The sequence below is a fragment of the Strongylocentrotus purpuratus genome, unplaced genomic scaffold, assembly GCF_000002235.5.
Source record: "Strongylocentrotus purpuratus isolate Spur 01 unplaced genomic scaffold, Spur_5.0 spur5_scaffold_11, whole genome shotgun sequence".
Classification (NCBI taxonomy): Eukaryota; Metazoa; Echinodermata; class Echinoidea; order Camarodonta; family Strongylocentrotidae; genus Strongylocentrotus; species Strongylocentrotus purpuratus.
This window is the reverse complement of record NW_022145596.1, coordinates 14,575,300-14,637,676: the sequence shown is the minus strand read 5'-3', so window position 1 is coordinate 14,637,676 and position 62,377 is coordinate 14,575,300. Positions and strand designations below refer to the sequence as shown.

Here is a 62,377-nt window from a genome sequence, read left to right as displayed (position 1 = left end):
GTGGTCTTTGTAGACAGGTGGTCACTAAAGCAGGTTTGACTGTATAAAGAGGAGGTTGAGTGCAATTTAAGTGACTGAATTATTAATAAAACTGTCAAAAGTTAATTTTGAAAGAAATAATAGTGTATTTATTATGTTTTTGAAAATTGGAGCTATCATATTATAGATAGTGAACTTAATCAATCTTGAGGGGAAAAAAACAACAACAGGGAAATGCACTGCACACATATGGGTATTTTTTGTTTTCACTTTCGATGGTAGTGGTGATTTAAAGCAGAAAGGTCCGTTAAGCCTATCTGCAAAATGCATGTCTGTGCTGTCATTTTATGTTCAATAAAAATGTTCAGAGACTTTAATGGGGGACAGTTAATGTCATTCATTGGATTAAAGTGTTTTTTTGTTTTTTTCTTGGTGTAATTTCAGAAGATATTAAGCACATATTTGCTCACAAGCATTGTATTTCATATTAAAAAGCTGTTAGGAATGCTGAAAACATCTGTATTTTTATGTTTGTCGTCAGCACAAGGCCTATAGGTTTCAAAAAATATTTGAAAAGCCCTTTGAGGCATTTATAATTTGAAAATATTATGTATTTGAATATTAAATGTCATTTGCAATACAATATATTTCAAATGATCTAATGTAATTGTCAAAATTATGGATAACTTTGTTTTTGGTGCCATTGTGTTGTTTATTTGTTTTAATTCGTATATATTTGTTGACAATAGTTCACTTTAGTTAAGGGGTTACTGGGTTAAAGAATAGTAAAAGAATTTTCATCATTGTACGGGCTCGTACAGATATGTAAAACTGCAGCATTTTTTAAAAATGATGACTTAAAGTCTAACACGCTTCATATTTCTGTATCTTATAATACACAGCTCAGTTAATACGCTCAAGTCCGTTGTTGGGTGCAGTTGCCATTTGTTTATACATTTTTTTTAAACATAGTGGCTTCTATGGGGCGGTCTACTGCACCATATCTGTAAAAGCCTTTACCAGTAATCAATTATTGAAATAGTATATCACAATAGTATACAATGAGTGAATATTTTGCAATATTTAAAACAAAATAGTAAAGTGTTCTACTAAAGTGTGGTAACCGTCATTTAGTCAGCATTATATGGTGGTATGTAAACCATAATATATTCACGTATATAAACATACATTACTATGCACATACAGTAAAGATGGTAACTGTTTGGATTTACACAACATTACCTAGTCTTAATTTTTTGTTTATTGATGAATATAAAAGTATGTTGTTAGTTTCTAATGTAAAATAAAAGGTATTACCATGTACTTATCGAAGGTTTCTTTCCTGGAAATCACACCACAATCACAAGTGTCTATTAATGGAGAAGAAATTCTCATTTTTTGAGTCACTCTTTAATAATTTTTTAACAAAATCAGACGAGTGAAATTCACATAAGCAAAATAAAATGAATAATAATGGGAAAAAAACTAGAAACCGAGGAGGAATTGTAGATTGAGAACATCTCTGTAACAAAACAATATGCAAAAAGAAATGTAGAAACAAACTGTCTGGAACTAGCCTTTCAACTCTTTCCTGTAATGATAGCATAGACTCTTTATTGATGTATGATCATTTATTGTTACATTTTCTGTGATATTCAACCATCGTTATTTATTGTTTTCATAGATTTGTGAAATATTGTGTTTCTTGCTATTGTGTTCTTTTTTTCTTTCATTTTTGTTTGGTCTAAGAGTCTGAGTTGGACCTTGGCAATGGAATTCAAGTTTTTACTGTGAAAAAATGGATTGTTGAACTGTACTGATTATGAATAAATCTCATACCAAATAGTTATGAATTAGGCGAGTTGTTATTCTTTTGTATGTCCATTTACGAAACTATACATTTAGATAAAGAATTATGCATCACCTAGAGTTACTTAGTTTGAACATATAAACATCCTACATAGGATCGCCGAAGCCTATCGGTGATTTCCTGGCCAGTGGTAGAAAATAACATTAAAGCCCCTCTGAAGTGTTGGGAGCCCAAAATATTGAATGGCAAAATGTGAAAGAAGATGGATGTCATTTAAGACACATTTCTGCAAGGATTTTCAATACAGATGTGTTCGAAGTTGAATATTGATGAAAAATACAGAATGTATGTAATCTTTTATCAATGTTTGTCTTCAAACACGTCTTTGCAGAAGAGTGTCTTTCATAGAAAACCCGGCGATGCTTCATGATGAAGGTTCTACCCTGAGAGGGCGTGCTTTCGTTGGACGCATTGCTCCATCAATCGCCACGATGAAAAGAGCACAAAACTGGTGTAATTCTAAAATAATTTAAGTTGATCATACCAACCGCATAGCTAGGATTTGATTTTTAGGGTGGGGGGGGGGGGGAATCACTTACAGAGCGCGCTTCCTAGGGGTGGGTGCAGTGAGGGGAAGCTTTGACGTTTAATTAAATTATTAGAGAAAAGAAAGACGATTTGTTGTACCGTTCTCTTCATTGTCTGAATTTTTATTCATTGTTATACAAGATTTCCATTTTTTTTTAAAGGATATCTTCAGAAATAAGCATCATGCACGTGAGAAATATATCACCAAACAATCAGCATCTCATCATAAGATTTCCATAATTGCTTGCGGGAAATATGTTAGTCATTATTTGCCACATTATTATGACTTATGTCTTGTTTATTTCTGGTATGAGAGCGGGGTTGTATCTACATACTGGCTAGCAATTCCTACACTCTCCTCAACTGCTCAAAGTAGTATAGAATCCGTCTGGACCTCTGGGAGGAACAGAACGGATCTAGAACTTCATCGCTCGAAGGTGTTTCCTTTCTGAAAGTCTGACAATTATGTCGATCTGGACGAAAGGCGAACTAGGCAGGGCTGGTGGCAATAGAGTTCAAAGCTCATTTCACAATTACATTTTTAAATAAAGATAATATATGATGCGTATCTGTTATTTCTTTTATAATCTTTTTAACACAGTCTTTGTCATAATTCTTTGCCTGCTCCTTTTTCTTCCTACGTCCTCTTACTTTTTTCTCTCTTCTCTCTCTCTCGTTTTTTGTTTGGTGGGCGGCCGCCCCCACCGCCCCTCCCCCTGGCTACGCGCCTGAATCATACATACCACATGACAAATAAATGAGATAAAGATATCTATGGCTCCGTATTGATTTGAGAATGTCTCATGGTGATTGGAAGCGGAGTAAGCGAGGGATAGCGAAGCCAGATTCTTTCCTCAATCATCGAATTTGATTTATAAACTATTCCCGACTTTCTAATTGCGTTAACTAATAGTTTAGAAAACGTATTTCAAATGTATTGCCATTGGATAAAAAAGAAAATCAAATTGATTCATAGATTAATTCATATCTAAGGGATGGGTTTCAAACTAACTCCCACTCATCGTGGTCTGTTTTGCTTGATGATTTTTTTTCTTTCTGGCAAACCTCTGAGCAAAATGTGCTCCGACACCTTCTTTCCCCATTCAACATTTTCTGGTAAATCGACACAAGATAATATGAAATCAACTCGAGGGAAGAAAATAATTCAGAATCATTTACAGAGAACAAATTAATACAGTTTTTGCCAAAGTAAATTCAGTAAACAGGGCACATACATGTAGCTCATATTCCAATTTAAAAATCGAATGCAGAGGATTGTTTTAAAGGTACTTATGCTGGTGGGGGGGGGGGGTGAGAGACATTTGAAACGACATCTAAAAGAAACCATAACAAGATTTAACTATTAATTATAGATCTTACAAAGATCTTACATTACTTTGCCATACTATTTGTATGTGTTCTAGCATGCATTTTTCTCTTTATCTATAACAAACAAAAAAATAGTACAATTAGGCCTTCCGGCTGCGAAACAGATTTTTGATAAAGTTAATGTACCATTAACAAAAAATGATGTTCAAGCAAATTTATCAAACGGTTTCCAGTGAAACATCGGGCTTAGGTGGGGTCATGAGAAAAACAAAAATAGTCATAATCACGCGATTTAGTCATCAATGTGATGGACGCGCTCATAGTTAATCATTTTTTGTTGTTTAATGAGCTATCAGCCATGCTGAAGGTTCACTAATGATTTGAAGTTCAATTTGATTCTTTGATTTCCATGAACTTTTGCAGTAGGAACAAAACAAAATCCCGACGTGAAAAATTTGTTGTGAGGGAATTATTTCGGGAATCCCGCCGGCCCTCCTAGACCGAAACGGTGGAGCCGGGGTGGGTGAGCAGAATTCTCGTCATGATTTTGTCTCTTTTGGCACCCCCCCCCCCGTTTTTTTAATTTCTCAAATTGGATTTTAGGGGTCATTTTCAGCCCCTTCTGCGTCCGCCTCAGACAGATAACATGTATATATAGGCGGGTACTTAGATAAACAGTATGACTAATAGATTATTGGTAGATTGCATTTCATTGAATCATATGTTAAATGACGTTTTTTACTCTTAAATTGTAAATACAATATGTTTCGGCCTTACTGGGCTGCGATTCTGAATGGTTTTTTTAATAATAAACCATATAATTAAATAGGTGACAGACTTATAAATTGGGCTGCCCTATAATATTGCTTGGTATGGGCACATGTTGGTAGATGGGTTAAATGGTTAGAGTTAGATAAATGCATCACATGAAAAATAGTCCAATAACCAAAAGCAACGTGTGTTAATTAATAATTCTGGAACTAATTGGTAATCAATTAGTTTAGCGTACTCTTCATAATATCTTTTTGTAGGCTATACAATAATATCTACTTGATTCCCCTTTCGTCCAGTTATTAAAAAGAAGTTCGGCAGCAACAGCCTGGAGTTATCAAGGGGACTTTGAGGCGATAGTGAATGACATCGTCTGCCGTGGATACCGATCGATGATGAAGTGAAAAGGTGTGCGCGCCAAATAATGTTGACGCCTCAATCGAACGTGCAACTAACTAATCGTCATCCCGAGACACAGTCACAGCTCTATTCCAAAAAAAAATCTCTTCTTTCTAAATAGTTTCTAACATTCTGTTTCCTGTGTGCGATTAATGAAGGCCTTCATATGTCAGGGCGAATCAAAGCGGTGAATCTCATAACTCTATTCCACTCTGTCACGTGATCCAGTCAAATCAGATCAGATTATAAACGGTGTACATTTTCGAGAGCAAAGCGAGAGCAGACGTATATCGGTAAACAGAAATAAAACAATGATGTGGATTCCGTCTATGACAGTTGCTTGACAACGTTCATTGTATTTTCACAACGGCAGGAAACACTAATCAAATCTCCACTCGGTTTGGGATTTATGACTTTTTTTGAGGTTTGCTGACTGTGATGTGAGCACATGATCGTTGTTGACCAGAACAATTAAGAAAAAGAGGTGTGATTTACGGACTGTTTGTTGCTGCCATGTTTCACGGAAATGAAAAGGAAAAAGAGAACACGTTTGTTGATTGTTTGTGAAGTAAGCACGGAATCAAGGCATGTGTGCTTTATCTTTAATTCTATATTTTGGAATGAGGAGCCATCTTGCACTTTTCTTGAACTCAGCGGGGTTGTTCGGTGACGCCCTTGCTGTGAATCTTAGACGGTTTACAATGATTATACAAAAACACATACTTAAATGGTGTTGCAAAAGACTTATGCCACTCTCCTTTTTCTATTCCTCTCTCCCAGTTTCTTTTATCTCTTCTACTATATTCCGCATTCTTTCCCTTTCCTCTCTCAATCCTCACCCTTATCTTCCCCCTCCCATTCCTACTTCTGTTTAAATTGGAACATTATCAATGATTTGCCTCCTTTCATTTTCCTCACTTCACTCCTTTATAATTATTTCTGTACATTTAAAAACTCGAAGAGATTCGACTTTTTGAACCTGCATTTTGGCTAACTGCCAGTGAATATTACGCTTCATTGTCACGAAACAGTAAGTCTAGATCATTGTGTAGATTACAATCTTCCTATTGTATTTTGATGTTTAAAATATGATTGCTTTTACCTTAATGTATCCCCTCGTGACAAGAAAGGCAACTTAACATGATGAATTGTTTGAATAATAATAGCAAAAAATATGTCTTGTTTACCGAGAATAGCCTCATCAGTATTCATACTGTTCTCCCCGAGGGCCCTGCATTAATATCATATCATTGTTTTGACAAATATTTGCCACTGTTTTACTTTATAAGTCATTTTTTGAGATAGAGGTTGTCTTTTTTTCTGATTGTCGAGATTTGTATCCCTGAGAATGTTTATCCACCTCTTTCAAAAATGTTATCATCACTAACTTACTACATATCCTCGCATACAATATACAATCATTCAATTGCAAACACTCATGAACACTCAAATCATTACATTTCTTAAACAAACGTATCTCAAAGACCGGTTTACTAACATTCAAATGTTACGTATGCTTTTTTTTAACAACGGTCGTTATTAACAACCTGAAAGTTTGCCAGATGCTTACCCGACATAGTAACAAGTAATCTATGCAGACAGGATTCCCAGTATTTTAGTTCATTCATTAATAGGGATTTTTAGATTTGCACGACGAGGACGTGGACTGTGACGTGTGACATCCTTTTAAGGCAATGTGTGACGTCCTTTTAAGGCACTGGCAGTGACGTCACATTGCCTTAAAAGGGTGTCACACGAGCAGTCCACGTTCTCGTCGTGTAAAACTAATAGTCCCTAATAATAGGTTAATGAATAACTCGTCACTAGGTCCCCAGGAAAGAAACGTTCTTACATTTGAATATGTTATCAAATCTGTCTATTTATTTATTTATGGTGACAGGTCAATCTCTTTTGACCTCATTTCTAGGGGAAAGCTTCATCCGATTCTGAGAATTAAGAAATCTTTCAGTCTAAACTATATTGCTCCTGATACAGGTATCAATGCCTGGTCAATGGGGTAGGGAGGGTCATAGGGGCAGTTCCATGGATGCATTTTATGCGTATGAATGTATCTAGTATATTTATCCTTTTATATGTCATTCATTTTATTTTATGTTTACATGTACAATGCTGCATTTTAACCACCATACCTTGCCAATGACCTGCAATTCAACTTTGGCTGCCAGAACGTCATGTGAATAAAACCCTTATTTATTTATTTATTTTATTTTATGCACTTTAAGCATGCTTTGCCCCTTCCCCCGCTCAAACATGTGCCCCCTGCCAAAATTGCCGAAGCATTTTCATCATTCGTTATTTATGTACATGTATATTGTTTTTCATGTCGCTGTAGGCCTATATTTACGAATTCTGGATCTACTATCGAGTATATTAGCTTTAGATAGTCACACACTCAACACTTTCAAAACACTTCGACCAATCAAAACACCGACATCTCACTTAACTTAGGAAACGAAAATTCTACAATCCAGAAAGAAGAAAAAAACATCCACAACTTTGTTTACACTGAACTCGATGTGGGCTCAAGGGCCCAAACTTTATTGCAATATCGCTTCCCTAATAAATTAAAAGAAATTATTTACTTTGGAAAGAGCAAACAAATCAACAAATGATAACAACGTTAAAGATGATGATGATGAGACAACAAAATAGTAATGACAAAATAATAAATGAAAGAATTTGCGCTACCTATAAATGAAACCAATTGACATCTACACTCTACAATAACAAGACACATTTATCTACAATAGTTTAATGCATTTTTTTTTCGTTTGTTCCTCTAGTTTTCAAAATCTGTAGTTTGTACACAATTTTGTTACAAGAATAAGATGTATACAGCAAAGTCAATAGTCACACATTTATAACCTTTCTCATACAGAGAGCTCCAATAAAAGGTGGTTTTAATTGTAGCAGAATATTTCATAAAGTGAGCACCGTAGATATACAAAGATATGGGGGAAACACTTTATAACATTAAAAGTTGTTTTAAGACATTTTTGTTCTGTACATATTCCAGTATGAATTGACCTTTGACCTCTTTTGTCCAGCATGACTATGTAATAATTTATGTCATATTTTTAGAAGAGGGTTTTCTATTTAATCAGATATTCTGGTTTAATCAATGGCGTGCTATGCTATAGCTTGCGATATGAAGCAAGAAAGAGGAAACATATCTGCATAATTTCACAAAAACAATCAGGTAAAAAAATATCACCTGCATGCCCTCGTAGAACCTGCCTCAACATTTTTGACATGAAGCCAGCGAATTTGTTTGCCCCAATTTCACTTTTCCTCATGAACACATACTTTGAGCGGTTATTTTCGAGTATTCTTAAATCACTGATGTTAAGACATGATTGATATCATACATAAACATACTTCAACTTTCTTTTTCTTTTAAATAGAAAAACATAAACTCTCCACAAACCTAATTCGATGCTAACATTGGAGGTGGGGTAAACAAGAAATCATGGCTAAGTCAGTGCATCTATCTGAAACTTTGCCAACCTGAGATGAAAATATAATGTTCTTACTTCTACAACACAAAATCAAATACAAAAAGAGATTTTTTTTTTATTGGAACAGGAAGGAAAAAAAACCTTTCAAATATCAAAAACAATAATTATATGATGGAAAAAATAAGGTGCAGAATAACTACAGGTAATGAATAGGATGATCATCAAAATTTTATTTTTTGGTTAATTACAATGGTTAATATACAAATGGACACAAAACAGGAATGTCTATAATTATACAGTTCTCTAGGTCATTCAAGTATCATGTGTTATTACATCAATGCACATAAATCGTTAAAGTCGGCATGGGGTGACTTGGTAGATCAAGCCCTAAAAAGATTATTAGAAAAGGTATGAAAGCTAACACTCTGAAGTTACATGGGAGAGTAAAGGACTACCGCAATAGAGACTGGTATTCAAATCTCAATCTTATTCCATTCCCTCCTACATCAGAACATAATGCTGAAAATGGTTTCCAATCTTCCTCACCCTCTATTGTCAGAGGTTACAGAAAGAATGGAAACACAGAGATCTACAAAAGAAAAGATCCAATATTCAGAACAGTTCCTATCTTTAGAGTTTAGACACTGAAAAACATAAACCATAACAATGTTTAAAAATCTTATGAATATATCAGGTTTAACATTTAAATACCTAACATGGATTTGATACAGATGAAATGCCTTTTCTTTCAATACATTTTTTTAGTTAGATGAAGAAAATATATAAACATTTGTTTTCTTCTTTTGTCGTTTAGTACTACATCTAGGTATTTCAAATGAATAGTTATTATTTAAAAAAATGTTTACACATAACTAACATCATTTACGGTAACAATTTCTGCACTTAAACCCTGTTTGCTTCTTCTTTGCACCCTCTAGTCTTTATGTGACAAACACCTATTACATAATAATATATCAATTTCAGGGTCATTATAATACACCTGCTGCAATTGTGTACAGCATATAAACTATACAATTGAAATACACATACTGGCCAAAGTCAAAGTCAAATAATGCAACATAGTACAAATGATTCTAAACAAGAAGGAAGCTTCAGCAAGAGTTTAGAGGGCGGGAGAAAGCACAATGGATGCTAACAGTGACACGCATGCTTTGCTTTGCTTTTGCCTAAGAAAACATCTTTTTTTGTTTACCTAATATGGAATAAGTTTACAAATGGGGTAGCAAGGAGGATGTGTATAAGTAGTTAAAGAGTTAAATATATCTTAATTGTCGAGATAGAATTCAAACACCGATCATAGCATAGATTGGCCGATCAAGACTTTCATGATCCCTGCCTATGCGTTGTATTCGAATTCGAAAACATAAAACAAAATGTTAGTTGTTAAAGAGTTCAGTCGCAGCACAAAAACTATGAATATATATATATATATATATATATTTGTCATCTTGTATGCTATTTCAAATGATATAATGGCAATTGCGAGATGTACAGAATCTGCATAGCGTTATGGCAAGTATGTCACATTTTTAGTTTTGCTATTTAGAGCTAAAAAAGGAGATAATTACAATTTAAATATACCAGGGTCAGAGTTGCAATTTAGTCATGTTGGAAATTACATCATCTTGCGTTTATTATAGGGAATATACGGAGCATCGTACATATATAGATATCTACAAAATCAAATTACTAAAATTAACACATTTTTTATGATGCAAAGTTTATGAGAACTATACTTAAGAAAAATTATACAATGGTTTGGAGAAATTCTTGCCATTTAAAATCAATTTGTAAAGGCAAATGAAAAGTGCTGTTCAACATAGTGAGGTCAATATTTGACATCTATCATTGTACAAGTTAACAGGGGTCAAGGTTCATGACCTCTGACACAACTGATGAAATCATCTTCGCAGTACCAGCTGCTTGTTGCTGATTGTCTCTTTTCTGATTAATGAATGCAGTTTGAAGCAAAAACAAATGGAAATTAAATTTTAAAAAACTTTACAACAGTACCAATTGTTCTTGCCAGCGCTATATCTAGCCGAGGCAATTTTAATTGATTAATAAATAATAAATATACAAAGTCAGGGAAGTAATGTACATAAAGTAATGTCCATGTCTGAGATTTCACAGCTAAACTTTATACAACTGATTACCATTAAATAGAGGTTATATATTTGTCATTTTTACCGATTTCCCATCTTGCACTTGGTAGCTTTGGTTCTTTATCATTTATTTTGGCATAGTGATGAAATGATGGTGGTTGAGGAAATAAATTTCCATGGCAAGTTACAGGATTGTAAAATGCAATGAAACCACAGTTTTAAAATCTAACCTACCATGTTTGTCATAAAGATTTAATATTTTACATAAATAGTTCAAAGAGGGTGACACAGAAGAGACCAAACTGAACTACCACAAAGTCCTGGTCGTAACAACGGTTGTTAAGGTCAGAATTGCAAGGTCATATTTACATCAATTTACATCGACGACGACTCAAGTGGTACCTACGGAATACCAACACAGGAGGAGAAAGGTCTATTCTGTCTCTAATATACCACTTGTAGAATGAGAAGGTATGAGAATACCAACACAGCACACATTCGTCGTAATCCGCAATAGCCTTGCTCACAAAATACTATATACATCCTCTAAAAGGTTCTCTATCTTGCCCAAAGTCTTTGCGTCACAAATGGCATTTTTGTTTTCTCTGATACACTACCTGTGGACACCACCTTGTCGAAGACAGCTACAATAATTACAATGTCTTTCATTTGTACATCCAACTAAAAGTCCACACTGCTGCATTTCTCCTTGCCAGGCCATTAAAGGTCAACTGAGGTCATCTTTATACAGGATCCGTCCTCTGTACATCTTCACATACAAGTAGTAAATCATCTTCGTATTCTGTTTCAGCGATCCATTTTCTAATGCCTTTGTGTAAGGATTCAGGCTCCTTCTTCCCAGCCAGAGGTCAATTAAGGTCAAGCAGTACCTGTACTTTTTACATGCATGTCACTCCAATGGGCCTGGATGCAGTGTTGCCATGGAGACCAGGTTGGGCGCGGTTTACGTGGCCAAGCCGGGGTTGAAGAGGAGGGAGTTCTTGAAGTACATTCTGGCATCTGTACGGAGATGAAGAAAAGAGAAAAGGCATATGGTAAAAAACAATGCATAACGGAACAGATCGCTTTGTTTGAATGAAAGTGTAAGGTTAAAGTAAATTATGACACCAGTATCCTGTTTATATACATAAAGTTGAACTCAACCTAGAATTGATACAATTATAAAATGAAATCAAGTATGCATTTATGCATGAAAGGACACTGTCTGTATCATACATGAAACATATTAATGTGGAGACTGCTTGCAAGACTAGCAGCATCGCTCTGAGTGAATAATTAAAAGATGGTGGGACAGACATACAGCTGCAATATATTACCGTATACCTTATCATAATCATTATTTACCAGTCCTTATCCTACACCCCACTACACCACAACACTTCTACACACAAAATACTTCTACAAGACACTTCAAAACACATTTGTAAAGACGCTAATCTGGAGAAAAAAATAATTGTTCTCTCCCCATTACTTCATTTTTACTGTTTCTTGTAAAAGAACATGATCTATTCAAGCAATCCACACATGAATAGAATTCATACCACTTTTCCAAAAACACTTCAGATACTATACTAGGTGGTATGCAATACTGACTCAGTCTCTCAAATCCATCCAGAAATTCATTACAACACAAGTGACTTGAACAAAATAATCAAATTCTTAAATATGTCTCTCAAACCATACCAAAGAGTCACAAAACCTTTTCTATAGGCAAAACCATAGAATTACTTCATAATATATTTATTATTAATATAACTTGCACGAATGACCCTAGCGTCAACCTTTTCCTTTTTCCAGACAATAAATGTATTCCACTATGATAAGCAAGAATGAGAATTTTAATCAGAGAGAGTGCTCTGCAGCTATCAAAAGCTCATCGTATGACGAAGCAACAAAAAACAATAGCTCAATTTTCTATTAGCATTCAATTGAACAAGATTGCCATGCAATTTGAGTGTAATTAAACCCAATCACTCAATTAGAACTCGAGTCATGTAGTCATAGTGCCGGGCGTAGGAACCAAAAGGTATTAATGATTTAAACTGTCATCCCTTTAATACTTAACACAGTAGGAACTAATTTGGATTGTCACCTCACATCTGTAATTTGATAGCCGGCCTTTAATTGGTACCATGTAATTACATTCATTTAATGGGCACTACGTTAAATCTATTGCTCAAATGTGCTTAATTAAGAAAAAGTCCAATTAGAGTCAACAGAGGCATCGTTAGTTATGGTTCATTGCACTCTTCTGTTAACCAAATTCATTTTCAGCTCAATTTACTTTCGGCAGTAACTGAACAAAATCTCATTATGATGATCATGGTGATCATCATCATTATGACTGTGAATGTAACTATTGCACTGTATTGCAGGAGCATATGGGTAACACTATCAAATCTATTGTTTCAACTTCATCATCCTGTTTTACATGCATTCGGAAAGATCAAATACTATGAGGTTACTGTCATGGTCACACAAGAATATATTAATGTTAACCAATTAGTGGTTGACTAATTACTAAGATAAAATATTGAATGCTACTAAACGAGGCTTGGATGGAACAGCCATTGTTTGAAATGATGTTTATGACACCTATTCTGAAATTGCAATGAATATCATTAAATCATTGCGGCTACATGAAAGAATAAGTGATGATCCAATTCCAATCACCATAAAAAAATCACCAGCCTGAACAAATACATAATGTACAAAAGACCAGATTAATTTGACTGTTTCTAGACTCCCTGCAGACAAATCATTCTTTAAATTCTCGCTCATTTTACTGTTTCTCATAAACATTACGCGCATAACATCAAACGGGTCCCAAATGAGGCATAAACAATCACAAAACCAAACACCACACGCTCATACATCCTTTCCTTATTAATTTTTCTTTAAATAAAAATATCCATAGTGATAATGAAAATGTCAGATATCTCTCATCTTTTTTAATATGTTTTTTGAACAGCTTTTTGATTCTGTATTTTTTTTTACATCGTATTAGCCAGTTGGGTGTTTCTCCATGGGAGGGAAAGAAGGATTTGGGTAATGAAAATGATGACGGGTGAAATGAAATGACAAGAAAGTACATGCGTCAGGTTGATATACTTTGAAACATTTAGTCTTTAAAAGGCTGATCTATGATAACAGTTGAAATACAAAACTTGTCAGGTTCTATCCGAGTCCTCAAATTCAGCAAAGAATATGTGAACTGTCACAATTTTCCTAACTTGTTATTTGCACAGCAAGAGTTATTTTCAATCTTGGCCTTTGAATAACTTACAGCTCTGTAAAAACATGGAACTACGGAAACATCAAATGCAAAGCCATAAAGGAAACGACAACTGCTGCTCGCATGCAAACCAAAAAGTAAAGATATCACACAAAACAATATTCTACATGATGCTCGGCCAAAAATCTGTCATCCCAGCAATTGATATTTGTTTTCATGGTCTTTAACATCTGGCTTGGTTTTATTACAGATGAGAGAACATGGTTGTGACGGACGACTCAGATGATCATAGGAATATACATGATTCAGGAAATTCTGATTTAAATCCACAAAACACAAATTGGACATTAAACATTGAAATGGATATGCAGAAGCTGACACAGGTGGAAATACGAAATGGAACACACAGACAAGGACAGCAGACAAAAATAAAAACATGTGACACTTTCGTGATGGAATGAGATGTTACGAGGGGGAAGGGTTGTTTTTTGTTTCGTGTATTTACAGGCGGGGTGGCGCAGGGTAGCATTCACATTTGGTAGGATGGGTTGGATAGAGAAGGATAAGAGTAGGGGGAGTTTACTTTAGGGTAGGAAATCAATAGAATTGGCTAGGGTTAAAGTAGGTTGGGTAGGGTTGGGAAAGACAGGATAGGCGACGATTGGGTATGGTAGGGGGATAGGGTGCGGTATGATAAAGAATGTGGTGTAGGGTGTTAAAGTTTGGTGTAGGGTGGGGTAGGATGGTGTAGGATGGTGTAGGGTGGTGTAAGGGTGTAGGGTGATGTCAGGTGGTGTATGACGGTAGGGTGTAGAATGGTGTAGGTGGTGTATACTAGTGTAGGTGGTGTAGGGTGGTGGAAGGGTGGTGTAAGGGTGTTGTCAGGTGGTGTAAGGGTGTAGGGTGGTATCAGGTGGTGTAGGGTGGTGTAGGTTAATGTAGGATAGGGCATGATAAAGTGTGATAGTTTAGTGGGGGAGGAGGGAATGAGAGAGTATCACAGAGAATTGAAAGGTGTGATAGGGTGGGGTAAGGAAGGGTGGAGTAAGGAAGGGGGGTTATAAACCAAATGTGCGGAGGGGGACGGGGAGATTAAGGGGGCCACACCTGTCGCCTTAAGGATGCGAGCTTCCGTTAATACCTTGGAGTCGGCTGACGGCCTCGTTCCTCACCACTGAGTTAGCCCTCTCTCGATCAATCTCCATCTCGGGCGACATCTCCTCTGAAAAAATAAAAAAATAGAAAAAATAATTTAATGTTACTATCAGTCATCTAATTTTACTTCTCAATGATTTGAAAAGGTATAGAACACAAGTGTTGCATGTATTTGCAGTCTCTGTGTAATCTAATTTCGGGAAAAAATGTTTTTTGGGCCTGTTTTTATTTTCCTGACCTTTTTAATCAACATATCTGTGCATGAGAGTGATGTCCTACAAATGGCACAAATATATTAATCAGATTAATTGCTTTAAATGTTAAGGATAGAACAATATTAAATGCTAATACAGGGACATGAATGATGGCTTAACAATTCTTGGCAGGTTTTTGATATATCCTAAAATATATTGACAGCTAAGTACCTGAATACATTTTGCAAGATTCATTTTGTAACAAATGACCTGAATTGTAATTCCAAATGACCAGCAGTTACACAGTGCAAATTAAGATCTATGGTCACAAAAATTCAAATCCTTATCTGTGTAGGCCCTAACAAGTCGACTGTGAGATGTATAGGTTTAAGTAGTGCAGCGCCCCCTGTTGGTGGGTTGGCACCAGGCCAGTCGACACAACCACTGTTAATTTGTTCACCTCTCATCACTAAAGTGATCCGAAGGTCGCCAATGGATAATTACATTTCCAAACACGCAATTATAATGCCTCCAATTTGTCTTTCTTTTGCTCGTTCCCCACCAGTTTACCCTTTCATCATTTTCACACATATACCACACTCTACTATCTCTCTTTCTCGTCTCCTTTCTGAATTGTTTCATCTCTCTCTCTCTCTCTCTCTCTCTCTTCCCCCTCTTTCTCTCTCTCTCTCTCTCTCTCTCTCTCTCTCTCTCTCTCTCTCTCTCTCTCATTCTCCATTTAAACATTGTACTAGTGATTTTGTTATTATGCTATTTACAGCAATCCCATATACATTATTTCCCTTATAGTTTTGTTTTTCTCTCTGTCTGTCTCTCTCTCTCTCTCTCTCTCTCTCTCTGTCTGTGTGTGTGTGTGTCTCTCTCTCTGTCTCTCTCTCTCTCTCTCTCTCTAGCTCTGTCTGTCTATCTCTGTCTCTGTCTCTGTCTCTGTCTCTCTATTCATGTTTGTCTCTGTGTGTCTATCTTGGTGACATTACATTTATTTTCTCCACTGAAATTCCCCCGTGTTGAGTAAACATGTTTTCTCTCTTCATTCTCATTCTTTCCATGTAATTATGCCAACCCTTTCTGTCTCCCCATCTCTCTCTCTCTATCTTTTAATTTCACTATTTTAAATATTTAATGACATATTTCAATTTCTCCCGTGGCCTAGCTGAAATACCTATATATGCCAATCCGGCTCTCCATCTCTCTGATCTCCCCACTCCGCATCACTCAGCATGGGCAAATGGACAATATCATTAGCAGCGCTTGCTCAATAATTCATTGATGATGGATATTATTTGTAGATTTCGTGCAATAAGTCGGCAGTCGTTAGGTATAGCTTTCATGATTGGCTGATTATTGTCCAATCAAGCCGGCCATCAGGGAGACGGGTATTCCATTACTCTTATTTCTCATTCCCATTTCCTGCCGGGGCTAGACTGTTCTCTTCACTTTTGGCTCATTGCCTTATTTGCATTATAGATGAGGGTTCAAATCTAAAATTGGCCAAGCGTCCATCGTGAACGCACTACATCCACACGGGCTGACTAATGAACGTAAGGCCATATCTATCACCCCTTAGCACTATCACAGTTACTGAAACACAAATGCATAGAATTGATACATATATCTCTTATAGATCATTTTCATTATCCCATATAAATAACTTCATTACTTGTCTTTCTTTTTATATTCCATGATGTGTAGTTTCTGTAAAAACTGTTAATCATTTTATTATCTCATTTCAAAAGTGGTTGGTAGCATTTCATATGGAATTTTTTCATGATTCTGAATTTGTAAAAGCAATTTCAAATGTTCAAAGCAAGGTATTCTTTGTCTCTCACTCACGCACCCAAAAGAAAAACGCATCCAAAAGACAAACACAACCACACACACACACACACAGTCACCAGTGGCAGATCTATGGAATAACAGAGGACATGTGCTTCCCCCTCCCCTCCCTCTCCTCCCCTGTCAACAGAAATGTGCTACATTCTATGAATCATTTGTGAGCACGTGTCTCCCCCTTCCCCAATCTACCACTGACCACACAACCACAGGATCCACCAGAGATCCCAAAATCACATCCATCAAAAATGACCGATAGGTGCTTCCTCCCTAGGACACTACGATCGAGGCTTGAACCTCTGAGCCACTCACCCAAAATCACATCCATCAAGAATGACTGATAGGTGCTTCCTACCTAGGACACTCACTACGAGGCTTGAACCTCTGAGCCACTCACCCAAAATCACATCCATCAAGAATGACTGATAGGTGCTTCCTACCTAGGACACTACGATCGAGGCTTGAACCTCTGAACCACTCACCCAAAATTACATCCATCAAGAATGACTGATAAGTGCTTCCTACCTAACCTAGGACACTACGAGGCTTGAACCTCTGAGCCACTCACCTTTCTCATAGACATCTGGACAGCTGGGCCTCCTGTCTCCTCCGTTGAGTGCCCTGATGGACTCCTGGGCCACTGCCTGGATGGGTTGGATGGTGTGAATAGGTGGGCTCCTGCTTGGCTCCTGGTCTGACAAGGAGCCCTTCATCTTCTGCTGTTCCCTCTCGCGTTCCCTCTGCTGCTGCTGCTGCTGGGTCGTTGACTCTGCCTGCTCCTGGAGCCGTCTTCGGCTGCGCTTCTCCCTCTTGAGACGGCGGACAAGAATAGCTGTTAAAACGGAGGGGAAAAAAGACAAAGAAGCTATGAATAAATAGGAAAGAGTTCTCTGCTCAAAAATCTGATGAAGAAAAAAGTCAAGATATAGAATATACAGATTATTATCCTGTAAGGCAATGGAAGCAGAACTAATGATATTTGATGTAACCTGATAAGAATGGAGATATAGAGATCGCCAGATTCTTTAAACGGTCAGTCAGTGTATAGTATATGAAGGATGAACGGAATGGCATCATCAGGCTTTTAAGACTAAAGGAGGAATGCTTTTTCACATTTCCCCCCATATTCTGTGGTTGTACGGACCGAGATACACTGTAGAAACTGTCCACAGGTACAGGCTCAAATTAATATGTCCCAAAAGATTTCCTACCAGGAATACAAATTCTACCTATGTGACAGGGACATGAAGCAAATCTCGAAGGCAGCAGTTCAACCCTATGAACAAACACTGTCCCTTGTAAGACTTACCAAATCTCCTCTGTTCAGCCACCAGTTGCTTCTCCATTGATTCTCGGAGTTCCCGCTCACGCAACAGTTCAAGCTTCAGTTCAGCTGTTAAAGACAAACCAAAGAATAATGCTCACTGATTAATGAAGGTGCATATAGGTATTACAGTGTGACAGTAACAAAGTATAACATAACACATGGACTAGTATTAACAGGCATCTGTTAATTCACAATCTATTTGTATCATATCTCATACATACAAAGCCAGTTGGCAATACAGATAACTTCTTTCTTTTTAATAATTTTTACCAAGTATAACCTACCGGTAAGTAATCATATGTGGAAATATTGTATCATATTTACTTAGTATCTACTCCCATTTCTTGGTTTGATTGGTGACTTGAAAGAAATAAGTTAGAAGTCTAATGAAAATTAACTTCCTGTATTGGTACAGGATACTTGAAATATATATATAGTTCATGTGTCTTACTCTCCAAATATGATCTTTTTATGTTTAAAAAAGGTATAGATGTCACAAGTGGGGTATAAACTATGATTTAAAGGAAATAAAAAGTTATTGGAAGCAATTGAAGCACCTAATAAAGCAAATATAGTATATCACTGTGCCTTGCTGACAATTATATGCTTATAACACATCCATTGAATTTATTGAATCGAAAGCAGGAAAGTATTACCATTATGAAATGAACTTAAAACAAACAATATTAATTAATGGAAAAGTTTGCCAGAGAGACAATGAATCATTTTCATTTCAATCTTACTTGCACATTACATAAAGTAAATGGGACAATTAATGATATATGAGGCTATTGAAAAGATGCCAACTCATCTATGTTTCTTTTTGAGTGTCATCATTAAAATCAAATTCGAAGTCTTTGATTGATGTAGCCAATTGTCATCTATTATCACAGGACTATTATTCAATGGAATAGGAAGTCGCAGTATACAATCGTTAGCGGATAAATGGAGCGCAATTAAAAACCCCAACAGTTGAGAAAACAATTGCAATTTGTAAACTTTCACTTTGCCGGCCCTCAAACCCACGCAGCTGTATGGTGGGAAAGACGAGTATGAGATACGGCGATCAGTGCTCAAATAAATGACATGGAGTTTCCTTAGGAAAAAGCACTTGTAACCAGAAACAATTGTTTGATTTATTGACCTTGTTTTCATTGGGCATTAAGCGCAGTCTAATTGCTCCACTTCGAACAGAATGAGGAGTGGCTTATAGAAATATGACTGTAAGAGAGGAGATAGTCTGACCTCTAGCCTCAAAGTCTAATTTGTACAAAGTAATACAACTCTCTAATATGAAAGAGCAAGGGAATTGGCAATTACAAACTCTAAACGGACCACATTTTCTTCTTGAGCTAAGCCTAGACCACCTGAACATGGGATATGTAATGGAGTACAAGGCTGGTGTAGATTAGTCTACATCCCCCAATGTTCAGACCCTGTAGTATGTTTTATGATTGCTATATCTTGCTAACTTTGGAAAAGTGTGTTCACACCCTAAGAAAATAGCCCTTTTTTATTCAGAAGTGGAGAAAAGGTATTCGTGTCGTAGAATTTTGAAACGGTCTACTTGCAAAAAGAACAGACTTTTGGTCCATAACCAGTAGCATGAGCACACAACTGAACTTTAAAACCCGATCTTGATTTCTTACAGCATCGAGCAGAACGGTGGAGTGATTTGTATAGATAATTCTAGTAATTTGTCATTAATCAAAATTCAAAAACATATACGTGATAAATTCCTTTGTTTGTATGACAGTTATTACTCTCTGTAAATATAAATCACGACCCTGTTCAAGAATCAAGATGATCTACCATTAATCATTAATATGCGAGACTTAGTTTGACATAAATGGAGAGTCAAGTTTAAATCTCTTAAACTCCTTGTATCAGTTTATTATAAATATATTTGATATGATCACTCCTTAATAAGCTCATTACTTCATAATTATTATCATGTCCCCATTAGAATGAACTAATTTACTTTAGGATTTGTGAAATGGAATAATTTATGGTCAATGAAAATTATTACAAAAATGAAACAACTACTTTACAGTAGTTTAGACAAACAAGACAAAACTCTCTATTACGTCTGACCTATGCCTGATATTTCAAAATTTCTATTTCGGATTTCATATTTCACTTCAAATTTGCATATCCTCCACTGAGAGCCGTCCTTGTTTTCAGCACGCGATATAAAAACATAATAAATGCAGGCTTACAAATCCTCACATTGATACATACTCAAGAGATGTTTTGACCCGAACACACTAAGTATCACTTACAGTGTAACTGAACTTGTGGAACATAAAAAAAAAAAAGGGAAAGTGAGAAATTCAAATTCTTTCCCCTTGCGCAGCCTCAACATGACGGCACATGTCATCGAGCTGGTAACCTTGATTCAAAGTTTCAATATTATTTCAATTTGTAGTCAGCAGAGTGAAACAGTCAAGAGAGAAGGAACGAAAAAAAGCTCTTGTTTCACACTCGTCATCTCGCATCTCTCCCTCGGATACGCATCTTTTCCGCACCGCCCCTGACCTTCGACGGCGATGAAAAGTTTCTGGGTAGCTGCGCTGAACTGTCAGCGGGACCCACTTGCTTATTGACGTCTCAATTGCAAGATCGAAGGCAACTGTTTAGACGTCTCCTGCGCATTTTAGGTCTGGATATGAGTTTGGGGAACTTTCAGCCCTCCCCATCTTTCTCCCTTTCATATATATACAGAACATCTTCTGATAACATTATCAATCGTCTAATGAGAGACAGCTTTCAGCTTGCATGTATCTTATTAATTAGCATTTTAGCAGTAGGTATACATTTAAAATCCCAATTTTTCCCTCTCTCTTTTCTTTCTTTCTTTCTTTCTTTTGATCTCACTAACTCTTACTCTTCTTCTTTCACTTTCTTTCTTTCTCTTTCTCTCTCCATTTCTTTCTCAATCCATTGCTTCCTCCTCCTCTCTCCTTCTCCATTCATCTCTTTCCTCGACATCTTCCATCTGTATATCAATTCATTTTCTTATATTACTTCTCTCTCAATATCCCTGCCCCCATAACTATCTCCAGTCACTATATGTTTCTCTGTCCTACAGGTGGACATACAGAGTTCAGAACGGAAACGGGATATGCCAGAAGGTACACATTGCACAGAATGGATATAAAAGGATCAGGAGGGCGTTTCACAAAACTTGTCATCAGTGACAAATGACAGTTTTTGTTATAAGCTACTGAAATCCTTGCTTCTGATTGGTCATCAGCAGATTTGTCACTGATTTTTGTCATTTGTCATTGAAAAAAGGCTTTGTGAAACACCCCCCCAGGTAGAAAGTGATTGTGTATTACCTTTCTCTAGGTTGATCTGTTTGTCTCTCTGGCGAGCGTTGTCGGACGCTACCTTCAGTAAGCCTTGGATGTTGGTCAGGAGAGTCTCCATGGAGGATGGACCCTGCATCGGTTGAAGGAAGACGGGAAGACAACAGAGGTAGAGAGAAAGAGTAAGAGAGAGAGAGAGAGGGAGGAAGAGAGAGAGACAGACAGAGTCAGAGAGGAGAGAGGAGAGAAAGAATGAGAGACAGAGAGATCAAGAGATAGAGAGAGAGAGAGAGACAGACAGAGACAGAGAAAGTTAAAAAAAAGAAATTGTATATAGGTAAAAAAAACAAGGCGCAGAAAGGGGAGAAAAAAAAAAATTTAGAAAATGTGAATGAAAACAAAAATTAATGTTTCCTGTTTTATGCAATAGACCTTGTGGCAGATTAGCCTTATGCTATAAAACAAGTTATCCAATAAAGTCTTCAACTACTACTACTACTATAGAAAACTGACCGAGACTATACGCATCTAACTCACATTTGTCATCTTTTTCATCAACCCCATCAAACAAATTCACAATAAAATTACTTATCAATGTATATACTATATTACAATATATTACTACTAATTCATTCCACTCCCTCAATCATCAGTTCATTCCAGATATCAGAAAGTTTTTTTTTAGATAATGGCAACTTACCACTTGGTGTGAGAGTATATCAGTAGCTGTCATTCCAGGCAGGGGCATCCCTGATTGGCTGGTGCTGTTGCCATGGAGCTGTTCATACTCCTCCCCTCTTGAATGGGCTCCCTCAGAGAGAGCACCGTCTGCAAATAGTCCAAATTATTTCAAAATAAAGTTATTAAAAAAATAACAATCTGCCATTGGTCAGTCCCTTTTAAAACACATAACACAGTACCTACATTTTCAGAACTTCCATAGTCATACTTGAATGAAGAAAGAATTATCCATGTAGAGCCAAAAAGGCATCGAGACATAAACATTTCAAAAATAGAGGTGAGTCCTACTAACTAGTTCTCAGTGATTAATTAACTAATTGCTCATTAAAGCCGTGACTGAAGGAAAAGTAGTCAGCAGTTTTCATCAAGAAAGGCTCAATATTTTTTTTTTTTTTAAATGGTCAATAAAGTTTTCCTTTTGAGCTGTGACACAGTATGTGGAAGTCATTGACTCACATATTGTAAAGTAATATAGCTATCGATTCACATTTTGAAGCATTTCCAGTTTTATTGTACAGACGGAATATAGAAATTCATCACATAAACTCTTTTATGAACCAATTACACAAAGTTTGCATTTACAAATATGCAAATTTTATGCAAATATTATTCAAATTTTATGCAAATAATCATATGGTTTTGATTACAAAGGAGGAAGGGTTCATTTCTCCACAAACATTCCTTTTATGTTTTCATTCTCTTTCTCAAGGAAGCACTCTGGGTAAAATCAATACCTTTATGTGACACTCCAGCCTTTGCATTCTAAATACAAATCTTGAAATATTGTTTACATATCGAGGAGTGAGAATTTCAAACACTGCCAAATCTGTACAATAATATAACTGGACAAGGTCTGGTATTTTGCCATTGTCATCACTGCTTTCGAACTATGATTATTATAATCACATATAACATAAATATGATAGGATTACATGCGGTTTGATTGAACTATCGCACCCCAAATTGATATAAGAGACGGACGCTTTTATACCAACAATAACATGATAGATGGATAGAATTATAGCCAAATAGAGAAAAAAATAAACAGATTTGCACGCACAAAGACCTGGCATTTATTGATGTTAATACACTATTATTCAGAGTTCAAGCCCTTTTTCTAACACACAGCTAATAATATTAGTGTTCTTATATATTACAGATTCAGATAGATGTTATTTTTTAAGAATATGAAATGAAGCTTACTCATGCCAGAGGGCTTGTTCTCTTCTCTCGCGTTCGCTGTTCAAAAGAATTTAAAAAAAGAAGAAAATAATATTACTAAAAGAGTAATCTTAAGACAAAAAACTTAAAATTAGCAAAGCAAAGCGAATCTTAACACTGCAAACTCCACTCATACTGCCTGGAGGCTGTAAATGCTTCTTTTATCTGATTTCAAAGCATATTTGTTAGTTGTTTAATACTAAGCTCAGGCATATTTAATTTTTTTTTATGGTACAAAATGAGTCAAGTCATTTTTAATGACTGTCATTATGATATAATACAAACTAGCAGATAGCAAAACGAGTATCTATTGGAAATGTCCACGTACATACAGTTAAAAACTAAACGATTCATACCCTTACCAAGTTTTGTAATTTTTGAAGTGTATGTGAAGAATTGATTTGTCCAGATTAATGTCTCTTGATTTAAAAAAGGCCCTAATTCAATCAGTTTATCTTTCTTTCTTGAGTTACCAAAACACAAAAAAAACATCAAATTTACAAGGGGTATGAATATTTTAGTTGTAAACTTAATGTACATGTAGATGTGATACCTTTAACACTTAAATAATTTCTCTTTTTTCACATCAAAGTCCCATTTTTCCCCTAAAATTCAGAAATTTTCAAAATTGAAAATGAAAAAATATTACAATAAAAAGATTTTTTCTTTTCTGTTCATTTATTTCTGTTTATTTTTGACAAGAGTGTTCAGAGATCCTAGAGAATCTAACCGAATATCCGGCCTTGTTAACATACAACAGTTGCCACACATCACACAAAATCCAAAGAAAAATGGGCTTTGTCAAAAGGGAATTAATATATTGATATTCAGCCAAAGCATATATCTTACAAAAATACGCGCCAGGATACTTGAACTCCACGCATTAAAGTTTCAATTGTCCATCAATGTTAATATCCGTGTAGGAACTACATGTTTATATTTTATCATTCTCTTACACGTCTGTTTTGATTTATTTTCACTAATAACAACTATGTTCGAGTCATAAGGTGACATGAATCTTAATACTGCAGGAGTGTAATCAACGCGTGTGAGAATCTTTAAGTTCAATTAATGATTGATTTAGTTTTCTATTTAAAGGCATTGTCCCTTTTGTTCTCACCAACCCTCCTTCCCGGAAAGAACCTAGCTATTTTTTTTTTCACGAATTGGTTAAGTCCATTGCTTGCTGTAAATGGGTTTATCTTTTGTTCTTGCCAAGCAACGCTTACAAAGGCAATTAATGTGGATTTTTGTGTGACGTATCGGGGGTTTGGGGGGGGGGAGGTTGGGGATACTTGCTCATCATTTGAAGGTGCTGTCTGATCAAATCTCGTGTACCTAGGCTGTGTTCCATGGCCGCCATCGCCTCCTGGTGAATACGGTCGCTCTCCTTCTCGTCCTCGTCTTCGTGCATGGCCGACGACGAGTCGCTCTTGGGGGAGAGGCCTCCCTGCGAGCCGCCCATCCTGGGGCTGGGGCCGTCCGAGGAGCGCGGGGACATGTCCCCGTTCTCCAGGTCTTCCTCGTGGTCGTCGATGTCGACCGATGCGTGGCTGTGAGAGCTGGGCTGGCTCGACTGAAATAAGTAGCAAAAAATAGAATCAATGTACATGAGGCTCATGCAAACATTTTGAATTGAAAGATAAGTTTGAGTTCTTGTAATGATAGAAAATAAATTCACACAGAATCCAACAAAAGTTACACTGACTGTTTACAAATAATGACATATGCTGAACGATTTTGGTAGAAAATGTATAGGGGCTAAGTAACGAGCATAGAAAGATCAAGGAAATCAAGGTACGTATAGGCCGGACACCATGTGCTTAACACAGGTCGCTATGTGCAAATGAGATTTGTGGTTTTTATTGAAGATGATTTCGAGCAAGTTTTGTGAGGTTGTTATTATTCTACTGGTGCAAACAATCAAACTACTGCTGCAGGACAAACAATCCAGAATGAATTATAGCCATGTTCTCTCGACATATTAAAGATGCCCATACCAGAGCTCAAGATTAGCTTTAAAGGGGTCTGGACCCTGATTGTGGGTGCCCATGTGTCCACACTGCCTCTAAGCATTCTTAAATTCTTAAGATTGATAAACTGCCTTAAAGAGGACTAAAACATAATTTACTTGGTTTTTGGATATTTAATAAACCAGGACTCAGAACACCTATCTGAAATTTTATCTCTGCAGCATGAATTACCTTGCTGACCTAAATAGGAATTTTTAATTTTTTTTTAACGATCATTGGCACATTTGGGTAATGATCGTAATGTTAGTAAAGCAAGCTAGTGAATCTATAGCATCCTTTCAATGCATGATAAATGAATCTATTTATATGATTAACATTTTGGCTAGACATTTCCTAACCTTCATTCTGTATTGTCCACTGCGCACTTGTAGTCCAATGAAATTCTGTGAGATCAAATTATCAATTATATCATGTTTTCTAGGCGGAAATCTTGTTTACATGGATATGTTATAGAGATTTTAATAATTACTTAAAAACTAAAATATAACTTATTGAAAAAGCAATATGATTCTATTATAATTGTGTAATATTCAACATTTCCCAAGATATTGTTTATTTGAAAAAGGGCAATAACTCTCATAATTTAACACATAGTTTAATAATGCCCTTCTAGTTCTGAATAGACAAATAAAAGACTAAATGGCATATAACAATACTTTTAAGTGTCATGTACATTCACTGCGATGTTGCAAATTTGAGCAACTTATAAGCAACACAGATTACTGTTCATGCACTTTAAAATATATTTGTTACAAAAAGAGGGCTTTATGTAGGCTAATGGAAGCAGATTTTTTTTTAAAACCATTTGTAAGAGATAATTATGCCTGCCAGGCCCACTTTATCATTATCGCTTTTAGCGTTTTGTAAACCAATAAAATTCATCAATGACAACAAAAATCGGAATATCATCTGTCTCGTGTTGCCACAAAAACAAAATAGACTCTTCAAAAACGATCTGTAATTGTACAACCATATACATCCATCTTTCCGCTCAAAACACAGCATCATAAATATTTTCTCAAATATGCCCCGAAAACTTCTCTCTCTCTTTCCCGTTGCCATTTTGAAAAGAAAGCTCGATTGTCAATGGTTTCCCCCCTTCTAGCTCAGGCATTCAACGTAGTGACACACAGCACACTTTTCTAAAGCATCATCAAATTTTACGAGCAACGCAGCCCTCATCTATTATTTGTTGTTCTCGTCTACTTCGGCGGAAATAAAAGTTCCATCGATCCTGCGGCGACTGGATGTGTTTAACAACGCTGGTATGATGAAGTGAAGAAGTCATGATGACATACCAAACCCTAGGGTTTTTATGTTTGAGGTGGGAAATTTGCGGTAACAAAAGACGTTTTCCTTAAATATTAATTCGCATTTCAACTTGAATGATTCATACTTCATGCCAGGCAATCTTTCTTCAATCTCCTAAATTCTTAGAACAATTTGAAGAGAGTGCAAGATAAAAGCAGAAAAGCGTTAACAAAGTGGAACATTTTGTATGTATTGTGTGACATAAGATCATTATTATTTAACGATCTATTGTGTAAGGAACAGATGTGTACCACATATGTTTTTGTTATCTTTTCATGTTTTAGTCATTTTCTTTAAGTTTTCAAAAGTAATCAATTACTAAAATTATGTATCAGTGGGGATTTGATGCTTTTTTTTTAAATCGCACTTTTGACAAATTAACAACTGCTACTGCTGAATTAATTAGTTGGAATTCACTGCCTGTAATTATCATGTAGATTTAAGCTGATCGGGGAAGGATTATAATTACTTTTATACAATGTAGCATTTCACAAACTGCAATATTAAAAAAAAATTGAAGTATAAAGAAAAAAATTGGAAAGAGAAATGACAGGAGCGGAGAAAATTTGTAGATTAGAGACTTTTAGGAACATGTTTGGCTAATTTTGTTTGAGGTTGGATAACCTTGAACTATGTAATCTGTCTAGACAAGCAGTCCTATTACAGCCAGGTGTATCATAAAGATGGCAGGTAGGAAAAAGACGAAGGGAACGAAAAGAAAAGATGGTTCAATGAAGAAAGGAAGATAGATGGCATGCTGTGAGAGAGAGAAAGAGAGAGATAGAATTTTACCATGATGCAGGTGAAAAGTGGCATCGTGAATTGAAGGTATCCTCTAGAAATGCACCTTTTTTCTAGTAATGGATTGGAAATAAATTCTGAATAAAAATGTGAATGATCTGGATATCTTTCAGCCATGTTATCATCCTTTCATTTAAATTCATGCCTTTATGAATAGGTCATTTGATGAATGGCAGTAAAAACGTGCATTACATCATTATTACAATCTATTTTGTTCCTTCTCTATTTCGTAGGTTTTGAATGGCTATATGGGAATTCTTTCTCTGTCTCTCTCTCTTCTATTTCCAATAACTAACTAGCCATAACCCCAACCTAAAACCCAATTGTAACCCAATTCCTAACCCTATCTTCGACAAGATATTGTCGGGGCCAATGTCGCCAGAGCATAAGTCGTATCGTATCAGCGACTTTTCATGCAACCATCTATTGGAAGTGCCAAATCTATCATCTAAATTACAACTCACTCAACCTCACACTTTTCTCACTTTTGAATAATTAAACTCTCAATTACATTAAACTTGGATACCGTGCACATAGCAATTAAGCGTCACCCCGGCTTTCATCTAATCAACAATTCACCATTGCATGATCTGCAAATGGAGTTGAAATTCCTCATCCAAATAGCTTTTGTTGAGACTTCTGCCTCATGGCATTACAAATCCATGCCATAATTTGAATTACTCAATGGCATCAAACTTAATGAGATAATCACTCGTGATATTGAGTTCAAATTCTTAATCTGATATTTACTGATTGCTATCTTTCTTGTTTACTTAAACTGGATGGTCAATTGGTCATACATTGAATATATATCTGAGTCATTTGTCAAAATGCAAATAATTCTACATTCTTTGAAACGTATTTCTCCTTAACAATAGAATGCTTAACAAAGAATCAATACTTCCGGAAGGACTACGACTTCTATAAGACACTGAAGACAGATCATAATAGTTCATGACCTATGATATCTGACAGAGAAACTCTTTTCTTTTCGTATTTATCACAAAATTATTTTTAATGATACAACTAAGATGACAATCAAGAAATGTTAATAATGCATCAACAGACCTAATGTCTCATCACATAACGTAAAAACGGCCTTCATTTGCCTTAATTCTTCCCATTCCAAGTTAAATGATAATGGCGAAAATGTTGCAGTAGAACGCTGTACTGAGCAACATCCCGAATCGCTTTACTTTCATCCAAATTCATTACGGAGAAAATGTTTGCACAGTAATAGTTTTTAATGCAGAATCAATCTCCAATGTAGCTGTAATGACTGCTCATTACTACATAATAGCATACCCATGGGAGTTGGAAAGGAAGAGATAAAGATAGGGAAAACTAATCGAAACTTGTATTTCACTGATCCTTTTTAGTGTAAATGGTAATTCGTGGCTCACGGCTGATTTTAATGATTTTGGTCACGTTGTCGGAAGCATGGGTACGCGGGAAGCGGAATCGAAAGTGCATCCCCTCCATGATAACATGAATTACGGATCTCCCCGACATCGCTATTCTAACAGACACAAGAATTAATGAGCCGAGGGTGTATCGAGACTTCTGAACTTTAAAGTCTCGTTCCTTTTGTTTCTCTTCCTGATGAGCTCTTGCTCTCTCCCTCACGCTCTTGCTCTCTCGCTCTCTCACTCTCGTTCATGCGCTCTCTCTCTCTCTCCCTTTTCATCTGCATTTGTGCATTTTCTCAACTCTACACCTCTCCCCCCCCCCCCTCTCTCTCTCTCTCTCCCTCTCTCTCTCTCTCTCTTTCTCTCTCTCCTTTCCCCCCTCTACTTCCAATCCTTCTGCGACTGTGACAGCCTGATTGTGAAATAATTATGGTGATTAGGAGGGGAATGAATATTTGAAGAGAGCCCCCTATTAGTCCGCGATCTAATGGCCCTCATGAATATTGACGAGGTTCATGGTTATGAGCGCTTCCTTGCGTCAGGGCCCAGGGTGCGATGTACTAAGGCTTTCGCAGTGGCAGTTGGGCTCTCATTATTTCATGTACGTCTCTCTGCATGTTTCATCGTCAGTACTCTGCATGAGGTTTTTCGCCCGGTGCTATTAATTATTTGACGACGTGGCATAGGGTCTCATTGCTCGTCGTCCAGATGACATGATCCTTCACGGGCACACTTCGCACAAAGTACACCCCATCATAAATTCATTTTCTAATGCATAAACAAGAGTTGGGTGAATTGCTCCTGATGATTTCAATCATATTTTCGACCTGCTACTCCAAACCATCTTGAGATATCTTCTTTCTCATCTTTTACCCTCTTCTTAACCCTTGCCTCTTTTCTCTAATAATTATATAATTATACTTAAAATCAGTAGCACTTGTGTCTTTGGTTTTAGCCAATGCATGAAAATACTGAAAATCACAAATAAGAATTTGTTTTTTTAAATCTCTGTCACATTCTCTCGATTTAACTGGGCTTTACAAATTAATTACTCCTTACCATTTTATGGCATGACTACCATCCTCACCGCTCGTTATCATTATAATAATCATCATTATCATCACCATCACCATCATCAACATTACTATCCTCTTAATCACCAACACCATCATCATCATTATCCTCCTTTTCATCACCACCACCATCATCATCACCATCCTTGTTACCATCATCATCATCACCATCATCACCACCACCACCATTAACATCATCTTCTTTTTCTTACCGATCTGGGGATGCCTACGGAGAGCTTGTGCAGGTTGTGAAGGTGGGCGGCGCCCAGGTCGGCATGGTGAAGGTGGTGCATCTCGGCAGCCTTAGCGGGTGATGCGGTGAGATGGTTGGTCGGCATGGAGAGGGAGGATGGGAGGAATGCTGGGTGGGTGGCCAGGAGGTACGGGGAGGCTGCAGCCAAGTGCTCGTATCCATTGAACGGCAGACGGTGGTGACCTGCCACAGGAGAACAAAAACATCATTCCTTTTGAGTCAGGGAAAAAAAATTGGGGGGCTATTTTCAAGCTTATTTGCATGAAAATAACACTCTTTAATTTGTTTTGCATTGAACTCTATGCAATTTTTTTTGGGCTTTTACAGAGGCAAATTTTCCCCGAGCCCCCATGTAGTTTTTTCCCTGCTTGGACTTATTTCTTACCAGTAAAAAATTATCTTTATTTGAATCCTTTTTCATCAAAACTGACAATAACAAGATGGTCATAATTTCATGAGAAAGGAAAAAAATGAAAATATGTATTTTTCTGCAATGAACCATCATAACAGGAAGAGGGGCAAATTAGCACCCACTTTACACCTCTACATCCAAATAAACCCATATTGAATCAAATTGAACTTTAAATATCAAACAAAGAAATGTGAGTCTTCTCTTTTTAGAGACAATGTCATTATCTCCTTCATTTGATCTAAAATAATGCTCCGTGAGGGAGAGCGGCAATGAAAGGGAGTGATGTCATAATCAATTCATGAAGGCCAGAGCTATGCATGCAGGCAGGCATGTCCAAACACATCCACATTGGCAAATGGTAGAAGCAATTTACACAGCTCTATGTTGCATCTAATCATCTAATGAATTGTGTAATTTAGTCACAAATGGATGAAAACAGAATTTGCCTTTTCATCATGCACCCAACCAATCATGAAGGATAGGCAAGCCAAAGTAATTAGCACAAATTGATGTTACGACTGATATTCGTCTGCTATAAGAAATGCATAAGTGGCTTTTATGTAATCAATTTGTGCAGACGGATGTTCACGTTCATGTATCAATCGTACCTCTTCTTCTTACTACAGTTATGTATAGGTCCTTCCTTTGCCAACAGTTCTCGAAAAAAGATTTTTTATTTACCCAAGTATAAATTATCAGATTTCAAAGGCAATTTAGAGCTTAGCATGAATGATAAATGCTCCTCTAATATCTGCAATATCATATGATACGTCATAGTATTCACTACAACCACCATGTTGTTATTCTTAAGCTTGTACAAACCATTTTGCTTTTGATGTAAATTTGAAACAATTAAACTTGAAACTTCATTACCTTTTTAATTGACTTAAGTTTGGGTCGTTATGAAATTCTATCCTTCCTTTTCAAAACAAATATACGTTTGTTTTCTTTTACAACACAAAACTTCCAACTTTGAAACAGCTTTTGATCATGTATTCAGACTACAGGAGAACGACTACAAACAAAGGAGGGAAAAAAACTAAAAAGTTATTGACATTTCTCTCTGACAAAGGGCTCTCTTTTCACCAAAGTTATCCTCGAAATGAACAATTCCGAAACTGGAGAGTAGCACATGATCTCCCCCAAAGCTGCAAACAAATCTAAGGATTTTTTTCTTTCTTTTCTACTTCTCTTAAGAGTTAGTGCGACCAGAAGTCAATGACCTCCCTTCAAAAGTCTGGTCATCAAATCTGATTAGAAATGACACTGATTTCTCTTTTTTTCTCTCTCTCTCAAACATTTTAACACCCTGACTGTATCGATTCCATCCATGCATTAAGCCCCTACCAGAGCTTGAACTTACACCTGGGTTATATTTGTTTCTAGGAGTGTCAAAACTGTAATTTTTCCGGAGGTACCAAAAAGATTTACAATAGCGGGGGCCCTCAGGGACGGATGAATAATAACAGATTTTTCACTAATTTTGAATTCAGATGGGGCATGCAAGTTTTCTTTCTTCCTTTCTTTTTGTTCCCTGAAACTTGAAAGTGGTAAAAGAGTTTCATGACTTCATAGAAGAGACAGAACTAGGAATATACTTAGGTGGTGCTGATGGAGAAATAAAAAGGAATTAAGAAAAGGAAACTATTAAGAGAGAACAAATAAAGGAAAAGAAATAATGAGAGGATTATATATTAACAAAACGCAACTTGCTTTTAAAAGGGATAGGCATCAAAACAAGAGAGGGAAACGAGCAGAGTTTGTAATACTAACTAGGAGATTCAGAGTAATTATTTTTTCTTTGTTTATGTTTCTTTCACTTCTTTGATGTCGTTCTTTTGGTATTGTGGATAAGTACTCTTCAAAGCGTGGGAACAATATATTCACCTTCAAATGAATAATCGTAATGTCATTGTGAATGTTAACTTGCATTTTGCCTGCCTTACTTCAGCTCAACTATATGTGCAATTGCAAAACAAGCCTATAAAATAGCTCGAAAATTCATGAAGCAGTTCTGGTTTGTTATCATCTACTTGTCTGTAACTTTGAAATGATTTAGTAGCATATGGTTTAAATGTTTTAAATATAACATTTTAACAAGAGTAAAATGAGAGAGAGAGAGAGAGAGAGAGTGGGGTGCACACAATGTTATAGAAAGGAATGTGAATAAGAAACAAATCTAATTTGGGTAAGTTGAAGGTGAGGAGGACCAAGCTAATCTGGGTTCGGAAGTTAACATGACACATACTTCCAGAGTTTGTAATCTCATCGGGTTTTTCAACTTTGCAATGTACATCACGAATCAAAATGGATCGGCAATCTTTGGGGACACTCGAGATTTCAATCCCGGGCAGGTTTTGTTATGATTTATGTCTTTTCCCCTTCTTTTCTGTTTCTTTCACTCATGCAGTCTTTCTTGATCTTGATCTCTCTCGGTCTCTTGGTTAAACTCTTTATTGATACATTGCACAGAGTGGAAGTTAGGAAAGGCTAAGGAATTGAAACAAGGATGTATGTTTGTTTATCTTTGAATTTCATTGATTACCCCCTTGCTCTGGTGAAGTAGATTCCAGTACTGACGATGAATGGTTATGACATTCGATCAAAAATTTCCCTGATAAAAATCATTCTGAACCAATTTCATCTCATGACTAATGACCAAGTATTATTATTTCTCAAATGTTTAATAGAAAGGATAATTCTCTTCACTTTTTTTTTCTTCTGATTATATACACGAAGGACAGAGCAATGCATATTAAATAATTAAAAGGACCTAATTAAATTTCATGAGTCTGTTAATTCATAATTTAGTACTTTCATTACTAGTATATTCTGTACAGCCTTCACGGAAATAACCCGACCAGAAAAAGAAACGTATTTCTAAAGGATAGATAGTATTATCACAAGCAATAAACTGTGAAACTACAATTTTGAATTTATTTATACGTGATAATTGTTTTCAGAATAACTGTTCCATCAAGTTTTCATTTGCCATTAAAACATTTTTAAAAGGCAATAAGCATAACTAAACCAAGAAGGTACTTACAAATCAATTCAATATGAGCTCAAGTAATGATGCTCCAAAAAGTAAGATCTAAAATCTGTGATGAATTTCACTGCTATGTTCGAAAATTACTTGTTGCTTGACAGGTTGCCAGGGTTACAATGATTTTGATCAAAGATAAATGTTGCAGAGACAGCAGGTACTTGGAAGCCTTTTTTTTAAACCCTAGGGTCCAGAAAGATGTTTGTATTATCTTCCAAGATAGTTAACACAAATATGATGAACTTAACCCTCACCTTCTAGCATGACGTACTTGCCGACTTCCAGGAGAGACGTTCTACAAATATTTTCCGAGAGGGTTTATCTAAATTTGTTACGGAATCACTGTGACACAGCAGAACGACCCACCTTTCTAGTAATTACATTACCGCAACCTAATAAAGCAGCCAAGCATAATTTAAACGGAAAATGATGGTTCAGCTCTTATTTTATCTGGTATATTCCAGCCCCTTCCATGATAACTTTCAACTTTCATAGCCAAGGGCTAAAATGTTATAGGCACAGCAACCCTATCGCCGTGAAATAATATCACATGGTTTTTTTTATCCGCCAAATGACAACAGACTAACTTATTTGTTTCTCTATTCAGAGAAGCAAGCGACAGAAGCAACTAGGAGACTTCTAAAAGTCGATGACACTGTTGAGTGAAAACAAGCCAATTTTGTAGCGTAACTATGGTTACAGCTTGATTGAGATGCGCACTGGGAATTGAAGCATATCAGTCTTTTATTTTCTTTCACCCCCAACTCATATTTTTGTTTTCCCACTTTAAATTTGGCATCACACAGGGAATTAGGAGGGAAGAGATAGAGAGTGACAGAATACCGGGGAAAGTGGAGGGGGGGGGGGAGTGCACGCTAGGGAAGAGAGAGAGAGAGAGCGAGAGAGAGAGAGAGAGAGAGAGAGAGAGAAGGGGGGAATGTCATGACAAGAAAGATCACTAACAAAATATTGTCATTTAAAAGGTGAAAAATCAAAGTACAAGTAGTTTGCTGGAAAAAAAAGGAAAAAAAAGAAGACTTCCACTTTGAAAAGAAATAGAAGAATAAGACATGAAGGAGAGAGAGTGCCTAGGTACAAAAAACAGATACTACAAGTTTGAGAAAAATATAAAATAAAAAGTTAGCAGGGAAAGATGGATATTGAGATGTTCAGAAATAAAAGTCAGATAGAAAAGGGAGGGAAGATACTTAAATGAAGAGAGAGGATGACAGACTGAAGGAGGGGAGGATAGAGCAGCTCAGCACGAGAGTGTCTGATTCTCAACCATGCCAGGAGGAAAAGCGCACCTGATACAGGAAGTTTTCATCTCGTTAACAGACGAGGCGGGATGAATAAGGAAAGCTTCGGTTGTCAAGAATGCACGACAAATTACATCTAAAGGACAGTTTAGACTTTATAAAGAGAGAGAGAGGTGGAACAGAACCCTCCGTTTTGCGACGCGGGTCTCCTTGAATGTGAATCGGCAGAAAGCAGCGCGGAAGCCGTCTGTCCATGGTCCGTGTAAAATTGTGTTTGTGGAGGAAGGGGGGAGATGGGGTATCGTGAGTGGCTGGCCACAGGTGCATGTGACCCTTTCTTCCAGGGAGGGGGTCTGATGATATACAGATGTATACTGACAGAGATGGGGTGCAAGCATATAACCAGTCTGCACTCTTTTCCTCTGATATTAACTTGCATTTAAAAAGACATTTCTAACAATGATTGACATCTCTTTGAATGACTTGTCTGAAGTGAAACTATTCAGAAAGGTCATATAAACCCCTCTCTCTTTAGTTTTTCTTAGTCCCCCTATACATTCACCCGATTACAAATACTTTTGAGAGCAGGAATCATATGACGGCTTTTAGGACCACTCACGAGCCCGGCAAGACAAATTTCAATTTTTGAGATGTTGAAGATAAGATGAGGAAGGTGATGAAATTGTTTTCAATCCATGTTTTCTGATGGAGGAGATTAAAAAGAATGAGAAGTGACAATGACAAATTAGAAACGTCACATGCTCGGGATCAGGAAAATGACTAAGCCCTTCTTTCACACCACGTCTAAGATTCATTGCACCTTCTCGCTTATCAATGCCCCCCCCCCTTCTGCATGAAGGTGTTTAATTCACAATTTGACAATGACATTGCTGATATTTGCCTGTTTTTAACGACTTTTTTGTATTGATTTCCATACTTTAATGCTATCCTGTGAAGATGTGAAGATTTATCAAAAGTAAATGTGAAAAATTTCTTGGCCATATCTTTTAAGTATCTTGTTCCGTACATGTATTAGCAATTTAGCATATATTGTGCAACACAAGATTTTGCTTATAATTATGTGACAACTTACCATTTTCCAGTTTGGGCCTTTTGAGGAGGTCGAGGGTGGGTCCCATACGTGAGAGTCCATGGATGGTTGGTGTGAGTGAGAGAGGAATGTTTCGTTTCGGAGGTCTACCTGGTCGACTGCTGAGAAACAGGGAATAGAATATGAAAGATATATTAGACATGTTGTAGCATCATCATTATCCAGAGTTGACATCAATCTCTGAAAAAGAAAATTACTGAAGAGTTTCTTGTGAATATCATGATTTGACAATTAGATAATTGACATTTTTTTCATTCCAATATGCTTAATACAGGAACTATAGTACCGGTATATGGTTCTAGTCAGAAGTAGTACTAGACAGTTAAAAGAATGCATTTCAAAGAAATATCAATGATGGCAGTTTACTGTTAGAACTTGAAGTGAACTTTGACCTCACCTTTGTACTTCATTACTGACAAGGTAAAGAGCTGTAATTACCAAAAATAACACCAAATTCAACAAGAGTCACTGATTCTTTATTCTGCAAATGCCAATCAAATTTACTACCCATGAAAAGTACATTGCCCCTAAAGCTAAAAAGAGAACCCACGACTTTGCTCTCTGTGGGGAATCTTGTTCCAGTTTAGCTCACAATGACAAGAACCAAAGGGAGAAAGAAAGAAAGAAAAAGTCAGATATTCGGAATCTCTCTGAAAATGGTAGTTTACCGTTTCCCCAAATGACACTTTTGTGACTATAGTAGCAGTTAGCCTCCATTCAGAATATCTAATTCAATAAAACACCTCAAATTACAAGGGCGGGGTATCGGTACTTGAACAAAGAATAGGGTGTACATGTAGGAGAGACGAATAAAGAGACAGAGAAATGCAAAGAGAGAGAGAGTGAGAGAAAGAGAGCAAATGAGAAGGGAATTGAGCTCTATGAGAATCAATTGAATAATACAAAATTATGATACCCCCCCCCCCCTCACCAAAATTATGATAATAACAATAATAATGATTAAGTACATACACACAGAAAGAGAAAAAAAAGGAAGAAGTAGATGGACCTATGGATATTGCTTTTTTTTTTTTATATCACAAGCGAGTTTGAAAGAAATTAAGAGACATGTCATAACCCAAAGAAAATTGGAAAAGGTAGAGAGAGTTACTTGAAAATGGATGGGTGGAGAGAGTTTCTAGGGGGTAAAAGGATAGAGAATTGTTTTAAAAAATGACAAGAGAGATACCATACAGACAGACAGGTAGGCAAAGAAAGAGAAAATCTTAGGGGGAAAGGAAAGAGGGAAAACGAAAGAGAGGGAGAGAGGGAGAGGGGGGAAGGGAGAGAGGAAGAGAGGGGGAGAGATGAGTGAAAGACATGAGAATTTGGTGTCAGTGAACCTAGCGTAGTTGCTATAGTAGGAGGACGTAGCTCTCAGAGTCACTGATACATCTAGATTGAGCAAACATACCGCATTATACCAGACTGGGTTAGACAAACTTGCACACGCTCGGTTTACGTATGCCAAACTTGTCGATTCTGCTTCCAAATCTTTCTTTTTTCTTACGAATCGAACATTTCTCGCGAGGCCCATGGAGACTCGGGGGTAAAAAAAAAGCCAGTCGGGGCACCTGACACCGAAAGCTAAAAACGATGAAAGAAAGGATCTGTTCATTTGCACAGCGATTACGACCCATGACGAATGAAACGTGTATTTATGACAGAAAGAGAAATGGGAAGAAAGAGAAGGAGACGAAGCCGGAGAGAGGGGAAAAAGAAGATTGACCTATTTGCTCTTTCTCCTCCTGGATGCTACTTGCAAGAAGAGCTGAGTAAATGTATGGACCAGTTTATGATTTCCCCTTACACCCAGGGGTTTGGGGGTAATATTCCAGGGAGAAGGGCTAGGGAGAGGGGGAATTTGAGAAATGGCTGTATCGGGGGCCCCCAATGTCAATGACATTCGGTAACTGGGGCACAGTCTTATGTACACAAGTGTTTAAAACTCACAACCTGGTTATGGCTTTGGTTGTAATTTGTTTTTTATAATGAAAGTATGAAATTGATTGATTGATCAAGTGTGTAAACTTTGCCCTTTTTAACCTCACTTAGAAAAGGAAACAAAAGAGACCAAATCGGGGGGGGGGGGGGCTTCTACTGAACCCAAATAATCTAGGAGAGGATCTTTCTCTTTGTTTCTATACACTTTGGACCTCATTGTTTGAGTGTTTCCCCTCATCAAACTGACTTTCATTTCACAGAGGAAATGCAGAGTTAATAGATTACTCCCACAGAACAACATGGAACACATTGTCAAACCTCAAGTTGAAATACATTGGTAGCAGGGCAAATGGTGTTTGGAGATGGTAATAGATAATCAGTCTGTTAAATCGTTATATATAAATATATGTATATATCATTAGGATTGGACAGAACTAGTTAACAAAAATGAAATCACCACAATAACTACTAGCACCTCACACTCAGTGTAACCCATCAATATGTGTAAAATCATGTTGTCCATATATCAAGAAACTTTGATTGGTCATGACAGCTCCTTTCAATGTGCATCCAGAGATACAGCCCTATACCCTAGGGTCCTTTCACAAGCCCCCCCCCCCCCTTCCCCCAATCCATGTCTATCCGCCCTCATTTCCAGTAACTGCCCATCGACGATTTATCTTTCCTATCTAGTCCTCGGCAAATGAAATAATGAACGACTGTCATCAAATGACAAGCCGTGCTAGGTGCAGGGATTTTCCCTTTACATGTAAGCTGAATCTCTGGTAATTACGACTAATTTGAGAGAGAACTATAGGTTCAATGGTTTAGCTCTGAAATGGGACGCGAGTGGTTTATTATAACCGATACGAGATCATACTACTTAATGTGCAATTAGCACAGCCATCCATGAGTGCACACGCAGGTGCCCATTAGTAGTTGTACTTTATTTTAAACTTGGTTTTCAAAGAAAAACTTAAGAGATCTCATCAGATTTGATGCAAAAGAATATATTTGGAAAACTGAAGTATAATGTATAATATGGTTCTAATCTAAACTTTAATGTACAATTTACTTTAAAAAATACCCCCAAAAAACTCATACAAATAAATCTGGACATGTACATGTCGATACTTTCGTTTTGCAAAGCCTGCAGATTCAAATTATTTTGAATCAAGAAGACAAATACAAAACCTACACAGATAGTCATCATGATCTCGTATTAATTAATGATTCATAAAAGCTGTCAACAAGTTATTAAGTTTCAGTATCATTTTAATATCCAAACATCTCTTTCCTGTATTTGTCATTAATTTTCTTACAACTAAACTGACCCGAGGATCGACCGAAGAAGCAAAGACTAATATACAACATTAAAGAAAAATACAAACACAAATATTATCTTTTCCATGTCATCAACTACATCAAGTCTTCCTATCCTGTTATTTTAGTTTATTCAGTAAGAAAATATTCCTTGAAAATGAGTCATTTTAAATCATATGTAATAAAAACAAATATTTGAAGTAGGTAACCACAACAGTAATTGGTTTATTAGTATCAAGGATCACAAATATAGTATTTCTATATATATTCATTAGGCCATATTCTTCCCCATCACTTCCTTGGTAATTAAAAATATCTGATTAAATTTCCCTGGACAACAAACTCAGAGCTCTAGTGTGAGAAAGGCGTTCCTTGAAATGTGACACACTACCTTTTTGCATTGGGACTCTTCTTTCCTGATACTCCAAATAAATGTGAGAATAAATGTGAAAAGGAGGGGTAACAGAGAAAATGGCATCATCAAAGTTTCCAGTCACCAATACACACTTGATGTTAGGCCATTGAAACAAATTGATAAGAGAAATCACAGAAATAGAATTCGGACAGGAAATATCTTGTATACTTAGTTTCTCTTTTCTACTCTCTCACTTAAACTTTCCCCTACTCCAAAGAGAGTTTTTGTTTTAATTGTTTTTGAGTTTTTGTGAGGTCTTCTTCATAATGTGGCAATGCCACTGTGACTGACATATTTTATACTTCTCTTTCATAGCTTAAAGGTAAAGACCAGTATTGGAAACACCCCAATTTCAAAAAATGAAATGGAAGCTCTCATTACCAATCATGTGAAAGAATATATGTTTTGACTAATACATGATGATAAAAAATTTGCCGGGAAACCGCCTACTAATTCATATATTTGGTAAATTTGTTTCTCTCATGGTCTGTGAGAGATATAGGGTAGTCCCATATACATCTTTCTGTGTATAGTGCTTGTAACTTTACGAAGAATGGGCCACATTTCTTATCATTTTGATGATTCCAGAACCTTGCAGATGCTAGATGCTAGATGATCAACCTTTTCTGATCGATTCCACAATGTTTCTTTCACAATGCAATCGCATGACCATAACTGGTCTTTACCTTTAATATGTTTCTCTTCCATAGTATTTTATTCAATAAATTAATTTAAAGAGCATAGCATAAAGATAAAGAGCATAGCAAGGATTCATCTCCTAAAAGAGATGTAATTTAAAAATGCAAAGATAATTCAAAATGGATTTATTAAAGAAAAAACAAAATGAAAGAGAACATAAGTTTATAAAAATGCCTCGATCTCAAATTTTATTTCTCACGCATACTAGAGAGATAACCACATGATGTGAACTATTTCCTAACAATGCATTCATTGTCATTTCCTCCAAGTTGTTTTCCCAACTTGAGCATTAATGGTAGAAAAATACAATCACTAGTCAAAAGAAAACACAAATTGGCATTAGACAAATACAGCAAATCCTCTAAAGAGGAAGACGAATTTTACACCAAAAAAGTTTATGGGTTACGGATAAAGTGAAAGAAAACAGCCAGCCGCAGCACAAGTCAAAATTCATGATTTCTTTTAAGAGAGAGAGAGAGAGAGTCGGAAGGCACTTGTGGAAAACAGAATAGCAAGTAAAAATTTCTTCTTTTGTGTGAGGTCGAGAGAACATCAACCAAATTTCCATTTCAATTACATCAAGTCAGTCGTAGCTAAACATCTTGCAGGACTTTTCCAATCCTTTGTGGGGTTACTCTCTACTTCAGTCCTCTTCTCCGCCACCACCTCGTCCACAAAAGAGATCAACGCTTGAAAAGCATGTTCCACTGTTACAAAAATACAACTTTCGCTTGTTGGCCTTTGTGTTGTAAGGCACAGCCCATAGCAACACTTGGTCCGGTTGAAACGAGAGAGAACGGAGGGGGGAAAGGGGAAAGCTAGAAAAATAAAGTCGGAGGACTGACAAAACTTTGGAAAGCTTCTTACATGGAACGGAAGCCCTGGAGTTAAACACTGACAAGAGGTTTTCTCTTTCTCTTCCTTTTGCCTTTTATTTTTGTAATCCTACATGTAATTTCCAAAGGGAACAATGGCGTATGTTATGATTTATGATTCAAAGTGAACACTGTTTCAAAACAACAATGTTCACACTGTGTAGAGAGAAAAAAAAAGCCAATCAATCCTCCTGAATCTATGCCAAAGACAATTAATCATCTATATGGATTGTTCAGCATTTTTCTAAAAGTTATTAATACTTCTAAAAGCAAGCAGAATGTCTTTCATGATAATTATAATCATCAAACTACTTTATAAGCTTCTGAAAATCACTTTGTGGCTTTATGATTATAGAAAAACAATTTATTTTTTAGTACAAATATAAATATTAAGACCATAAAATCAATTAAATTATTGAATTATAATATCTAAAAACATCTAATCCATTAATAAATGAAGGACTATGGCCTCCCTCAGATACATCTCTTTCGTCTGACAATTCAGATCTCCCAGACATGGATTTTTGAGGAAAGAATGATTGAATCATGTTGACTTTTCCAAATTGACTTTGCTTTGGCGTAATACTTTTGTTTACTCGTCATCACTTGAAATATGTAGCCCCAGGCTTTAAGACAAGTTGATGGGTTCCAAGAAAATAAGATGAGGGTAGAGCAATGTCATGGGGATATACTTCCACCACCCCCCCCCCCCCCCACTTCTCTTCTTCTCAACAAAATGTTTTCATGATCATCCCCCGTAAATATTGCTTTTCAAAATGATAATCTGAATGATATATGGGTTATAGGAATTGTATTTCATCAAATTCTTCAAATTCTTCTATTAAGATAAACATATTTTCACCTGTCACTTGGTTAATTACAAACTTGACTAGGACAATGTACAGGTCAGAGATTTTATATCAAATATACAGCCACATAAACTTCCCTGTCACTGAAGAATTATAACAAAAAAATCTCCTTTGTTCCTGATAAATGTTGCTAGAAAAAATACTCTATAAACCCAAATACCTAAACAAATACCAGTACTAGCCTCCATGCTATATGCCTTACCAACAATAAAAATGTATTTACTATTGATTTATTCTGCAACATTAAGACTCTTTTGAACATCAACTTGGTATTCATACATGGAGAAAGAAGTCACCAAAGACTACTCAAGAGCAATAGGACACAATAAATTGTCAGATAAGTCTACATCATGAATCACAAAAGAATTGGATTTTAAATAGCTCTGGCCAAGCTAGCAATTAGATGTAATCTCATGCAACTTAAAATAAAATTCCACACCATTTATAGAAGGCGAGCACACAGAGCTGAAAGAGAGGATTAGTCAGTTCTATTGTTTCCCCCTTTCAAACCAATCAAGATTAAAGCAACAGAACTAACACAATTAAATCAAGTAAGATATGAGGAGGGAGAGAGAAAGAGAGAGAAAGAAAGAAACTAAAAGACATGTGTACTCAAGCTGAAACATTCCCATTTCAGGTTCTGAGCTCAAACATCAATATAAATGGATTCTAAATGCACCAATGACCAACAAAAACAAACCTGAACTTGGTCAAATAAACATGTGTAATAACTAACAACGAGAGAAAAGAAATCTTGTTGGGGTGAACCAATGCGAGGGATTAACTGCGGCTTATCTACTGGTGGTTAACAAAGCAGAAATGAACAATTAAAAACAACCCCTGCTTTAATCCACCAATTGAATTTGAGATCACAATCAAAGTAATTAAGAATAGTGGTGGCAATCCAACCAAGAATTGGGGATTACTTGATCAATCAAGAAGGTATCAAGAAAGGGTGAGGTAGAGAAGTTATTGGTTCAGTGCAGTGGATTTCAACATAGGGAAACAGTTGCTTTGATAAACAATATCGAATGAATAATTAATGATCAAAAGGACACCTGCAAGTTTTTAATGAATATTGTAACGCATTTGAAAGTACCTTAGCTCTGTCATTGCCACCCCGCTCTGCTAGTTTCTAATTCATTAAATGAATTATAACGTATTCTTCATCTACATCCTCTTCTTTCACGCTTTCTCCCTATTTCTCTGAAATAAACAATTAGAATGATCAATCTCTAGCTAGCTGGGTGCTTCTGGGCAAATGATTAGCTGAACAGTATTAGTTATATCATAGCATGTTAGTTCTTTGAGGATGAATTTTTAATTAAAAACCATTGGAAGCACAGAAGACTAGAAGCGGGAGTCATACAGCTTCACGCATCGCAACAAAAGAAAAGACTATACACGCTTGGGATATATGTATTAGCTACAGTCTCGATACAAGGAGAGATTGAAAACATCTCTCTTATCAGATCCAAGACCATTTTTCGAACGGAGAGGGGGGAAATGGGACACGAAAAGGCAACTTGGAGTCCAAAGAAACTACAAGAAAGTGGCCCTTGGGCGTGTTTGGGGTGGAATTGTTCGTTGCGTTGCCGGCGATTAGACATGTTTTGACAAATGCTTTAGTCTCGTTGGCGACATTAATCCATCCCTTCACCTGGCTAAAAGCTAGTGTACCCCTCTCTCTCTCTCTGTACCATGTACACTGGATTACTTCCGCACGTATTTGGCAGAAAATCACACCACTGAAGAAGTTTTAAAAGAAAGAGAGAAAAAAGCAGACCCCAAAATGACGAAAGCGTAAAGCGTGTCGATAAATCTTTCTTCTGCCAGGTTTCCTGATTTGAAACCCCACTTGACAGATGCATAAGATCTAGACTACTGATAAATAATCCAAGTTGAAATAATTTCTTCAGAAACTCATTTAGATTTGACCAAGGAAGTGGCATCTGACTGACCAATAAGAGCAAAGCCAAGACACCAACATTCACTTGCTCCCGATCGTCACTATACGTCATTGTTTTTTATTTATTTTTATTATTTACTTATTTCTTATTCACTTCTGAATTCATAATAAGATCAGTATACATTAAAACATATATGGAGAACTTTAAAAATAAACATATTTTAACAGAACTGGCTAGGGCTCTAAGATAAGCAAAGTTTGACGCTTTTTGAGCCCTGACAATTAAGTACAAGCAAAAGATAATTAGGGGGTAATTGGTGATGCAGAAGTACAACAAAGAGAAGAGAAGAGAAGAGAAGAGAAGAATGATAGGTAGAGACTGAAGAGCGATCGTTGTTACTTTCATTATCTCTCTCTAACTTAAAAGTCTCATTTCCTAGTTTTCCAATGTCCAACGAGAAGAATGCCACTCCATCTCTCAATTTCATTCTTTCTCAAATTCACGACTAAAATAATGACAAGATGTACTTGTGGCTTCATTTCTAAGGTATCACATTTCATTTCAGGATGATATGAAAGAGGAAATATTCTTTGACAGGCACTTTTGTAAAGCAAAGATTTGTCCCGATCGGATAGATTCCTTTGTGGGTTCCCATGTATGAACGCATGTTCACACATCATACACTTTGAGCATTTCCGCTGCTTGGCTGCCCGGTGATAGTGGCAGCGTTGAGCCGTCAATTCCCCATTGAGTACGAGTCGGCCCTGAGCAAACAGCTCCGCTCTAAAGGGGAAAACTGATATTGCCACAAAAGCAGCACAGCTTTCGTACCTTGTTTTCATTCTATTTCATTCTCTTTTCATTTGTCTTATATTCATCTGATTTTTTTTCTTCACCCTCCACACTTGTATCTTAATTCAATCATATTTCATTGCTCAGTTTTCATTTCAGTATCCCACATTTTCTGTTCTTCTACTTTCCCCATTTTGTCCATCTTCAGAAACGATTTAAATTTCAATGTATATCAGATATTATACTTAATATTACAAATGTAATCACTGAAATGTGCTATATTCATTTAGACCTGCCTTCCAATGATGCTACAAGCTCAAATATCACAAAAGATAAACCATACAATTTTTTGTTTTAAAAAAAATTGGTTTGGACCTCAGTTACTTAATATTTAATTGTGTAACACCAGTCCTAAGGAATATACATGTATGTTAACAAGAGTTCAGTATATCTACAAATGCTAAAACATGAATAAACAATATACAGGTAAGTTTTTTCTTTGTTCAAGAGATAGAACGGTATATAAACTCCATTAGCAACTGAGGTATCATCTCGCTGAATGAAGAGAATTATTTATGTCCCTGTCTTAATGCCATCTATACGACTGGAAGACATCAGGCCTTACCAATGCCCACAGAGTTGAAATCGGATTCCTGACTCGCACTTAGCCAGTTGTCATAATTCTATGACACCCAATACCTCTATCCCAATTAGATGTCCATTACCAAGGAGTGTTTATGAGGGTCAAGGGACTGGTAGAGGGGTGCTGGTGCATTGGTAGAAGGGGTGCAAGGGCTGTAATGAGATGGGGGTACAAAAGATATGGTGCGTACAGGGGGGCACACTTACTGGTGGTGGAAGGGCCCGGTGCAGATTGTGCTGGGATGGACATACAAATATGGTGTGTACAAGACATGCTCATTATTGTAAGAAAGGACTGCTAAGACTTGTGGCAATCAAACAAATTAAAAATTTAGAATGCAGAAGGAAAGATGATTTGATGCATCTCTGTAAGCGCATAAAGAGACAAGGACAAATTTACTCTTTTTGGAAGAAAACTATTTTTCTAAACAAAGTGTCAAACCATCAACACTTTTAATTAAATGCAGTTAACCCTGAAGGGAATGCGAGAGAGAGAGAGAGAGAGAGAGAGAGAGGAGAGAGAGAGAAGTCTAATGCACAGGCTTGCAATTACACCTAAATAAAAAATGATTATGTGATTACTTTCAAGTAAATATTGGCCGATATTGGTAAGCGACGCCAAACAATTCAAGAAGAACATCCGGCAGCGTGAGATTAATTAGAATAAATAGTACTCTTCAGTATTAAACTATACTGCTGGGCAGACATGTCTGTCCGTTCCACAACAATAAGCATGGAATGGGCAGCCAAACTTCATCACATAATCACAAGGTTCGGTGGCCACATGCACCAAAGTGGTATTATAAGGTACTCTCCAGTTGTAACCGTTTATGCCAAACAAGAATATAATTTGTGTTAATGATATGTACACGGAGGATCAGTTTGCCTCAAATCAAATCATAATCTGCAATGTTGAAACTAAAAAACATTAATGATGATGTTCTTATCTTTCTTTTCTAATCGATAACTGTATAATACTCATTGTATTTTAAGAGATGATACAACAGAAAAGTATCAATATTCATCGCATATTTCTTTTAAAATGACATTCCCACTTGAGTTCAGTTCAATGCAGGTTGCATCGTCACAATTTCAATTAAAATATCATGGAAAAATGCCCTGAAATCATGTTTAATTAAAGATATTGTAACATGAGATGTGGACCAGACTACATCTACACCATAGCGTTGGACCTTGGGGCAAAGCAATGTTGTATTTTGACAAGATAGGATTAATTTGCTTTAATGCGCTACATCACAGCTGTACAAATAGACACCAGTACAAGAGCAGGAGAAAGAGATATTTGTCAAGAAAGGAAGAGGCAGTGTGAATTGTCATTTGAAGATTAGTCATATTTCAATGTCCATTGTAACAATGGTGGAGCAAAGATATAGGGCAATGACATTTGCTTTTGGGTTCAAGAAGTGACTTTTCTTTCTTGTCTTTGAATCATTGTTATCAACAAATATAAGATGACCCTTTTTAGACATTATCAAGGATGTGAAGTTCTCAAATCTATGTAAAAACAAACAGAAAGCTCTGTGGTTTATTGCTTGTCAAAACATCCGGCAAAATTGCATATCTGTACATTTAATGTAAATGGACATGTCACAGTTGAGCTATTTCCAGGATTTCTACAGTCATTGTTTACAACTGTGCAATTCTTTCCCATTTCAAACAGAAATTAAATAACACCTGTTAAATATACTGTGTTCAATTTGGGCAAATACCATGTATTTACTCTGAATAAATATATCATCATCAAGCAAGGATTCACGAACTTTGCCCATGTTGTTCAAATAGGCGAAAGAAAAATAGAACTATAAATTTGATTCTTGGCAAATAAAACTAATGCATCATTATAGAAATGGGAAGTAAATGACAAAGGCTTGCGCAAATGGAAATCTAAATATTTGCACAATAAAATGCACAACCATGGCTTTAGTTTGCAAATTATCACAAGACTTAGAAGCCATGTAACATTTTGACAGTCTAACCTGAAGAGGTCAAACTGGAATCCTTCAAAGATATTTAACAAGAAATGAATCGAAAGTCGAAACTATGGAACCTATTTAGACAGGAAAACCACACACACGCTGGAATATTAACAAGCCGTATTTTCCTACAAAGATGCTTAGTAAGCAAAACCAATGCTTAATGATAAGCTAAGACAGGACCAAATTTAAATACTTATTGTGTCAGAGAAAAAAGCCAAATTATCTGCCGTGGAGATTCTAAAAGCTAGTCCAGGTTTTTAATCATACACATATTAATATTCAAAAAGAGGAATTAATTGATGTAAATATCATCAAAAGGGGAATTAATTTGTGTAAATGAATAAATACATCTTTAAGTTCATATCCTGTTCACAAAAGAGCCACTTTGAATTCAATTGCACTTGACTCATGGTATTAAAGATCATGGGTGAAATTACAACTACAATTTGATCACCTGGCTCCCAACATCCATAGAATAACCAACAGACAGCTGTGTCCTAATAATGTCTTGATAAGTTGATACATATTGATGGATGTGACAAGTACATGTGTCCATATCTTCTGAGTAAAAGTCAAAAGGCCGTTAAGTTTGTGTTGAAAGGATATAGGTTCATGCCCTACTGGATCTCAGCAGGTCGATGAGAAGAATATTGAGTCAAGTTAAGTTCTTTGGAAAAAGAAAATCATCAAATACATCACCACACATGATTAATTCAGGCCTATATTAATGTTTACTGTCCATAATATTTGAGTGGTTTTCTCTAGTTAGTTTTCTCCACTTCTTTTAAACTTTAAAAACAACAGACAGACAGTCTTCTCAAATTGCAATGTCACATATTGCAATTGATGCACCATCAAAACAATTGCCTTTAAGAACGAACCCGACCACATACACCAATAATTTACGGGCAGGGAGATGAAATTTCATCCACTCTTCCTATCAACAATAATAAATCCAGGTAAACCCTTTCTGAAAGGCACAAAGGAAATGAACACCAGATCGTCATGGAGGATAATAATTCTTGAAATGGAAACAATAAAAAGGGAAATAAAACATTGAAGCCCCTCTCAAATAAAACAACAACAGTTTCTGATATCAGGATAAGAGGATTATTGGTGCCGTTCGGAGCGAACATCTGGTAGGGTCCTGCAATGGCTCCCAGCACACTCCTCTATGCAAGCATCACCGTCATCACGACGACCACCATCACCACTGCTGCCAAGAATGCTACCCTCTGAATCTGAGCAATCCTGGTTTCTAAAATTTATTTAGAATGTTCTTATCCCATCAATTACTTAGAGATGGTGGGACTAGGATATTTCAGAGGAGGGGGGGGGGGGACCCATCTTTTGTCTATCTCTGTTGAAGATGTTCATGAAGTTATGAAATGCAATACAAATCAAAATTTGACCTTTGACCTCATGTCAGATGCTACCAGTATTTCAAATCCACAATAACAAAGAGAGCTATAGTTAAAAAATAATGTTTGTCATCACTAGGCAATCACCTAAACATTTATGGATGTGTGATTTAAAAAAGATTCCCGACAACACATTATGGGGCATCTTTCGTGAGGCATCAAGCTAATAAAAAACACTATTGTGATATCAAGTTATTGCTTAATGACGGCTAGTATTTTTAAGCTCATAAATTACATTATCTATGTTATGAATTAAGATGTACAATCCAGGTAAAGTGTCTCTTGTAGACTCTATTTCCTTCAACATCGATATCAGGAATTTAAGCTATCAAATCTTGCAACTCCTTTCCTGGACTAAATTTCTAGAGAACACCAAACAATATTGTTCTCATTTCATTTTTTTTTCGCCCCACCCCGCACTCCCACGACACCCCCACTGGCCCTTGGAGATAACCGAAAGATGACACCGATTCAATTATCTAAATCCATGGGATAATAGCCAGCAGATTAAGATCATCAAGAGCGGGAGAGACAAAGAGAGGGCAAACGAAGGAGATAGAAAGAGTGCCAGGTTATTCATCATTTACAACCCGTGATATCATTATCAATATTAATACTTTACAGACACACAAAATAAGTCAGCTTAAGATTTATAAGTGATGAGAAAGACGGGCGCTGGAAGAAGAAGAGGGATGCGATCCTTTCACCTCGCCTCGTAGTCCCCCCGTGCTCATCGAGCGCTGCAGAATAGGGACTTGCACCATTACTGTAAATTACGGCCGAGCGACTCGCGGGGAAACTCTATACTCCAACGGCCTATCTCTAGCATTAACCTAAAAACAGTTTTCGTTTTCAATTAGCCATAAGCACCACTTGTTCGGGTGATTCAAGATGAAATTCGATTCTTTTACTGCTTTGGACACTTGGAAGAGAATTGATATATGGCAAGAAGAAAGTATCAAAAAGATTCACTCGGAGTGGTTTTTCTAAAAAGAATTAAAAAAATACACCTTGTGATAATTGACAAGTGAGTCAATTTGCAATTCAGGTTTGAATTACTAACATCATCCATACTCTGTTTAAAAAAACATGTACATGTATATCATAACACATACTAATTACAATAGAAAATCTTTGAACAGCTTTCAGAGGAGATATCACAAACTATTTATTTTATGTCACTATTCAAGTTAGTCTTAATTCATTCTTTCTGAATGCCCTATATATTTTGTCCCACTAAACAAATATTCAAAAAAATCAAATAAAATCATTTTGGATATCTTTAACCAGCTGATCTATTAGTATAATTGGATTTGGGAATAAAAAGAAAACCAAAATAAAAATTGGCAAACGACTTTGGGTCTATCACGAGGAGGCAGCATTTCTAGAAACACTTTGAAAAAGTGGTCAATTCCAAATTACGGCTAATTCAAGAAAGATTGCAAGAAGTATTGTCACATCCTGATCAATTACACACACGTCTTGCTGAGTTTCTGAATCACCTGTTCATCAACCAACCAACACACATTTGCTTTTTTGAGGCCATGTTCACATCAGGAGAAATCATCGCTGAAAATTGGACTCCCAACATTATGAATTTGATTTATATTAATAAACATGTGTCGCTAGTGAGGACAATAGAGCAGAAGCTTCTGTTCATTCTTCATAATGATATTTGGCAAGAGAGACAGAAAAAATGAGTGAGGGGGAGACAGTGAGGGGGGCGAGGGAGAGGAGAGAGAGAGGGAGAGGAGAGAGAGAGAGAGAGAGAGAGAGAGAGAGAGAGGGAGAGGAGAGAGAGAGAGAGAGAGAGAGAGAGAGAGAGAGAGAGAGAGTGAGATAGAGAGAGAGAGAGAGAGAGAGAGAGAGAAAGAGTGAGATAGAGAGAGAGATAGAGAGGAGAGAAACGAGAGAGAGGAGAGAAAAAAAGAGAGAGAAAAAAAAGAGAGAGAAAAAAAAGAGAGAGGGAGAGAGAGGAGGAAAGAGGGGAGAGAGAGGAGGAAAGAGAGGAGAGAGAGAGAGAGAGAGAGAGAGAGAGAGAAGAGGAGGAAAAGAGGAGGGGGGCTAAGAGTACAGCATTTACATGTGTTTGTAGCATAAAAAGAATAAATATATTTTTGTAATTCACATATCCTGTTCGGCAGACCAAAGAAAAAGTACAGAAAAGATGGACTTGTGCACAATTTTATGGAAACCACATTTTATCTGAAGCCAGATGCAGAGATGACTTCAGTGTGTGATTCAGCTCATTTCGGCAAGCAGTATGAAGTTGTCAAGCCACGTTCCTTCATTCGGTCTGACAGTTAGTTGGTGCTTTTCGGAAAGAAAGCGAGGCAGATACCGCACAAGTCATATGACCCCCGTAAAAGCAGAGTTCCCTTCCCTGAAATTTTATAATGCAGTAGCCTATCACACTTCAGCCAAAATTAAGAAATCGATTAGAGTCAAAAAAGAGTTTACTTCAGGTTAAAGACAAAGATATTTAGACAAAATGATAAAATGAGCAATAGAAAAGATCAAGTTCTTTTAGATAAAGTAAGGGGATCTTTCACAGAATTTGTTTAAAATTCATAAACATACAGGTACCCCCAGTTAAACACCCCCAGTTAAACAAAGACAGACACACACTACTGAAAGCAAATAAAGATTGATAGTTTCAAATAGAAAATTATTTTTTATTGTTCTGTCATTCTAAACAAAAGGGCCAGTCTGAGTATGGGAGGTTTCATGTTACTGGCAAATATATAAATGATTGAACTTTGACCTGTCACATGATTGATGGACGAACTAATGGCATTTGTTTGTTGCCATTAATGACACTGCTCTATCACTTTCATTGATAAGACTCAGTGGTTCAAGTAACATATTTTTTTAATATGTGATTGATGGGGGGTACAGAATTTCACCCCATCACCTAAAATGTATGTTGCCAATACTACTTTTTTTCTACCTCAAATTTGTCCCCTCTTCCATTTTTCAGGAATCTCTTCTCTCTCTGAAACTTGACTATCTTTTTCTATCTGAGCATCTCTCTCTCTCTTTCTCTCCTTCTCCACAACCCCTTCACCCTTTTCTTCTCTTTCTTTCTTTCTTTCTTTCTTTCTTTCTTCCTTTCTCTCTCTTTCTCTCTCTAACTCTCTCTCTCTCTCTCTCTCTCTCTCTCTCTCTTTCCCTCTCACTATCTTCGCTCCTCCCCCGCCTTCATCTCTCTCTCTCTCTCCCTTTATCGACAACAAGAAACATTTGCCACAGTCATGACCAACATTCATCTGCGGGTTCACCACAAATTACATAGGTCAAGTATACCCAATCCAATGCCTACACATCTTATCACTATTGACATTTCAGTGCCTGTTCACAAAGGGGGCAATTTGGCAGGGGAACAAAACCAGAATAACAAGAAGGTAACAAAAACCCTTTCAAAAGAATAGCAATTACCCGCAGAATAGGGACCCCCAATTCAAAAGCCAGAGCCATTGACTGAAATGTAACAGTGAATTGGAGTTAAATACTGGCTAATAGTTTGGGATATGTTGACCTAATCCTTGCCCTAAACAGTCTTATCAGTTGTGGACGGAGCTCTATGAATGGGCAATAGTTTTTCCTGTGTGGTGGGCATCGGTAAACAAGCTCCTGAGGCTCGAGAGCCAGGTCATTCACCTCCCTTGCCAATGTCTAGTCAGTCTTCCACAACTTCCCCTCGTGAAGTTGGGGAAAAAAGTTACGCTTTTAGTTTTACCCCAGTGTTTTTGCTTGTACCCAAGTAAATGACAATAAAGTACTCTAACAATAATATTTCTCACTAATTTCTTGATTTCTTTCTCGACTATTCCTGAACCTTTGATCTGTAATTCTTTACAACCCAATAATTATTCTACCAGGTCCAAAAAAAGTCTCTATTTTAATCTCTGATTTAATATTCTTAACTGATTGATCTGGCCTGAATTGGAAGTGTCTGTTGTTTTGATCATCTGCATACACATATTTGTTTTTTTTTTTTTTTTTTTAGGGGGGGGGGATTCTAACGCAAATGCCACCCCAACACATTGACTAAAGAATATCAAATTCTTTGATACTGTAAAATAAGGGAGAACAGGTCATTCTAACTTGAAAATTTAATTAAAAGTTTAACAGTAAAAACATTTTCAAACCAATCACAGAAATTTGAAATCAGCCAGTGGAGCGAGCAGAAGCTTATTCCGATGCCTGGACTGAACTGCAGAGGAAAAATAATTGCTCAATTTCAGGAGCAAGTCGTTAAAACAACTCGTCCACCTCACAAGCCTTGAAGAATGAGGAAAGAATATCAAAGAATTAAGAAGTGTTTGAATTGTGGAGTTATTATCAGCAAAGCTGTGATTGTGAAGAGCTAGCCAGCCTCGCCTCGTTTCTAATGGCTATTTGCTTAGAGTGTGACTAATTCTAGGATCATCCATCAGACTATTTGCTTTTCATCAATTCTCTGTTTTCCAGAGTCCGCTATTCCTCTTCTGTTCCTCTTATTCCTCTTTCACTAACTTAAAGGCTGGAAGAAGACTACCATAAACATCTATAACCGCACATCCAACAAAGAAAATAATGTGTAAAAATGTAGAGATACGAAACACAAATCATGCACCAGTTGCAAAAAAATCATAATCTAAGTTCTAAGTTCCATGTGCTTCATATTTTCTCATAAACCCTAAAAATATGTATATTGTAACTTTTATTCTGTCCTCCTTTTTTCCGTTCTTCTCCATCTCTCTTTCTTCTTCTTTTTTCTCTCTCTCTTTCTCTCTCTGTCTCCTTCTCTACTATTAAAATGCGAACCCCTTAAATAATCTCCTTCCAATACCAATACGTTGAATATCCTGAGCAATGGGACAAAGACAAGCCAGGTCTTTAATTCATTCACCTTCCTTCATCTTCTTCCATTAACCATTAACCAAGCTCGTTGGTGTTGGATTCTAGCCCTCTGTTTGCTTTGGGTTTGCATCAGCGCAAAGCGAGAAATACATTTGTTTGTTTGAGTTAATAAATATCCATCTGGCGAGAGGCTACAACTACTAACGGGGGTTTCAACCGAACACGGACATCCTCTAGCTACATGCATATACAATGTATCTTGGTCAATCTGGTGTGGTAATATTAACAGAGGTATATAGACTGATGGAAGAATTGAGCTTGTCCAGTAAGCAAGATAAAAATACAAATTAAAGTAATGTAGTAAATGAACAAACAACATACTGTAATCTATGGGAGCCAAGAAAAGCAATAGCCCCATATATTATAAATTAACATTCTTTTGGTTATCAGCTGATAATGAAAAGAATGTTTAATGGATTGATATTTCACTGGTTCTATTATTTTCAAGAGTGTAATATAATATTCCAGTCTACGTTTGGTTTGGTTGTAATAGAAGCTGAGATGAAGGACAGTTGTGAGACTAAAATAGATGATTATTTCTATTTCATTGCAATTAAAATAATTATCATTTGCATTTTGGTAAATTATATATGACAAATTATTAGCGATTAATCCCTATCTCAAAAAGCGTTCCATTCAATTAGACAAATTATCCAGGAGCTAATAAAATATTAATGAGAAACATATGTAGGAATGGCTGATGCCCTTGAATTCCAACATTATCTGCTAAGTTCTTCATCAAATTGGCAAGGCTGTGCATACAGCAGGTGTATCAAGGTTAGGAATGGATGGGTTAAGGGCTGAAATCATCTCAATAAATTGGTCGTCATCCCTCCATCTCCCCGAATTGATTTCTGGGGGTAGGTAATGACAGGCCGAGGGACAAATAGAGAAGGAAAGAATTCATTACCAGAATACACTTACTCAAATAGAACTATCAAAACCACCACGGGCCGAGAGAAAATAACCCAGAACTGAGCAAATGATTTAGCTGGAAGACAATACCTGGATCTGTAAATTTGTTTTTCATATCAGGGCCCCAGCTTATTCTCTTTCTGATTTCCCCCTGCCCTTTTCATTATCTAAAATAAATTTGATTCATTTTGCCCGCTCCCAATTGCCTGCTTTGATTTGTACAGCCTCCTATGAGGATATCCGTCAATCGTTTTGCAACCACTTTTTTTCTGTAACCTTTTTCCGTTCAATCACACATTGTGCGTGGCTTAAGGGGGCAGGAAGGGCATGGAGTTGAATGATGATGAAAAGGGAATGCCAACAAATGTTTGATAAAAAGAAAATACCGCAACTTAGCCCACAGCGGTAATTTCTAAATGAAGTTTTATATGTGAAAGGTAGGCTTTGCTTCCAAGCTATCAAACGGAACATGCAGAGGGAGTAAAAAAAACCGGCAAAATTGGCCATAAATGTTTCTTTCTCGCTTTATCACCTCTATTTGGAGTTTGAAATAAAGACAATATTTCGGTAATGAAGGAGAAATAATATGACCTTTTGATGGAAAAACCTAAAGCTACAATGTAGCTCCTCGGAGTTAAAAAGGAACAGTTGACGAAGATAATTCCCAGTAAGCACTTTGTTCCCTCAGGTTTTTCCCTTTCTTTTTGAAAGAAAATCAAATTATACAAACTTTTGATGTGTTTTCTCAGATAATCGAATCTTGGAGATAAAGACAGTTAGAAAGAAATTGTGATTTGATTAAAGACCTTTGCCAGAGGACCCTAGGGATAAAAATGCAGATACTTCCGATCACATTTTGCTTTATGGTGATGACAAGGCAGCTAAAACCAGCAAATTATATACTAAAAAAAGTGAGAAATTAAAGTAACACTTAAACACAAGTACAATGCCTGGTGGAAAAAAACACACAGATATTGTAACTTGCCTCATCATGATTATCCCCACAAATCTACATGATTGTATTTAACAAGTGTAAGATTATCATGTCCTATTCATGCAAGTCAGCAAAGATTTGATTTTTTGTTTAAATTGGTCCTGGAAGAAGCTCGAAAATTGCAATGATAACAGGAACAAGTAGGATTGCCGTATGATATACCTGATAATCAAACAATTTTATATAAAATGAGTTACATGTAGATTTCTTTTTGGAGAAAGGAAAGTCTGCTGTACCTTGTATCAAAAGCATGTTTAGTTCTGAACATTTTTTTTAAATTCAGAAAATAGCTGAGGTGAAAGACCTGTTTTATCTTTGAAATATGAATTTGATCAACCTTTATGACAGTCACAAAGTGATCAAATTATCTTAGAAGAGAAAGTACTACTAAAGGACAGATGTTGCAATGAAGAAAGAGAATAAAGGCACACACAAATAAAAGCATCTTTGAAATATTAATATACGAATATGACTCTTAGAAATACAATTCAATAAAATTGGAGCCCGAAAACAAAACAATCACAAAGCGTAACATCTGTCTCTTTTGTTTGGCAGCAATTACAAAGGAAAACACTCTTTTTTATCACACCTTGTCATCTTTTTGTTCCTGGTTTTTATTGAGCCGTCTGATGGATGCTAGTGACAGGCCCACTGCCGTGGCAAACGCTGACCAACTCCTTATCAAGATCAAGAATCAGCTTGGAAGATTGCTACAAATAAAATATAATTAATATTTCACTGTTGCAAATGATTCAATGAGGGGGGCAAATGAAGAAAGAGGGCAAGAAACAAGCAGCTGATTGATGTACGAGTGAGCCCCACTTAGGTTTCGTTACTTTCAAGAGAGGACTTTAATTGTCCAAATGCGATATTGAAACGAGGGCTTGTGTCCCTTCTTTTTTCCAACCCCAGGAAAATCAGATAGTCACACTTTCCATCTTCAGGATTTCTTACAGAAATATTAATAAAATCCCGTACAAAGTGCTTGATTGAAACAAGAATCAATCTCGTGCATTTGAAAGGGGTTAAAAGCCAAGAACTCTCTTGTTTTGCAGTTTGAGTTCACTGTGGTTGGTGGGTATAATAGGGTGAAGGGAAAATGATAGACGTCATGAAAGAGTTGGCTTATCTGGGGAAGGGCTATGCTGAGAATAGAAGAAAGTATAGCTTGCATTTCTGGCCATCCCTCGAGCGGTTGGAAGTTTGTAATGAAGTTGTCAGCTATCTTCGCGTGATGAAAACTACTCGACAACCTTTTTCCTTTTCTCCTTATCTTCTGTGCTCTCTCTCTCTCTCTCTCTCTCTTTCTAACTCTTTCCCCCTCATTTCCCCCCTCTCATCCTCACTTACAATATACATGTAACCCCTCTTTTCAAATTCTCCCTTCTCTTTCTATGCTTCATACAAGTTTGATGCACCCCTTTATATTCATGTAAACCTCTCCCTGTAAAAGCCATAAAATAAAAATACACAAAGCAATCATATCCCTAAACCACATTATTCCTGCAAAATTTGTATGAGGGTTAAGTACTTTAAAGTAAGTGAAAGTAGTGACAAAATCTGATTCAAAACATGCCTAATTTTAATTCAGAACAAGGAAAGATCTGTCAGAAAACACATCTAATTTTTGTTCACTCTCCTCTGGGATGGCTGTCATGATTTCTCTGTTTCTTCTGGTTGTAAAAATGTGTGCAATCTGTCACTGTGATAGGGGACTCACTGAATCACTTCCTATCATTCTTGGGAGTAGATTGATAAATTATTTCTATATATATTTTCCTCTTTCTCTTTTACCCTTCTTCCCACAGAAATAGTATTGCTTTAGAATACAATCATCCAATTCTGCCAAACAGTTGAGTTGAAGTTCTATATAGTATGCGCTACATGACAAGTAAATATTAAGTATAACAAGACGGTCATCCATCTTCAACCTGAAAGACAGATGGAAATGAATGCCATAACTCGTAAGGAAAATGCCTATAAATCAAAACTGATGGGAGGAAGAAAAAAGGCATGGTCTACAAATACATGAAAAGATGTCTTATTTAAGAAAAATATGATTCTTGAGGATGTAGTGAATTATCATATCAGTGAATCTGATTTTGTTCTTTCTCGTCTGCAAATAGCGAGAGGTTTGATTGGAATCCATAGAATGCTGATAAGGTAAAATGACTATAAATGTGTTACCAATTAACTGAGAGAATAACATTATTTCAATCATTGTAGTAATTGAAATAGTGCAATTTCAACCAAAAATCTTCTACTCACAGTCCTTTGGTCTTGTCCAAATAAATCCATCTCTAAAAAAATAAAACTTTATTGCACCTAAAAAAAATTAACTTGTCTTACCTACCTCAGCGCAAATTTTAATGGCAAATTTGAATGACCTTTTGGTACTAGAGACAAATCTGACCTCAGATATGACAGTGTTAAAAACATCTAAATTAAAGTTTTTCTGTTTATTTTTCTGATGTGTGGCAATGAAACCTTCATGGTTTCTGAAGATAAAGAGGGATACTGAGGGATAGAGAAAAGGAGATGGAAAGAGAGAGAAAGAGGGGGAGGGTGAATATGATTTGCAGGTTAACGAGAGAGATATGTAACCAAATAAACCTCATCAAATAAACTTTTTTTCCAAGATGGATATAAAGCAAATTTGACCTTGACATGGAATGGGGGTGGAGAGCAATTTATTATTTTCTTGAAGATATACATTCTAAAGCTATTGTTTATGACTACTCAAAAGAAGAAAAAAAATAAGGAAATACAAATGGCAGGTTTTGTTTTCTGATTGTACTGACCTCTGTTATTTGGATATGGATAGTGCTGGCCCTGAAAACTAAGAATTATAAACACAATTTTTATCTTGGATTCGTTCTTACTGCTCTAGGTAGGTCATATTTTTGTTTGATGTTTAGTAATCTTGAAAGAGCATCATCAATTCTGACCCAATTTCGTTCTTCTTATGGATACAAATATTAAACAGATTATGATAAATCAGGAATCTACAGGTAAACTGAATACCAGCTTCCAGGGTTAATTCACTCATCTAAAGAGAATTAAAGATTTATGACTTGCACAAAATGAGAAAACAAGTTTTTATAATATGTCAGTCTTGCCAGTCATAACTAAATCTTGAAGTTTACTCAGATCACAAGGTGATCTAAATTTCTTCTCTTATGGCATATTAATCTTCATCTTTTTTTTAATTACTGAAATACATAAGCCTACTGATGTGCAGTAATAAATCTTCATCCATAGCCTAGAAAGCCAAAATGTGCAAACGTATTGATGAATTGATTTATTTTGATTTGATGGGGGGGGGGGTGCATTTTCAATAGACGCAATATTTTGTAGATTTGTTTTTCTCCTTATCTTATAATACATCCAGATCCTCTCAAATTCAGGTCACAGATCTGCTGACTCATATCTTTACCTCACTCTGGAAACATGAAGCTCATGAAAAGGGGGAGTTTGCTAACAATTATCAGCCATTAAAAGAGCTTATGAAATGCTAGCGTTGACGCGATGTTCCGTTTCAAATGCAGCACTCCCAGCAAAAACAGGAAGAGGGTTAGCAGCTCATTGTCACTTCAAAACGGTTCGGGGGTAAATTATTTCTGCATCAGGTGTGTCGGATCTACCCATGCCGATTTCCCGCATAGACAGACATTTCAATTTCTATCCGCAATTAGTGACGACTCTATCCCACAGATATATGAATGCCATTTGTCAGTAAGGTGTAATTGACGGGGTAAGTGGGATTACAAGGGGATCTCCCTAATAGTTCAATCGCTAATAACTCTTGTCATATCGTTTTACAGGAAATATCAAAATGACTGTAATAGACGAGGTCTAAGTCGAATAATCATGACATCGTTTAATCATGTTCAATAATAAACAGAGCATTGTCATTAGGATATCCTTGACTTTTTAAGTTATCTTTTCCGCCCTTACTCTAAGCAAGATAATTGATTGTTTTGAATTCATATCATGTGTACCAGGTAATTGAAAATGTTACAAATAGCTAAAAGTAAAAGCCACATTCTATGTCACAGCCATCCCCCCCCCCCCCCCACTTACTTTTGTGGCATACTGCCAGACTACCTCTTTTCTTTTTTTAACTTGTCTCCCATCAATCACATTCTCTTTGAATCTATTTCATCAGTTGCCAGCAAAAAGGTCGTAAGAGCACTGAATGGTCAACGGCAGAACGGCCTTCTTCTAGGCAGCCACAGATTTCTTCATCCTGCTCAGTGATTTTTTTTATAATAAAGAATAGAATGACACCATAATATACATCACAACCGAAACGCAAACCTGCATAATAAGCTTCTACAGGAGTATAATGCTCATTTGTGAGGTCAATAACTTCAAGCCTTCAGACTTCAATGTGACGAAACACTCCCTAGATTAAGAAACGACATGACCTAAGACATGACCTAAGAAAGCAACGTATTCCCTGGGTGAGAATCTCCATCACACCTTGGAGAGGATGACAGCATTAATGGATGAGCAGACAATGAGCAGCGAGGAAGTATTGGTAAAATAAGCTAGCGTGCTAATGAACTCATTTGCGGATAATGACACATTTTGAAGCCTTTCTCTGTCTCGATCCTCTTCCCATGTTGTGATTCTTTACCAACACAAAACTAGTTCATGGATGTCTTTGGTCGACTCAAGGTGCAAGTACATGTAGATCACCAAGACTGAAAGTTTAAAGCGATACTGAAATGAGAAAACTTTCAGTCCCCTGTTTATTGCATGGTGCCATCTCAAGATCAACTTGCCAACAGTGCATATACAGAAATACTCAGAACATATTCCATTCTTAACTCAGAAAAATATTGAACAAATGGATATTCACAAAATTAAGTGGAAAACTGTGACATTTACATAATTTTCACAAATGTAGTCACAGTTATGGTCATCTTCAAGATTTACTATATCCAAATTATTTTGGCATTAATAAAGTTATAGGCACATCACTCTTCACTAGCCTAATATGTAAGCTAGACCTAAGTTAAAATACAAGTCTGTAATCGGAGGACGACAAGAAAGGGAGGAAAGAGGGGGATATTCTTAGGGTGAGTGTCCGAAAACAATTTCCTTTTGTCGAAGTTAATTGTTCCTGCTTCAATTTGACCCACTCGAGGTCAGAATCCAAAAGAGATACTTCCTAAAAACAAATCCCTGTTTTGTGATATGTATTCCTCAATGCTCATGGCAATTAACAGAACAAACAAGAGCATGTGCAATGTACACATTTAGAAGCCATAGATAAATCAAGAGTGACGCGTTTGTCAAAATCCCTCATCTGATATCACAAAACATTTATAAAGAGAACGTAAAACCTGATGCGCTTATCAACGTTGATTCCCAAATTTTGCAGACGGCGTGATCGAGCATGCGACTTCTTTTGTTTCTACTGTATTTAGAGGGTGTATTCATTTTTCATCACCACACAAATCAACAGAAAAGTGTATCCTAAGAACACTCATAATTAGAAGAAAAAAAGATTCCGTCTTTTCACAGAGTACAAAACCAGGGTATGCATTGAAACCAGACATCTGGTTTTGTGATGCTTTAGCCCCTCCCCTCCCCTTGAAATCAACTTGTCTTCTCTTCTACACATTTCATTCCATTTGTTGGTGACACAGATCAATGATAAATCCCAGAGTTTCTCATCATACTCTCCTGAATAAATCATCAAGCAATCCTCCTAATTTCCACCCCCAAATGAGTCCCATTCTTCAATTGCATGATCGCCATGACAACGGCCCCAGCCATAAATCAGCATCTGTAACCGATAGGGTCCGCAGTCACAAAACAGACAAATGACACATTCAGAAAAGATGAGGAAAAGAAGGAGGAAGAGGGATGGAGAGAGGATATAACAAGATAATAATCCTTGAAAAGATCATAGGGTATGATTTGCGGGTGAAACAATTGCCATCGACCAATCACGGGATGGCTCGGAACTACCCATAATACGGTCTTCACACCTTCTTTGTCCGCCTCTCTCTCAGCATTTGTTGGTAATTATCGTCTGGATCCCAGCGTATCTGTCTGCGCTTGGAAGGGTCGAAGACTCGGAGAGCTCTCCCTGATCTCATCTCTCACCCCTCTCGCCCCTCTTGTAATCCTCCTCCCAACTTCAATCCCCCAATATTTTGCTAGAGTTGCTTATGAGGTCTTGACCCCTCGCCTGTGCCTCTCTCAGGTTCAGGGGACGAGACAAAGAATGAATGACAATAATCGCAGATGGACACATGGCGAAGCGGAGAACAAGAGAATCATGATTGAAACAGATTAAATTGATTTATTCAACTCTTTTAGCACATGTAGAATTCATCTTCACCTGTGTGCTTCTTAATTCTCTAGGTGTCTTGCTTAAAACCTGCTATCATCATTCACACACAAAGGGC

The 62,377-nt window shown here is 36.6% G+C and overlaps 1 protein-coding gene and 1 long non-coding RNA gene across 9 annotated transcripts; both read right to left on the bottom strand.

Annotated features, from left to right (window-relative positions):
- Nucleotides 1-7,396: 7,396 nt before the first annotated feature.
- LOC586986 (dachshund homolog 1) lies at nucleotides 7,397-36,405 on the bottom strand. Of its 8 annotated transcripts, none has more exons than XM_030980740.1 (11): nucleotides 36,231-36,405; nucleotides 30,380-30,603; nucleotides 25,912-25,956; nucleotides 24,840-25,116; nucleotides 23,523-23,558; nucleotides 22,279-22,406; nucleotides 21,609-21,711; nucleotides 18,250-18,333; nucleotides 17,509-17,772; nucleotides 14,845-14,959; nucleotides 7,397-11,501 (listed from the first exon to the last, which is right to left on the bottom strand). In XM_030980740.1, the coding sequence occupies exons 1-10, from the start codon at nucleotides 36,388-36,390 to the stop codon at nucleotides 14,853-14,855; spliced, it is 1,428 nt and encodes a 475-aa protein (XP_030836600.1). In that variant the 5' UTR covers nucleotides 36,391-36,405; the 3' UTR covers nucleotides 7,397-11,501; nucleotides 14,845-14,852. The 8 variants fall into 8 exon arrangements, with proteins under 8 accessions (XP_030836600.1, XP_030836599.1, XP_030836602.1 ...); XM_030980739.1 differs by having other exon boundaries at nucleotides 14,879-14,959; XM_030980742.1 differs by having other exon boundaries at nucleotides 14,879-14,959; nucleotides 24,879-25,116.
- Nucleotides 16,847-17,502, bottom strand: LOC115922244. The gene is made up of 2 exons (XR_004063378.1): nucleotides 17,296-17,502; nucleotides 16,847-17,210 (listed from the first exon to the last, which is right to left on the bottom strand). It is a non-coding gene; the product is annotated as an uncharacterized LOC115922244 (long non-coding RNA).
- Nucleotides 36,406-62,377: the final 25,972 nt, after the last annotated feature.

Excerpts from the sequence above, each read along its gene's own strand:
- LOC586986 (XM_030980739.1), bottom strand. The coding sequence starts at position 36,390 with ATGTCTAATATATCTTTCATATTCTATTCCCTGTTTCTCAGCAGTCGA. Across the intron at positions 22,407-23,522 it reads GAACAAGCCCTCTGGCATGA|ACGGTGCTCTCTCTGAGGGA; the intron begins GTAAGCTTCATT and ends GACTATTTGCAG. Across the intron at positions 21,712-22,278 it reads ATATACTCTCACACCAAGTG|GGTCCATCCTCCATGGAGAC; the intron begins GTAAGTTGCCAT and ends CAACCGATGCAG.